The 70184-nt window shown below is 48.4% G+C and overlaps 4 protein-coding genes and 1 long non-coding RNA gene across 7 annotated transcripts in view; 1 reads left to right on the forward strand and 4 right to left on the reverse strand.

The window, feature by feature from the left end:
- Positions 1 to 16038, forward strand: part of LOC141977889 (uncharacterized) — a 16306-nt gene extending 268 nt beyond the window's left edge. The window contains exons 2-4 of the long non-coding RNA XR_012636300.1: positions 12405 to 12508; positions 15467 to 15556; positions 15932 to 16038. This is a non-coding gene — a long non-coding RNA (uncharacterized LOC141977889). The remainder of the gene's footprint in view (positions 1 to 12404; positions 12509 to 15466; positions 15557 to 15931) is intronic.
- Positions 1 to 19198, reverse strand: part of CELF5 (CUGBP Elav-like family member 5) — a 57635-nt gene extending 38437 nt beyond the window's left edge. For both annotated transcript variants that reach the window (XM_074939658.1, XM_074939657.1), the window contains exons 1-2: positions 18701 to 19198; positions 7598 to 7680 (exon numbers count right to left, since the gene is read on the reverse strand). In XM_074939658.1, the coding sequence (XP_074795759.1) occupies positions 7598 to 7680; positions 18701 to 18959 (342 nt within the window). In that variant the 5' untranslated portion in view covers positions 18960 to 19198. The remainder of the gene's footprint in view (positions 1 to 7597; positions 7681 to 18700) is intronic.
- A 7389-nt stretch (positions 19199 to 26587) lies between these two features.
- LOC141977976 (activated RNA polymerase II transcriptional coactivator p15-like) lies at positions 26588 to 30259 on the reverse strand. Its single transcript, XM_074939812.1, has 4 exons — positions 30191 to 30259; positions 29222 to 29338; positions 28803 to 28911; positions 26588 to 26667 (listed from the first exon to the last, which is right to left on the reverse strand). Exons 1-4 carry the CDS (start codon positions 30257 to 30259, stop codon positions 26588 to 26590), a joined length of 375 nt encoding a protein of 124 aa, XP_074795913.1.
- On the reverse strand, positions 30191 to 56427 carry NCLN (nicalin). Of its 2 annotated transcripts, XM_074939690.1 has the most exons (16): positions 56172 to 56426; positions 50566 to 50756; positions 50195 to 50339; positions 49302 to 49396; positions 48871 to 48951; positions 48555 to 48658; positions 47641 to 47729; positions 46660 to 46799; positions 45875 to 46053; positions 45485 to 45572; positions 45340 to 45378; positions 45067 to 45230; positions 44174 to 44227; positions 44007 to 44085; positions 41781 to 41881; positions 30191 to 30260 (listed from the first exon to the last, which is right to left on the reverse strand). In XM_074939690.1, the coding sequence occupies exons 1-15, from the start codon at positions 56350 to 56352 to the stop codon at positions 41822 to 41824; spliced, it is 1689 nt and encodes a 562-aa protein (XP_074795791.1). In that variant the 5' UTR covers positions 56353 to 56426; the 3' UTR covers positions 30191 to 30260; positions 41781 to 41821. The 2 variants fall into 2 exon arrangements, with proteins under 2 accessions (XP_074795791.1, XP_074795792.1); XM_074939691.1 differs by lacking the exon at positions 30191 to 30260 and having other exon boundaries at positions 35635 to 41881; positions 45067 to 45227; positions 56172 to 56427.
- A 10436-nt stretch (positions 56428 to 66863) lies between these two features.
- S1PR4 (sphingosine-1-phosphate receptor 4) lies at positions 66864 to 68090 on the reverse strand. The gene has a single exon (XM_074939557.1). The coding sequence runs from the start codon at positions 68088 to 68090 to the stop codon at positions 66864 to 66866; it is 1227 nt and encodes a 408-aa protein (XP_074795658.1).
- Positions 68091 to 70184: the final 2094 nt, after the last annotated feature.

Below are 70184 nucleotides of genomic sequence, written 5' to 3' on the forward strand. Positions count from 1 at the left end.
AGAATGCGTGCACTCATGTCCGTGTATTTGGGGAGAGCATACGTGCCATTGCATTTGGGAGCGTGGGCGTGTTTGGGAAGAAGTGTGTGTACATGTGGGGGTGGGTGTCTTCGTTCACACGCGTGGGTGTGAGCCTGCTCAGAGAATGATACCTCCAGCTGAGCAACGTGCCTACACTCGGCCATGGGCACGGCATACGTGCTTGTGCATTTCTGCTTGGGGAGGGCACACACTGGCGTGCAGGAAGAGAGCGCAGCCATGCCCTTTTAGGCAGCATGTGGAAGCTGGTGTCGACCTTCAGTCTTATTAGCTCTCCAATTCCCAATGTGTGTCCTGGCAGACCATTCTCCCAATGCCCGTTCTATGCAGGCTTCCGCTGCATCTTTCAGTTAAGCCCCTCTATTCCCCTGCACTCCCCTTCGGATAAGCCGATGGGATTCCCACTGAAGTGACTGAATTGCAGTCCCTTCGTAGCCAGGGCTGAATCTGGCCTATGTCTTCATGCTGTGGCACTGTTTCACTGGGCCAGCCCTGGTGTGTTCCCTGCATTGCTATATTCTAGTGCTTGCATATCTGTGATTAGCCCCCACTCTGGTGGACTCGGGGCTGGTGAAATGTACGGCAGGCTGAGGATTTCTACCTAAAAACCCCACAAAGAGGGGACAGCACAGGCGGTGGCCATGCAAGTTTCCCTCACCCTGCACTGGTGCCGGGCCCAAACTATGACCTGCTGTGACCGCCTCCGGAATGGAAGATTGGAGTCCAGCCTTCATCTCCATTCAATCTTCAGGCCCTAAACCTCGCTCCTGGAAGTCTCCCCAGCAGGCACTGTCAGTTGCAGCATCCTGGATGAACACAGCTGGCTTGGTAGGTCATGCATGGAGAGGCAGCTCTGGAGATCTTGGTCGAGGCCAGATTCACCCCAGCGTTAGAGGTGAAAGTCTGGCGACCCCATGATTAGCTCCCTTCAAGCCAGCCAGTTCCACCGTATCTCTGTTAACCCCGGTGCATTGTCTTCCTCCTGGGCGGGCCTGATTCAGCTCTGCTTCGCACCAGCGCAAGATCAGGAGCGAGAGGCAAACCAGATGCCGTGTCCTTACGGTCTAGTGCTGCTGCATCTCTGCGTTAATCCCTGTGCACCATCCACAGGAGCCAGTTCTGCTGCATCTCAACTCCTGGTGCATTCCCAGCATCTCTCTGCTCTAGTGTGGCTGCTTCCCTGTAATTTTCCGTTCTCGTGTCCCTGCGTTCCCAGGCTCTCACCATGTCCATGCGTTGCCCCCCAATCTAACAGCATCTCAATACCCCCACTTCTGATCTTCAACCTGCCCCTATTCCCAGCTTGGATCAATACCAATTTCTGCCACTTATTTGCCTACCTTTCAGCAAGCCCTTCTTTGTTCTGCATAGATATAAAACTGTAACTGTACCTTGCCAGAAGAATCACACTTTTTTTCCCCCTTCCCCCCTTCTTCTTCAGGAGCAATTTTATGCAATTTGCAACTGTCTGGCTGCAAATGAAAAGCGACACAAAGCGTTTCTCCGAAATATTGAAAAGCTGGCTGCTTTTCCCTCAAATTTCACTTAGCGAGAAGCTTTAACTTTGGCGCGTGTGATCACTGCATGTCATTAATAACCTCTTCGGTTCCTTTCAGAAGTCTGTAAGTGAAGGCACAATCACGAATCAAAGGCATGGGTTATTGAGATATAATATCTCTTCAACCAGCCAAGGATAAGTGCACTGGGGAGCAAAGAGAGGGCAATGGACACTGCACCTACATACTGATTGGCACCCTGTGAGTACAATAGATTAAGTAGAAGGCCAAGGACCTGGTGCTCTGCTGTTTAGAACCAAAGATCCTGCCTCCATCCAGACTTCCTAGAGATACATTTCTGAGCAACTTGTAACCCTCAACAGCATGATCTTGGGAAAGGAGTTTAGCTACTATCAATTTCTTTCTCAGGATGATCCGCTCCCACCGGGGTTGGGGCAGAGTCCCCAGGGCTCATGGGACTTGCCTTATGGAAAAGATTCCATCTTGGCTCAGAGGTTCCCCAGTCAGTATGCAGGAACGAGCTCTGGGGAATTCTAAGTGGGAGGTTTGCAGAGCAGCTGTGGAATCCAGAGGCCAACTCCACATCTTGAATAACGGGCAGAGTTTTGGAGTGCCCTACAGCTCTGTGCCTGGCATAGATGGATGCCTTATGGGACATCCGCCTTGGCCACTAAGCCAAGGAACATGGAACATTATAGGTCAGAAGCTGTAGTGCCTGTGGGGCGTTGGGGCCAGGATGAGCTGTTTAGATCTCTTCGGTATTTGTGATGCTCCACTCACTCTAGATCCCAAACACAATCAAAGAGGGCCCACTTAGCCCATCCTGGTATTATTTGAACTTACTCTTCCTATCTGAGCTAGCCTGCCCAATGCCGTTCCCTGAGTACCAAGTGTTGCTTTGAATTCCACATAGTCGAGCCCTATGATGCCTTAAAAATAAACCCAGATCCTCCAAAACCTTCCACTAGCTGGAAGATGGACCTCTCTCTATATTCAGTGCCATGCCACCAGGATCTTGACTGGTTGAATCGTGTTCCACTTGTTTAGGAAGAACTAAGCATGTATTTGTTTAATGACAGATTTCAGAGTAGGAGCCATGTTAGTCTGTATCCGCAAAAAGAACAGGAGTACTTGTGGCACTTTAGAGACTAAACAAATTTATTAGAGCATAAACTTTCGTGGGCTACAGCCCACTTCATCGGATGTATAGAATGGAACATATAGTAATATATATATATATATACACATACAGATAAGGTGGAAGTTACCATATATCTGTGTGTATATATATATATCTTACGGTAGGTTCCATTCTATGCATCCGATGAAGTGGGCTGTAGCCCATGAAAGCTTATGCTCTAATAAATTGGTTAGTCTCTAAGGTGCCACAAGTCCTCCTGTATTTGTTTAAGGTGATCTAGTCTCACCTGGCTAAAGGAGTTTGAAATCATCTCTGGTTGATTTGAGATTTCAAGAGCCTAAGAGGAAAATTGAGAACCTGGTACCAAGGGTGACTAGATGTGACTCTATGGCACAGAATTGCAAAAACTGTACAGCAGTGAGAGATGAGACTGGCTTCTAGATACTACAGAAGGCTCTGGAAAGCCATCTTGGTTGGGATTCTCAAAGCATAAGGGTCTTTGAGATATTGCCAGTTTGGATCATGGCCATGCCAGGGGACAGTTTTGAACTTTTTCCATGTAGAATGAGCTAAAATCATTACTGGTGCAATAAAGTTGAGCAGCAGGGTGTTATACCAGGGTGAAATTTAGGCTGTCACAGTGCATTGTATTTCCCGGGAGCATCTAATACAGCATCTCTCTGAAATGGTACATGTGAAAGGTTCAACTATGGGGATGAAGAAAACATTTTTATGTTGGAAATAACAGAATATTTTGCCCTTGTATAACACTTTTCTTCTAAGGATCTCAAAGCACTTTTCCTTGCAAGCCAGGCAAGTATTATCACCCCCCGCACTACAGTGGCTCCAATCCTTCCTCTCCAACGGTGCTCAGAGAGAGGCAACAGGTAGTCAAAAGCCCTTATTCTGTGGCGTCCCACTGGGATCCATACTATCCCCTCTTCTCTTCAATATCACCACTGGAAGAGCTAGTGAGATGCATGCACTCAGCTACCAACAATATGCCGATGAGATTCTACTCTTGATCTCATTCTGAGCTGATGCAAACACCACGACTAATGTGTCAGAATGTCGACTGGAAATTAGCTGTTGGATGGAGAACAGCTGGCTCAAGCAGAACCCAGCCAAAACCGAAGTGATGCCATTCAGAAAAGCAAAAGAACTGGCCGAGACGTTGAACTGGTCTACACCTAAAACTTAGGCTGACCTAGCTACGTTGCTCAGGAGTGTGAAAAATTCACCCCCCTGAGAGAGTTAAGCTGACCTAAGCCCTGGCATAGACACTGCTAGCTTGACAGGAGAACTCTCCCCGCCTCTTGGAGGGGTGGACTAACTGCAGCACTGGAAAAACCCCGTCCGTTGCTGTAGCAAGTGTCTACACTACAGTGCTACAGCAGGACAGCTGCAGCCCCGTAACTGTGCCGCTGTAGCATCTGTACTGGAGACAGCCCGTTGTCTCCATTTTCCAATGAACGCACATCGCCCCCATTCATCAAAGTGGGGTGAAAATCTCGAGGTCCCATTTGACTCCTCACTAAGCTTGGATGACCAGGCAGCACCAGTAGCTAAAAATGCCTTCTTTCCCCTCCAGCTCGCTAGGGATCTCCACCCCTTCTTCCCAGACCAGGATCTGGCCACAGGGATCCACGCACTGGTCACCTCCAGGCTGGATTACTGTGAATCACTGGATCTGAAACGGAATGTGCAGATGATGCCCAGGCTCCGGCTGGTACAGAATGTGGCTGCTGGCCTTCTCCATGGCTTAGTGCTGGCCTGAGGACGTCAGACCCATGCTCCAGGCCCTCCACTGCCTCCCAGTCAGCTCCTGAATCCAGTTTAAGGCTTTGGGTTTAATTTTCAAAGCAATTCATTGATCAAGCCTCGGCTACATTAAAGACTGCATTTTGATCATGAACCACTGCGACAGCTGCACCCCTCTGGGACAATGCAGACCACAGAGCTCAGATCAGTGCTCGCGAGAGCATTCAGTCGAGGGGGATCCAGCTATGGAATAAACCCCCAGAGGAGACCACGTGAACCCACAGGCTGACCATCTTTAAGGAATGCTGCAAAGCCTTCCTCTTCAACTTGCCACCATACGAATGACACTCAGAACACTGGCTTCCCCCACCTTCTGTCCCCAACTAGTCACACAGAAAAAATCAAAAATCTTACTGCAAGCAGAGTTGTGACCCCAAAAGGAAAGGACTGCCAGAGACTCCAGGAAGTCCTCTGTGGACTTTGTTATTGATTTTACATGGAAGCTGCTCAGATACTACAGTGATGGCCAGCAGAATGAACCCCCAATAGATAGATTTTACATATGGATAAGATGAGATACCATGGGCTGGATTCCCATTTACACCAGGAATGCCTTACACTGCCAGAGCTGTGCAAAGGGGCTTTAGTGTAAGTCAGAATAAAGCCCAGAGAGGGTTAAGTGGCTTGACCAAGGGCACAGAGCCAACCAGCAACAGAGCTTGGAATAGAACTCAGGAGTCCTGGTTCCCAGTTCACCACTCTAGCCACACCGCACTCCAGAGAGCTACAAGAAAACAAATCAAGGCCATTCCTCTTTGATTCCAACCTTATAACCCTAGCTCAGGCTGAGAAATCCACAGATTATTACTCGTGATTCTTAACGGTCAAGATCTATCATTGTTCTCTGTGTTGAGAGAGCCAATCAGGGGGCCAATCTGTGCCAGCTGTGGTGAGACATGGACAGCTGTCCTCAGGAAGGTGGATGGAAACCAACTAAATGCATTTTAGGCAGGCTACTAAACAGCCACCAGACAACAAAAAAATTCAACCACAACATGGACTATATTAGAACCATGGACCAGGAGGTGAAAGGTTCCATATTCTGTCCTCAGCTACCTCTCCCTTTTCATTCTGAAGCTGAAGCCCTTTGACTCTGGATTTTGGCTAAGGTTAGAGGAACCCTGCACTGATGCCAGTTCATCCCAGCGTTAACCCTGAAGCCCAATGATGACATTGTAATTGTTAACCATTTTGATATTGATCAGTTTAGGGACAGCCAGCAAGTGTGCATTTCCCACAATCCCTAGCAGCTACCTGTGCCTCCCAAGTACCAAAAGATTGAAATATCCTCACATCCAGATGCCAACAACCTTCAGCTTCTCTGACAAAGCAGTTTTGCCTTGTCAATTCCAAAATAAAATCCGCAGTTCTGTCAAAACATGGGGATAGTATCAAATAAGTTGCACTTACTTTCACACTAAACAACACAGGGGCTACTGCTCATCCTGTTCTTTTTAGCTTTAATTCACTAGGAATCTCCATTTTGAGTGTAAAGAAAGCTGAAACAGAATCCAGAGGTCTTGCTGCCAGAGCTAAGCCCAGACATTGAGCCTTGATTATACTGTATGGTGCTGCAGCTACTGTACTGATGAAGTTCTTGTCCATTGCATGTTGAGTTACCGCACTAAACCATGACCTGTATAATTTCTATACTGGTATAATGCTCCCTCACTCTCTAGATCCCATGCTGGTCTAATGCTTGTGGAAGGTTATTATGCCTTATCCTGAAATGCTAACTTATCCCCCGAAGAAAATTAAGTCAAATAATATTTAAGAATGTATTTCTCTTCGGCTCTCATCTGTGCCCTAAAATAACCTGGAACACCCACAGCCAATAACAGCAATGACAGCTTCCAAAAAAGACTCCATTAAGCTGTAATTAAGCCATGTGAGCTTTCCTGCCTATTGCAAACACAGATCCATGCAGAAAGCGAACAGTAAAAACTATGGGTGGCTCTAGGGGCTGGGAGAGGTGAGGGGAGCTTTTTGGTCCTGCAGGAGTTAAAGGGGAAATGTTATGGTTAAGAATTCCTAACCCCTCTCCAGAGATCCCTGGTTTACATTAATTATCCTGCTGCCTTAAGCACTCAGGGTCTCTGATGAGCTTCTGTCTATAAGTACCCGAGTCCTCCGCCTACTCACCTACAAAGGAATCTTTTCAGCGCACTTGTTCAAACCCCAGAGCAGGAAGAAAACAAGCCCTGCCTAGCCAGGGTTCTTCTACCATCAGAAAATGGGGATGGCAAAATTTTTTAAAAACCCCAATAGCATCACCTTGCAACAGAGAGTGGCAATCTGTGCATGAATATGGGTGAGCTGAGGGCTGATCCCCCCACACCTCAGAGTGTATCCATGTTGAACAATCTCTCCAGTCTCTCCATAGAGGTTTCATACTGACCATAGACAGCAGAAAAGGCACAGGGTATGGAGGGCTACCTACAGGAGTCCAGAATTCCCAGTCTCACCTGTTCAGTGGATTTCTCTTCTGAACTGTGGGATGGGTCTGTGTATAAGCAGGGACACGTTTCCTCCACTGTCTAGTCAGCCTCGGTAATTGAACTCAACGTCATGTCAGGCTCTACACCGCGACCCTGAACAACCGGGCCAGTCGCTCTGGCAGAGGAAACGTACGAGGAGCTGTAGCTGATGTGCAAATGAGCCTTGGGGATTTGGGAAAAGGGTCCAGCATCACATGCTGTATCTTATCTCCTTCCCCACCTGACTCCTCCTCACAGGCTGCCCATATAAAGAAAGTACCAACTTTCTGTGCCACATCTTCCACCCTGTAACATGACCATTTCCTGGTGATGTGGGTAAGCAGCATTAGACCTTGTTTTACAGATGGGGAAACCAAGGCACAGAGTAGCGAAGCGACTTGCTTGCGGTCATACAATAAGTCTCTAATAGGGTCAGGAATCCAACCCAGAGGGTTTGCCTCCCAGCTCCCTGTTGTAACCACCAGATCAAGCTCTTCTTTGAGAGAGAGAAAAAGGAATCAAAGCCAATGCTCCCTCCAGTTCGCAGCCCAGCTCAAGCCAAGAAACCCACAGACCATAATTCATCAACCACCGGGACTTACCCCTGGCAAAGTCTTCTGTTCGTGTAGCGCAGTCTGGGCTTTGATGGCAGAATCTCTGGCACAGTATGTGAGAAATGCACAACCTGCGGTGGAGACAGCAAATGTCAAATTAGACACACAATTGCCTACATGTAACAACATAAAATCCCCCACCCCAAATATCCACAATAACAGCATGTTCCATGGGTTCATGGACTATGTGCCTTACCATCCCCCCACGCAGCACCTTGCTCTAACTTTCCTGCACTGAGTTCAGAGAGGAGGTGTCAAGCATGGTGCAGGCAGCCCTGGTAGGCCCAAGTTTTTATTTAACTTCTTTATTAATTACCTGCAAGAAGAGTGAAGACTTGTTAATTAAAGTTGCAGATATTACTAAATTGAGAGGTGTCACAAAACACCAGGAACGAAACTAGATAAATAATATAAAGGGGCAGAGTGGCCTGGGCCAGATTTTTAAAGCTATTTAACTCAATGTTGCAATCCCTAACTGATTTAGGAACTCAAGTCTCATTTTTAAAAGGGATTTGGCTAAATCCCTTTTGAAAATGAGACAGGCTCCTAAATCTGTTTGGCATGCCTAAATACCTTTAAAAATCTGGGCCTTCATCCAAAGCCCATTGGAGTCAAGAGAAAGGCTCTATGGGCTTTGGATCAGATGGGTTAACATCGCAGGCAGGAGAAACACAAGCTGACACAGCCAGTGGAAGAAATAACCTGAAACACAGATATTCAATGGGAGGGTGAGGCTTGGATCAGCAATTCCAAAAAATACCTAAGGGGTCAGAGCAGGCAGCAGTTTAGAGACCAGCGTGCCATGGTGTATGGGAGTGGAGTGCGATTTTAGGCTGTCTGTGCAGAAGTACCTTGTCCTGGAGCAGGAAGGGAATATATGGCAGCAATGAGACGACGTAGCAAGAGCAGTCCTGGCTTTCGGTACCATATACACATCTGTGTACTCTACACACTGATGGAAATTCAGAGAAAAGCAAGCACTACAATTCTTGCAGGGATTGATTTATGAAGAAAGATTAAAAGGGCCAAATAAGGATCCGAGCCTGAAGTCCTTACTCCAGATTTGACCCAGCATCTTTGGCTAAAATCATGACAAAAGGGGGAGAGAGGCTAGCCACCTACACTTAGTAAAAAGGTGTCACGCCCCAGGAGAGAGAGGAATTGTTTTAGGGTGCTCTGAGGTGGCAATGCTCAGAAAAACGGGATGAAGCTGAGCACAGGAAAAATTTGGCTGGTTATCAAGAAACGTTTCCTATCAGAGAGATTTATTAGACTGTGGAATAATCTCCCCAGGGAAGAGCTGGAAGCCCTGTCACTTGAGTCATTTCAGACAAAGCTGGGCAAAGGACTGAAGAATAGACTCCAATACAGGAATGCATATCCCCCCACCCACCCACCCCAGTCCCATTGGCATTTAATTTTTGTCCTAAACGAAGGCAGAATTCATTCCTGTGTTAGTTAGGGCTCTCAGATTGCTACAAAATGTCTTCAGGGTTAACCTGCAGCGCCAGTCAGTATCACAGATCTCCACTCACATGGCTTTGGCCTAGATAAGAGGCTTGATCTTGCAATCCAATCTCAACAAGCTTCTATACACCCCAGCATTGATCTATTCTCCCATGCTTTGCCCAGCCTAGTCGGAAATGATTCAAACTCAGGTGAGTAAGAGCTGCAGGACTGTGTCTTCTGGCAGCCACCCCAGAGTCCCACATTGACTCAGATGATTTTTCTACCATGCGGAAGCAAACTTTGCAGGACAATCCCCACTCTTGAGTGTCTTTATCCCACATATGGCAACAAGAGTAAGCTGCCCTCCTTGCATTCTGCATCCAATAAATTGCCTCTGCTAAACAAATTATACCTGGCTCCGTAGCACTTGCTAGAAAAACAGCACATGAATATTAAACATATCTGACAGGTAATTAAGACTCCTTGCCCAGCCTTTGAATTGAGGCTGCATTGTGCCAGGCTTGGTCTCAAGATTACCAACTAATTTAACTACGGGACATAGGACTGGGAAAACCACACACACACACACACTCACTCTCTCTCTCTCGCTTCCTATGCCAAATGCAGTATCTGGCGGGATCCTTAGTGAAAACACAGGCTGACAAGTATCCCAAGGTTTTTGAATCCACCCATTCCCCTGACAGCTGTAATGTGGATCAAAGGTGAAATACTCAAAAGTGTCTGAGTGACTTAGGCATTAAGTCCCATTTTTAAAAGTAACTTAGACACTTGGGAGCCTAAATCCTACATATGTAGGCTCCTAAGCACCTAAATCACATGGACTTAGATTGCTAAAGTCATTTAGATGCTTTTGAAACCCTCCCCCCAAGTTTATGGGTGAAGGCCTGTTCAACCTGCGTGTTCAAAGAGACCCTGCATCCGCTTGTGTCTGACGGTATTATAATTATCTGTATTGCTGTAGCAACCTGTGGCCCCAACTGAGTTTGGGCTCCCATTGAGCAGGTGCTCTACACACATATAGCGAGGAGATTATCCCTTCCTCTAAGTGTTTACAATCGAGCAAGACAAGACAAAGGGTGGGAGGGAAACCAGAGGGGAAGTGAATTGCCCAAGGTCACCCAGCAGATTGGTGGGAGGATTGGGAACTGAACCTACCTCTCCTGACTCCCAGTTCAGTGCCCCTACTCCCATCGGACTAGTAGGAAGCTCTGGAGACAGAGGCAGAGCGAGAATTATGGAAAGTGCCAGCAGCTGTAAAACTAGATTTTCCAAGTGCATTTTAAAGGCCTAACTCCTGATCCCAGTGAAGTCAATAGGGAACTAACTGCTATAAGTCGAGGATTTGGGCCTCGGTGCCCAGTTTAGCAGTGATAACACACAGAATTCCATGCGCAAAGCCAGAAACTTATTTCTAGGGGCACAACTGCAGCACTGGATGCAGCTAAAATACGGGATTTGCAAAGCCCAGTTGCACATCCTAATCCTAATCCTGAGAAGTGGCGAGCACCCACAACTCCCATTGACTTCAGATTCGGGTTCTTACGTCTCCCGCATTGCACATGTGCCCTACAGCCGGCTATTTATTCTATCTTAAACGTTTCAGGGATCTGTGTATGGAATTAGCACTAGTGATAGGTGTCTGGAGACTGAAGCCCTCTTTCTCCACAGAATGGGTACAGTATGGGCAGGGACCACATGAGTCTTCCACAAACTAGCCAATCACCATGCCCCAACCCCAAGCTAGAGGTGCCTTGGAGAAAAGGAAGTATAATCACCATGGCCCAACTTCTGTGGTGGTTTTTGCAACATGAGTATTTGTTCAATGAGAACTGGACTGAGATCAAATTCATTTCACATAAACCCCCGAACAGCAATCATATGGTGCATAGCAATTTCCAGCATCTGCCGGCTGGGGCTGGATTTGAACTGCCAACCAAGCGGCAAAAGACTCAACAGTCTGTTGCCAACTCCCTGAGCAATCCTCATCCAATGATTTCACGGACACACTGGTGCATCTGCAGCTGCATGCTGGCCAACACCCAATCTGATTATGAACATATATGCCCCCTTATACTCATGTTGCGGGGCAAATAGCATTGACCTCCTCTTCCATCACACGATAGCCCTATTAGCTAGATCCATAGATCTCGAAGTGCTTTCATAAAGGAAAGCTGGTATCATTATTTACAGAGTGGGAAACTGAGGCACCAAGCGGGGAAGTGATTTGGCCAAGCTCATCAATGGATGTGGTATAGAACCCAGGTCTCCTGCATCCATGTCTAGTGCCCTCTCTCCTGGACAGTGCTGCCTTCAAAGCTAACTGCACTTTCTAAGCAAAACACTTTGTTCAAATTAGCACTGAAACTAGCCTCGTTATACTTAAAATGTCTATTGATCTGGAACATTTTCATAGAGTCTTAGATTCCAGGGCCAGAAGGGAACAATAAGATCATCTAGTGTGACCTCCTTGAGACCTTCCCCAAAATGGTTCCTACAGCAGATCCTTCAGAAAAACATCCCATCTTGATTGAAAAATTGCCCGCCACCATGACTCTGGGTAAATTGTTCCAATGGTTAATTAGCTACCCTGCTAAAATTTTAACCAACCTGTCACAGCAGTATGGAGGTGTTGGATAGACTATTGTCATGCAGTCTTCTTCCCCCGCCTCCTCTAATTCCAAATAGACATTAGATTTTGTTGCTTGCCTCTTAAAGTACCCAGTTCTCTGAACCAGTATTAAAAAGCCTTTCCCCCTCTACCTCTGTTTGTAAGGTAAAATACCAGCTGTTCATCTCTCCCTCCACCACCCACAAATCACAGGAGTTCACTGGAATTTATATAGGCAGATTTGGTCACCTTTTTGTATTTATTTGAACTGCAACATATAGATCAATCTCTCTCCAAAAATAAGCTCTCTGTTATCTGAATAAGTATGTGTGAGCGGATCAGACACAGATAAGGGGTTTCTGTTATAACTGTGTGTTGGATGTGCAAATCACATTGTTGGACAATGTTTCTCTGCAGCGATGACTTAATTTGCTTCCTTTCCTTCCCCTCCCCTCCCAACCACTCCCCCCACACCCATGCACTTTTTAAACTAAAGGTGCTGCACCAACCCTTTCTCCCTCTCATCTCTAGACAGAACCAGCCCCCAGACTCTGGCTAAGTTCAGAGCCTACTTCAGGATCTGCAGCCCAAACTTTGCCGGCTCAGACCTGGTGACTATTTTAAACTTAGGATAAAGGAGATTTTAAAAAGCAGCAATGAAAACATTTTCTAAACATGTTTGCAATCCAATCAGCCCCTTGGTAATTTGATTTGTAGGAAATGGCAAGTGAGGCACTGCAAGCAGAGGACTGAAGGTACTGAGGTCACTGGGAGTTTTGCCAAGGGCTTCAGTGGGAGCAGGATTAAGCCCAGATACCAAGGTGAGAGGTACTTTATACATATGTATTATAATACTAAATAGTGAATGTTCCTACACAGATGGTCACATCCTGCCAGGGCTGCCCACTTATTGTTGCTGCCTACTCACAGCTGGAACAGATTTGGGGCTGCCTGTTGTAACCATTTACGTGCTCTTGTGCTCCAAAGTGGGGGGGCACCCTTGCCTTTTGGGGGGCACTAGCTCAGCAGCATCCTTTTCAAAAGGCTATCCTTACCATACCTTCCACACCCAGGGCCCCTAGGAGTCCCTGATCATTTTGCCCCAACCTGTGGAGGCAGGATTGACTTCTGAGGTTCAGGAGCTAACTCTACTTCGGTTGCACCTAAGTCCTGGTCAGGAACACTGAGGGGGATCTTGCCAGGATGTTATATTCCTTGCTGCTCAATTATGTAAATATTAGGGGAACGAGAATCACCCCTTGTCCCTAGAGAGACATTGCCTATTGCAAGCTGATTCTTGAGCTACACCTTCAATGCCATCCCCAGTAAAACTCCAGCTGCGTTGTAACCCTCTGTTTGGTCTCAGAGTTCGGGAGAGCCTTGGGAACGCAACAAAGCCTTAGGAAAACAGACATCTGGAACAGGGAAGTTTCTCTGCCCAAGTCAGGGATCCCAGTTTCCTTGTGGAAGGCAGGAGTCTCTGGCTCCTAAAACTTCAGTCTGAGATGACCACCTTGGATTTGAGGAGGGAACCACCCCCCGTCCCTGGACCCACTAAAAAACCAGAGTTGGAGGTGGTGTGTAAAGCGGTATCAGTGGGGGTGAGTCTAAGTCTAAGCCAATTGATGTTAGGTTTTCTCAGATAACATTTCCTACCATTGCTAAGGCCAATACCACCACTCCCCTCCCCCCCCACCCCCCCAATCAAGGGTAGGGCTCACGCGGCTGAAGGCGGTTTTAACAGTGTGTCAGCTAACCGTGCTCAGCCGTGGGCCACAGGATGTGGTGCTAAAAATGCTGTTGGCCATGGAAGCCGTTGCTGTACATGGTTTCTACGCTTTTCTCCCATTCTGCTACCACTAGCTGAAACACTGGAGGATCTGCCAGTAAGTGGCCTCATGTAGACTAGGCCGCAGTGGGAAAAAGAGACATTACACTGCCTTAGACTCACCTCCGAATTTGACCTGGAGATTGTATAGGTAGGCCTCTGATTTTCCTAAATTAACCTTCAAACCAGACAGCTTGCCCAAACCCCTTCCACTCTTTGGTTCAGGGCTAGCTTGTGGGTGTAATAAATAGAACAGCACTTCATGTGTGGAACGTGGCACTCTCTGTATTTGCCCTTAGCACCACCCACCAGCTATAACAGCAACCACCAGCGGCTCAAATACCCAGAGCAAGTGAGGAGTGGAGAGACCAAGAAACCCTGCCCCTAGGATGCAGGAACTACTCTGGTCTTGCTGCTAGTTGTTATGAAGGCCCTAGGAAAAGAATACAGCAATGCTCCCCGTTCCCGCCCCCGGTAGCCAAATGCTCTCAGAGCATCCAACAGGAAATCCCAGTCCAGGCTATCAGCGCCCACTGAGATGAACAGAGATGGTACATCGCTGGGTGGTGCTAATGCTGAAATGTTAAGGAGTCCACTAGATGCTACTGTAGGAGTGCTTATTAATAAGGGTACTGGACCCGGCTGCCCTACAGCACCCACTGTCTAAGATCCTCAAAGCATGTTACAAACGTTCGTTAGTTAAACCTCACAGCAAGAGAAGGGGAGAAAACGTCACCAGCCAGTGAAACGCAGCAGCTGTTGGACAGCCCGCAGCAGTACACAGAAGTTTGGGGCAGCAGGTGAGGAATGGGGCATCGGACTGAAACAGCGGGATGGGGGCTGCGCAGGCAGGACATTGGAATGCGGCCAGCACAGAGAGGTTACCTGCCTGGCGTTTATAAAGCATGGCATGGGATCTTTAATGATGGCAAGTGGTCAGAATCTCAACTGTAGACAGAGGCTCAGAACTGATAGAGGGGAACAGTGGCCCAGACTGTGTGACACCATCAACACTTCCTGTAGCACTGAGGTCTTCCAGGGACGGCTGCATCCCAACTCGATCTAACCTTGTCTAGCTTGCGAGCTCTGTCTGGATCACAGCAAAGGATGGCTGGCTCCTCCCGCACTGGCTACTGAAATGACGATCCCCGGCTACATCCTAACTGCTACTGCTGTCACCGATAGCCTAATGCCTGTATTAATACAGGCTAATGGCATGTGTGAGAGTCAGATCTCCAGATCTTTGGTTTGCTCAAGGAAAGAGAGTATTCATGCCTCCATTGCTGCATAATCAATCCCACTGATTTCTTTAAAGCTCTTAAGCATGTAAACCTGGCATAAGGGGTCAGGTTTAGTAGAGTAGCCCGCTCCTACCAACACACGGAACATGAGCTGAGAACACAGCGGTGGGAGGGGCTGGTAGGCAGGGTGTTGCTGCCTCCTCTGCCCATGGCCAAACCATGGCACCGTCTGCCTGTTCACACTCCCAGGTTTAGACTGTTCCTCTGCCATTTCCTCCCTGGGGTCCGGTTCAGTATCTCATGCTTCACAGCCTCTCTCCTTCTCCTCCCATAGACTCTTTCATGAAATCCACCCAGGAAAGCACGCAGCAGATGCTCTCACAGAAACCTCCGTGAGCCCAGTTCTGGAATTTAAGGCCAACAATTTTCATCGGACTCCCCCTCCTCGTTCACCTCCCCCAGCGTATGTGAAAACACTTCCCTGCTCTTCCCATGGAAATAGCAGCTCGATGACAAATATTGCCATTAATATGCAAATATATCTGCCATCATTAACATAAATAGAAAAACTGCATCATGAATAATATAAGGAGGAACTGGAGCAATATCAACTACCGAATAGGTTGCTGAGGCATTAATATTTAGCCACTAACATGAATATATAACCATTTCATAATTGCATTGACTTTAAGGCACTAATTCTTATACAGGAATGAAAGACCCTCCTAGACCAGTGAATTTGTCAGTTCTCAACAGTAAAGGAAGGTGAGGAGAGTGCTGAATATGAGCCCACGAGAAAGGTAAGGTGCCCTGCTGCTATAAGGATGGGTGATGGCCCAGGCCTTCCACTGATTGCGAGCTATGAAATCTTGGGCACCTAGCCTCCTGCCCCTACCTTTCTTTGCAGCTGCAGTTCCTGCTGGGCCCAATCCTATGAGATTCTGACTGTCCTCAATTCCCACTGAAGTTGATGGGGGTGGAGGTTCAGCAATTTGAGGGATAGCCCTGTTATTATTTGGGGAGGTGGATGACCCAACTTAAGCCATGTGAAGTCCACTCACATCCCACGCTTATGGCGACCTTATAAGCAAATGTATCAATAACAACAGAAAAATGAGTGACAGTGAAACCTTATACAAGGAAATCAACCAAAACTTTCTATTTGTATAAAACAGGGAAGGAGGAAGAACTAGAAGCCCTGGAAACAACCACAATGATAACCTGAACTTTCAAATGTCTTTCCCTGGAAAGAAGAATCAAGAGCTAAACAACATCCCGGCAACACCTGCATCCTCTCAAAAATGTCAAAGCCAGGGAGATTTTTTTTTTTTTTGGCTACTCAAATCCTGTGTTTAGCAGCAAGTTAATGTCACAAGGCTTTGGCTAATACCAGCGCTGCCCCCCTCTAATTTCCATATCTGAGTGGCAGATCCCTGGAATTGCCTTCTGCCTTTAGCCTGACCTCAGCCTACAAACACAGACTATATTTAACATGTCGATTGTAATGAAATGTGCGTTTGAGTCGTGCCCCCACCCCATCCACCTCCTCGCTGTGTTTTAAAGGCAGGTTGCTGTCAGATGGTAACAGGTTTGTTCAGAGACACCCGCGCGCGCGCACACAGACATATGACAGTTTTATTCTGAAATCCTGATTGAAGACAGAAACACTCCCTGGGCTAAAGTCAGCCATCGCAGCTCCTATTGGCTTCAATGGGAGATGATTCCCCCTTTACACTGGAGCTGAATTTGGCCCTTTGTTTGGACAGATACTTGTCTTCTGTTAATAACACTTCCTTTTGTCACCCTTTCCTCTGTAGGGCTTGCAACAATCAGATGTCCCTGAAGGAATGTTGGCACTTGCAGCTATAGGGTGTTTTGCTCTTCAGAGCTACACCGTAAACTCTAAACCAGCTGCATCAGAACCGATCTGGGCTCCCCTTCCCTCCAATGAAAACCCCCATATGATTACACCACAAACCTGTGTCAGGTCTTTCAACAAACAGGCTCTTTGATTTCTCTACCATCCCTTTAGTTGTGGTGATCCAAGTATTCTAAACTTGGAAACATCTACCCAGGGCCAGGCTTAGGGTGGACATGAATTCAAGCCACAGACCTGATACTCTGAAAACAACAAGCTTTTAAAACATCCGATTTAAAAAATAATAATAATTACAGCCTAAACATGCTTTCCAAAACTTGTTGGCATCCTAAAGCTTCTAGGATAATCAGAAGCTCAGGATGGCCTTTCATCCACTCTAGATACTGCTATGAAGAATAGATTTGCAGTTTATAATCTTTGTGGTGCAGATTTTAAAACTGCAGCATTATAGCCTGGTAGGAGGCTCAGTCCCATAGTCTAGGGACTGCTGATCTTCCCCTTTGGAGACCTGTTTCCACATCTGCTCCAGGCCTTAACTGCAATGAGTTTTTGTGATCTCAGCCTAGTCTGTCCTGTACATCTGTCCACATAAAAAATCCCAGCCATGCCATTTGTCATGATTGCTTGTCACCAGGCCTGGTAGCAAAACACAGAGGGTGCTGCATATCAGGACTGAAGGGACTGGCACAGCTATAAAGAGGATGGGGGGCTAGGAGAGCAGAGGATGCTGCAGGTTAGAACCAAGGGGCGTTGGATTATTTATGTGACACAGCTTTTCCTTGCTACCCTCAGTCAGGGGAGCCTGGGACTAGAATAAGGGTTTGGCGGGCTGGGGCTGAGGTGGATGGGCAGAGCAGGGGGACAAGGGGAGCCCTGGGTACCTCCCACACAACCACCACTTGGCTGTCCCCAGCACTATCATTCCTTCATTTACAATTCCCTAAATCAAATTTCCACTAATCCGGAAAGGGGAAGTGGGGTGAGAATCCAACTTCTCCATTTACCCTATTGTAAGAAAATGACTGTGTATATCATTCATGTACACTGAAATATCATTGTCTAGGAAAGCCCCACACATGAGCAATCAGAAGGCTATAATTGCAGACATAAGTTTGACAATAAACAGTTTTACTGGTATCTATTGAATGTACTCAGACAGAATTCCCATTATACGCATGGCGCTGTACAGTAAATGTCTATAACCGTCTATGTATAAAGAGAGTCATTTTTAGCACTATATAAATATTGCCTAGCTAGATAACATGATTTCAAAGCTATAATGTGGCTGCTATTTTCTATAAGTTTTAAGATTACGAGGGGTCTTCCACACACCCTCCTCCTTCCTCTTGTTATACTACTATATTCTACAGTAGTGGACCAAAAAACTACAGCTCACAGAAATGTTACTGCAGCATCTTGGATCAATAATATTGAGGGGGGGATTGGAATGAGGTTCATCTACGAAATCATCCAATGGTGCACCCTAAATTAACTTGAGTATAAAGGGGGAGGGGGATATTCCTCCTCTTTTGGAGGAGATCTTTGGCCAGAATAGGACCTGGGGAAAGGAGCAAGATAAACAAGGAAAGGCATCGAGCCCAGAAGGCATTTGAAGAAGTATTAACGAGATGTCACAGATTTCTCCAGACCCCATTTCTTTGTGGCTCCAACCTTGCCTAGAGCAGAGAGGGAGAGTCTGATAGTCTTAGCCTGGCAGCAAGAGGAGGGTCGAAGCCACCAGGGCCCCTTTGTGAACATTACAAATGTAATTCTGTTAGGGAGGATTAAAAGTTCCCGGGCGGCTCCTGTCAAAAGCCTAAATGAATGAAAGGAACCGGCTGAAATCTGCCAGTGCCCCAGAAAGGAGAGGAGATGGGGAGTGGAAAGGGGCTGGGGACGCAGGGGGGAAGACGGGGCTCTAGGAGTTGGGGGGGGGCAGAGGGAGACAGGCGAGAGGCGGGTAGGCAGGAGAAGCTGGGGGAGGCTGGAAGGAGGGAGGGTAGAAAAGAGAAGGGAGACATGAGGCAGGAGGAAAGGAGGATGCTGCGGGGGGGGGGGGACTCACCCTTGTGCATGCCGGTGTAGCGGTCCTTGAGCACGGTGAGCTCGTAGATCTTGCCGAACTGCTCGAAGAGGGGCTTGAGGTCCTTCTCCTCCAGGTTGCGGGGGATCTGCCCCACGAACAGCTTGATGGCATCCAGGTCCTTCATGCTGTCCGGCTGCGCGGGGGGGTCCGAGCTGCTGCTGCTGCTGCTCATGGGGGAGGCTCTGGGCTGCAGGAGCTGCTGCTGCCTCCTCGCCTCGCCCTCGGTGAGTCTGGCCATTCCCCGCGCCCGGCGCAGGATGCCGACGGAAGGAGCGGACGGGGGAGGAAAGAGCTCTCAGCTGGAAAGGGCTCCGCCGCCAGCGGCGGCAGCATCAGGACCACAAAGAGCCGCTCCACAGGGACACCTGCCGGGCGCGGAGCGGAGCTGCAGCCTCTGGGAGGCATGCCCCCGTCCCTGGGGAGGCCAAGCCTGCCTGGGGCTGCAAACCAGGCAGGGACCATGCCCCAGGGGCGGCCAGTGCTGCTAGCCTGCAAACCCTGCAGTCAGCGCACGCTGTGGAGGGAGGGAGGCAGGGACCATGCCCCAGCCAAGGGGGGGTGGGGAGAGGGGCAAGGCTGCCTGGGAGAACCAGGCTGCCAACGATGCAATCCCTGCAACCTATGGGATGGGGATGACGGAAGATGACTGCGTCTTCGCTCCCCCAGACTGAGAAGCATTGCACCCCCAGGGAGAATAAAACCTGCTCCCGCTTCCTAGGAGAGAAGAACTGGCACAATGCCTCTTAGGACCCAAACACTCCATCCAGTCTCCCGGGTAGGGAACAATACTTAAGATTGGGGGAGTTGGGGGGCCAAGTCCTGCCCCTCACAAACTGGGGAGACGAACTCATGGTATAGCAGCAAGGAACAGAGATCTGTAAAGCGCAGTCCATTTCATGCCATTCTAGAGAAAGACGGATGGCTAGTGCTGGGAAAGAGGTCTAGGAAAACCCAGGTATATTGGGCAGAACAGAGATGCCCGAACCTTATACTGACTGGAGGAAGGGCGCAATCCAGAACAGGCTGGAGAGTTGCATAGCCAGTCTAGAATTTTTCAGACTGGAGGAGAAAGATGCAGTCCAGGAAGAGGATGGAGTCCAGACGCACCCTGGAAAATCAGATAGGCTGGGGACAGTGAAGGGGGAGAAAGATCTAGTACTATGCTGAGGAGGAGCACAGTCCAGAATCATGCTGACTGGATGGGAAAGAGAGTCCAGAACCTTTCAGCCTAGGAAGGGAATGCTGTCAGAATCATCTCAGCCTGGCCAGAGAGACAAAATCTAGAACAGTGCCATGCGGACTGCACTGAAACCATCCAGGCCTATTCAGACTGGAAAGAGGAACCATGTACTTCAGAGATGGGCCCAGCCCACAACTCTGCAAAATACTGGAGAACAATTTACAACACAACACAATTCAGACTGGATTGAAGCCCCACAAGCCAGACCCATGCAAATGGAAAAGAGGACCACCTTACGTAATCTAGACACCTGCAGCTTGGGTAAGAGGGACACAGAAAAGCAGGCAACCTGGCACAAAACATATTCAGCTGCCTCCTCCTGGACAAGTGGGAAACCTAAAGATTTTTTTTAGTCAGTGGAAAGCAAGTATATGTTGAAAATGGAGAGCTTAATTTTCAGAGGCACCAAGCCCCAGACAGAGCCAGTTGGGAGTTGAGAGTGCTCAGCCCCAATGAAAAATCAAGCCCACAGTTCTTAGATTGTGAGAGGGGCTGCTGTGTCTGGTGTTTCTAAGGTTCCTAGAACCACAGTGTCTATGCTCCAGCTGTTGGTGACACAGCAGACACCAGCGTCTTCTACAAAATAAAGGTCCAATCACAATTTGTATAGGAGCTGTGAGATAAAGACAGAGGAGAGAAATATCTTCCTACTGAATCCCTATCTGAAATTGATTGTTCATACCCTCCCCACTGCCACTGTAGCCCCAGTCTGTAGGTGGAGCGGTAAGTCAGGCTAGAAGGTTTATTTACCAAGTCCCTGCCCAAAGGAGGAAGCAGGCAGTAATACAGTGGAATCATGCCCTTGACACAGAGCAGCTTCGGTGTGTTATATTCAGGCTGAAAGGGGCTGGAAGCCAACTTGCTCTGTGCAATATGGGATATAGTTTCCCTGGGGACGGGATATAGTTTCCCTGGGGACATTTGATTCTCTTTATAGCATTGGTCTGCCCCTGCTAGGCCCTGACCAGACTGCACCTGAACGGTTGAAGCTGGTAGCGCTAACCATGTTTAAATGCAGTTTCACTAGCAAGATGGGTTCCCCTGACCAACGTGAACAGGGATTTTTTAAAAATATAACTGTATTATCAGACTCACATGGTAGACTACCTAAGGGATACAGATCTACCTTCAGCCTGGCAAATGTATCTGCTAGCCCTAGTGTGCAGCCCAGCACACATCCTCAGTCCCCTGGGGACCTGGCCTGGTGTGCTTCCCCATTACCTGTGGATACAGCCCCATTACCGCAGGACAGCACCCATATGCATTGTTTCTGCGGCACTGCATGGCTCATATCTCCATACCCATGCGTTCCAGCCTGGCATTCTTCCATAGCATTGCAGAAGATAAATGGCTTATCTACCCTAGGGTTGGGAAGGAGGGAGGGAGCCTGATTGTTTTACACACAAATGGAATGATTTGCAGAGGTGCTGAGCTCCCATTGACTTCAGCAGGGGCTGGAGGTGCTGAAAATATCAGTCGAAAAGGCTTGGCAGAAGGAGTGTGAGGCTGGCACCAAAAAACCCTGCTTTGTGGCTCTCTTAGCAGCTTTTTGTCACCTTCCAGGACTCTCACCTGAATCCTGCAGATAAACCGAAGCAACGATTTGAAGAGGGGAGGAGGGGAGCACATTATCCAACATGTAGCAAATGCAACACATGTTCACACTAGGAAACGCAGCAGCTTGCTCAGCAGCCCCCCGTCCCGTGTACATACACACACACAAACACACACACCTGCCCACTCATCCTGAGATACCCTCCCCAAGTGCAGGCACGATCAAACACTGCCAACACTTTCAAGTCTGATTTAAGCCAGAAAGCAAGAGGCACAGGCCCCCACCCCTGTTGTGGCCTAGCCTCAGGGCTGATTCAGTGCTGTCAAACCTGCCGCGGCAGGAGGTGCCACCCCACCAGGTAGAGGGTGAAATGCTAATGTGATGTGCAGTACCCAGGAAGACACAGCATGGGCTGAGAGCATGGTGAGGATGATTACTTGAGTCACCTGTTATTTCAACGTTGGCCGGAGCACACTAGAGATTGCCCTCTCCGCATGCTTAACAGGAAACCTCCATCTACTATTCTGCTAGCTCCCAGCACAGACACATGCTGCAGGTCTGAACGTTTTCCTTTCAGCCCTGGCTGCCCCTCGCCACATGAATCTCCTATCTCCTGGGTTGGCAGGTGTGAGAACCTCACATAGTAACTGGGGAGTTTGCAGCTTATATATTATCAAATGGAGCCAGGCAGTACTACCATACTTAACCTGACCAGAGTCCATGGGCCATCTCTCAATGATGTTTAGTAACAGAGCAGCAATCAGGACAGTCTCCATAAAGGCACTTTGACTTCAGAAGCCAACATCATCCTTAAAAATTGGAGTAAAAATGAAAAGCAACACCCTGCACACACATCATCCACTTCTCTTCAGTCCTTTGTTGCATAGGCCACCAGAGATCTGCCATCAGAAGCCTTGCCACTAATCCAAGCAGTGGTATCCATAGGAAGACTGTACCCAGTGTCTTTTGGGGTCACTCTGCCCAAAGATGGAAATATTTACAATCATCCCTGACCGCAGAGTAAGACAGGAATGAGAATAGTGCAGGTAAATAATAAAATATAGCAGCTGTCAATTAGTGCCCTGAAACAGTTCACAGAATAAGGTACAGAATTATATACCAAAGCAACAGGATTAAAGAAGAAATAATAAAAGATAACAGTTGTGAAGTTTCTAGGAGTATCAGAGGGAGACAGGAAATTAGTAGGCATCTACAAAAAGAGACAAGATATGGTTGGTTTTCAAATGAATTTGGAAAATCAACAAGACAAGGAGATTCAGAAGACTCGTATAGGTGCCAGGAGTTTCATACCAGACAGCGGCAAGGTTGCAGAGAGACACAGAAAAGGAGGCTAACAAACACATGTGGATGATTGTGCGCTGAGGAGGACAGAGCAGATCCCAAAAGGAAAGGCAGCCCTTTAAAAAGTTGTTAAAGGAAAGGAAACCCCGCACAGTGCAGGTGAAAAGTTTCACAGCTAATAAAGGGACATGTGCAGATGATCGAAACCCCGATTTGATCCCAAGTTCTTTTCAGCATGTGCCAGCAATGTGAGGGTAAGAAAGCATCCAGTTACTTTGATTTACAGGTGAGCTTAAGCCAATAGATCTGGAGGCCCTATCCTGTGCCATTAAAGTCATTGAGACTTTGGAGATCAGGTTCTAGATTTGTAAGATGCACTTTACATTAGAAAATCCTACAAACATCCCCCATATCTTTCAAGACAGACAAACAGGCCATCTTCCCTCATCCACCAGTTCCCAAGGAAAGAAGAGGTAGGAAGAAAGTATGTACTCCTGGCAGAAGACATCCAAGCAGGGTTGTTGTATCTCAGTAAAATACCAGCTCATTCACACAAAACAACTGTATCTATTCCGGAGCAAAGGTACTGCAGGGAAATTGATCAAGAACTGCCAAGCTGATAGCTTAGAAAACATCTTTGTGGAGGAGAGAATAGGAAATACAAATATGCTTATATCTTGGCTTATTTACCAAAGGTCTACTGGTTTCAGAGTGGTAGCATGTTAGTCTGTATCAGCAAAAAGAACGAGTACTTGTGGCACCTTAGAGACTAACAAATTTATCTGGCATAAGCTTTCGTGGCCCATGAAAGCTTATGCCCAAATAAATTTGTTAGTCTCTAAAGTGCCAGAAGTACTCCTCGTTCTTTTTTCAAAGGTCTACTGTTTATTTATTTCTGGTCTCTATTATTTATTCTGACCAATTTTAAATGGGCTTTTAAATATTTTTATCTATGCCACAAACCAAAAACAAGCCAGTTTTAAATCCTGTGAGGTTATAAGCATAAATTGTATTTTTACAGTGGGTGGACTGGAAACAAACATCCATCAATAACTCCCAGGCATCTTTCTGACCAGAAGCAGCTGTTCCTTGAGGATTTTTAAAAAATCCAAACGTTGTTACATTATAAACTAAAAGTACTGGGCTGTTCATGGACTTCAGTAATTCACCACTTTTTTAGCGCTCCTTTCAGTTTTGGATTGAGGAAAAAGCCAGCCAACAAAAACCAAAACAATCTCAAATCCATCACACACCCCTCCAAAAAAGATAAACCTTGCATGCTTTCAGAACTGTGAATTTCAGTGCTCTTCAGCATTTCTTTTGCTAACAAAGTTTAGTTTGGGGCCATTTTACTGAGTTAAATTTTAAGCCCTACTTATCTGGTTTTGCTTATTTCCTCTCTCTGACCACAATAAAATTCCTACAGGAAGTACAGGGAGGAAGGATGGTCTTTTGGTCAAGACACATTTTGAAGCAGCAAGAGAGCTGGGTTCTGTTCCTAACTGCTACTACTTTGCTGTATGACACTTGTGCCTTGGCTCTACTGCTCTAACCTATAGACAACACTGATGCCTGTATTCATATACACGAAGTGTCTCCCAAATTCTTGTCTCCCACAGGTCCTTGTTTGGAAGACAGTCAACCAACACCTCCAATTAGGGTCTTTCTGCACTGCCCCAAATACAGGATCACTCCGGGGCAGGATGCCCCAGGGCCACTAACTTTTGCTGAGAGCTACATCAGCCATCCGAGCAGGCCAGTGTTAGGGAGGTAGAAAAATGGCTTAAAGTCACCTTGACCCTACCCCAACCTGGACTCTGACTTTTGTGCAGCACCTTCTAAGGGACACAGCAAAGCATCAGCATACTGCCCATTTAGACGGTAAGATCCTTGAGGCAAAGAGCACACCATTTTGTCAAGTACCTAGCACACGGTGGGTGCCATATAATGAAACTTCTGCAAGTGCTGCACCCACCCGCCTCCACCCACACTTTCCTATTCATCTCCCTATCCAATTCAACTGCCGTGACTACTCTCAAAATCACCCAGACTCACTCCAGCTGCTAGTCATTTTTTTCTCCTAGACACTCACTTCCCTGCTCTACTCTGAGCATTCTCGGTTCCCTTCCCATCATTCTCTAGGCAATTTTCTTTTCCTGCTTCTCCTCCATCTTTTCTTTTACCTTTGGCTGCTGACTGAAGAGTGGTTTATGACATCATGTACAGTATTAGCAACGGCTGCAGAAGTCAGATTGCAGCATAAGACATGGTGGCTGTTGAATATGCTGTAAATTGAGTCTGGTACCAAGGTGCATTCTCTTGATTGCTAGAACACAAAAGTATTGAGCGGGGCTAATATCTGGCCAGAAGAAGGATGGTCCAGTAGGTAGGAGGCTAGTTTAGGCTTTGAGAGAGCCAGGTTCAATTCCCTGCTCTACCAGAGCCTTCCTGCGTGGCCTGGGGCAGTCACTTAGACCCAGGTCAGTGTCTAGAACCATGTCTCCCACTGAACTCATGGAAGTTAGCAGCTTCAGTACATTTGACCCTTGTTCCCCATCAGTAAAATACAGATAGTATTTCACAGGGGGGTTGTGAGGATAAATATATTCAAGAGTGGGAGGTGCTCAGATACTATGGCAACCAGGGCTAGATAAGTACCTGAAATAGAATGTGAGCACTAGATGCTGAGAGGCTTTGCTTGTCCCCCTGTTGATTAACAGTATTCAAGTTTGTTTAGCCTTAAATAATGGAAATAATCAGGATACCCGTTCAGTGTTGGGCCCAGGTAGTTTTACTGTGATTTTCCTCCACAAGAGGAAGGAAGGTTCTCCCTTCTTAGGCTTTTAGTTTCCCTCTTTCGTAATTTGTACGCTTATTAAGTAATTACTGCCCCTCTGACAGAATATATGATCTAGTTGAGGGCCTCCTGTGGCCTGCACGATTTATTATATTCTGCCAAGACAGGTATCTCATCAATTCTACAGAGCAAAAAAGTTGTTGGTTTTTTTGTGTTTAAAAGAAAGAGAGGTTACACTCTAAAGCAGGGCCACTGCTCAACCACTTATTTTCCCTGTGGATGGAAATCTGACACCAGTACACAAAACAGGGAGGACAAAACAGGGAGTTAAGTTACCACCAACAGGGAAGACTACACTTTTTTTCTGTTGTAATGCAAACAAATTTATTGGGCATATTCATCCTCTACATGCTATTTTCCCTGCTGAAGTGCTGCAACCCCCTTCTTCAAGGGGGGGCGGGGAGGGAGAGACAGGAAGAGCTCCAAACACAAAAGCTACTTGAAATAGCCAGAATGCTGTATGCAGTTTCCAGAGCCTAGATGAGGTGGAAGAGTGGCAAGTAGGTAGCTGGACTAAACTCCTTACTAAATATTCAGCCAAGTGGAAGATCGCAACAGATGTGGAGCAGCTAGACAGCTCTGCATGATAGTCAATAGCCATTTAGCTCAGGAAATGCCAGTTAGAAGTCAGACTCTTACATGCAGCAGATCACTGATGGGATCACTCGCTATACAAAGATTTAGGGACAGGCAGGGGCTGAAGATGCTAAAGGCTCTTTTAGCAAAACTGAATCTAGGTTCATGAATTTGTTCCACATTATATTTTAAAACCTTAAAGCAATCTCTAGCCCCTTGAGCATTATCACAATCTAAAAACAAATGAACCTTTCCCTTGGATGGAATCAAATGCAGAATAGCAATTAAGAAAAGAAAAAAAAAAGGAAAAATACAGGATTTTAAATAAACAACATCTTAGAATTTCTTGACTGCAGCATCAATGTCTGGAATGATCTCCTTCAAGTGGTTCCACTGTTCGGCAGATAGGGCAATCCCTGGAAACAGCAAAGGAGAAGGATTACAGAGACATGCCTGCAGAGCCAGGCATAGCATAATCAGCAAGTTCCACAGCCAAGGTGGCTCCATAAGGGCAGTTATAGAAGGGAAATTTATGATCTGAATCAGATCCCAGAACAGAAACTGAGGCAGCCTTTTAAGCAGAGCTTCTCCATGTTAACACTCTAGCAAATATGAAATGTGTGCTTCTGTGGTCCTCCTCTAGTACTATAGAAATATGGAAAGCTTTAATGCTCCTGTGAGACGGTATCCCACATTTTACAGATGGGGAAAAGGAAGTAAAGAGGAGGAAACTGCTAAATGACCCAAGGTCATAGCAAAGCTGTAAATAAACCCTAGGAGCCCTCACTCCCAGTCCAGCAATTAGAGTACCATCCTTTGTGTTGGCCAAATGGGTAATGCAAACTCCCATCCCAGCAACTGTAATTTCAATTACAAAATCTATCACTAACATTCGCTATGATGGCTTAAACTTGGAGGAATTGGCTTCTTTTTAGCTCCTTAGGCAGGAGTTTTAAGTTTTAGACAAACATCAGTGGCTAGAGACACTACATCAAAAAAGAAGAGACCACATTCATATGAACATTCCTCTACAGACCCAAGTTCTAAGTAGCAGATGAACAGATCTTCTGTCTTGTATACTGGGCAAGTTTCCTACATGTGCCAAAAGAGTTTAATTCCCCTTCTGTCTCCCACTCCCCCTAGACTGGCACAGAAAGGTTTCAGGGATCTGTTCCTGCCTTTCATTACAGGATAAGCTGTTTGCTTTAAGTGACTTATGTACAGTGGTAACTTCTTTGAAGGAAATTAATTTCTGGAGGGTAAACCATGCTTAGTGTTCGAGGGGCAAATCAAGCTGAAAGAAATTCATCTGCACAGACACAAAATCAATAATGAGAACTGAACGGTTCCTGGGAAATTTCATGTAACTGAATCTCTGCTGAATACCCCAACACATAGGGCAGAAGAGGGGAATAACTTACAGACATGGCCTGGGAACTTAGAGTCAAGTGAGTCAACTAAGCAAATCACTGTCAGCCGGAAAGTTGCAACGTAAAGGGCCATGAATGAACATTAACTCAGTAGTGGGAGAGAAGTTCTGGAGTGAATGATGCCCCTGTTCCACAGCAGCCTTTAAATTACTTGCTGTGCTGTTTTCCTCTTTCCTTTGTGTCATATAAAAATTACGTCAGATCATGTTATTCCAAGGACCGCATGGCTCTTTAATAAAGGGCCACCCAAACTCTGTTCCACTGAGGGTCACACTGGGCAACTTGCCAGGAGCCTCAGATATGCACCTTATGTGGCACATTGTAGTCATCCTGGCTTTAATATGGAGGTATAGCCTGGAGGGATTATAGAATTCCAGTTTCCGTTCAGATTGAGATGGAATATCATATTCTGGGATCCTGCAGTCCCTGCTGACTGCACTTCCACTGTTAAAAGATTAGGGTGAATGCACGTTACACTTTACAACCCCAGAGTTCTAACAGGCCCATGTGCCAATGTATGCTGCTTCAATATATATTTAGTTTTGTCTGTCAATAGCCAGACGCTGGATAGCAATGTGCGAGTTACAATTTTCTACTTTCCTTTGGCCTGTCTTATTTTATACCCACAGAGGTGCTGTTTATAAGAGAAATAGTTGGAGGGGAGAAAAAGGGAGCAGGAAGGGTGAAGTTTGGTCAAATTAAGGTACTACATCCCTGCATAGTGGAGCCTTATGCTGGCTATCAGAATAACCCCATCTTCGATCATGTTCCATCTCCTGCCTTTTATCTGATATTCAGTTTACCTACTGTTCATGTCCTTCCTCAGTTGAAGTCCCCCTTCAGAAATGGGCAGGGAGCCAAGCTTCATAGACTAAGGTCACTGTGCTGGTTGCTCTTTCATTAATAGCCCATCATGGGGCCGCGCAGCTCACTTCCCAGCATCAAATGGCAGTGGGAATATTGGAGACTTTCAGAAGTTGCTGAAGTCAGTTATTTAAGAATAATGTAAAGTTTCCAACTCCTGGATACAAGACTGCCCTAGACTCATTCATGATTTTAATTGTATTGGAAATGAGATGGATATGATGCATTACTGCCACCTAGTGGAGATGTCTGGTTACCTTTTCTCCCAGGTTTAGTGTCCCCCTCCTTATCTATGTAGAATTCTCGGATATCCACAAGGACTTTCCCCTTAAAGCAGGACACTCGGACATAGCGCATCTTCCCAATCTGCAAAGATATTAAACCACAGTTAAAGAAAGGTCTGGATTTGAGTTGAGGAACGCTGTAACCAGCTTCATATACATGAATATCGTCCATATTACTTCATCTCATTACTTAAAACTCCATTGGGTCGACACAAATTGTATTTAACTGGAGAGAGAAAGGACACACCTATGCAAGAAACCAGGAAGGAATTCTGATTTGGCTAGAAAATTAACAAATAGAAATTTGTGTGTGCATGTGGCGGGGGGATCTGAAGGAAGTGACAGAGGTAGATTTGTTTGTAATACCTGATCCTCTCCCCTCCCACCAATACCTGGAACATGCCCTCCTCTTCACTGTCTTGCCCTTGACTTTTTGTTGCCACCTTGGAAGTTTTGGCCTCAGTTTTTGGCCTTTTCTCCGGCTTGGACGGCATCTCCTTTTTTCTTTTCTGTAAAGAAGAGGTCACAATTGGACAGTTCCCCCTTCCCCTTGTAATTAGTCTAGTTCTCAAGTCTATGGGGCTTCTAGATAGTTCAAATGATAGGACTTACACACATTTCATCAGATGGGATCTGATAAGTCACTCGCAGCCTCTTCAGCAAGACATGCTAACTGCAATAATACTAACATGGCACTCTACTGTTAACTACACTAGCAGCCAGCAGTGCTTGGGCTAAATGTGTCTGCAACCGCTTAAAACTAGACTGCAGCCAGTAAAGTGGGACAAAACTATGAATAATTACATTAAAAACTACACTAAAGGAACATTCAAGCTGTAAAGTCAAGCCCTCAAAAGTCAGGAAGTGCTAGAATTAAAGTTGTTTGCGCAACCGTCACTCGCTGCATTATGATACAGCCTTTACATGGCTCTACAAGGCTGAAAGCCATCCAGATCCGGAAAGCAAGGATGGAAACTGCTCTCCCTTCACCTGCTGTGACTTTTCAAGTAACATTAGAAAACCCCCAAAGCCTCTTCTGCTTGGCATGGATGCAAAAAAATGATCCACTTGTTGTAAGCATAGGGTTTGCCTCAGTGCCAACGAGCACCCTAACTTGCACAGTGGTATGACATGGGAAGGACACTTAGTTGCTGACTTTCACCCTAGAGCTCACTCATGACAATGATGTCCACTAAGTGAGTACCCTGGAATTCAGGTTATTATTTGCATGCCCTCAGGATTAACTAAAGCACCTAGAACATTGCTCCTTTTTTCCACTGGAGGGGTGTATGTATAGGATGGGAATACCCGATATGTGAAAGCAAAGTCAGACTCATTCCCCAACTACTGTATACTGATACCTTTTCATTCTCAGCATCAGATCCACTGTCTGAAGTGGTTGTTTCCACAAGCTCCTTGGACTTGGGCATTCTGGAAGACAAACACCAAAGAAGAAACACTGAACCCTTCACTTGCAATCCCACACAACACTTATAGCAAAATAACCCCCTCCTCACACTACAGATCTTTAGCTGCTAGCACAGGTAGCTCGCTCCTCCCTCTGATGGCAGAGTCACTAGGCTTCACTTCATGTGGAGTAAATGACACAGAGTCATAACAATGCTCCAGTTCCAGTAATCTAAATGGGCAATTCAGTCTTCAGCAGTTGTCTCGGAACGATGATTAAATCAGATGTCGTGTTGTAAAGCCACATAACATGGAAGATGGGCAAGAAAAAGAGGGATAAGAAAATACAACACTTCTTAGATCTCCCCAACATTTCAGCATCTCTCATATATTTCTAAAAAAACCACAAGGAGTCCTTGTGGCACCTTAGAGACTAACAAATTTATTTGGGCATAAGCTTTCATGGGCTAGAACCCACTTCATCGGATGCATGGAGTGAAAATACAGGAGCAGGTATAAATACATGAAAGGATGGGCAGTTGCTTTACCAAGTGTGAGGTCAGTCTAACGAGTTAGATCAATTAACAGCAGGATACCAAGGGAGGAAAAATAATTTTTGAAGGAAGGTGCCCATCAGTGCACCAGTCACCTACTCTGAGACGCAGAGTAAGAACTCTGCAGTCATCACAGAGTGCAAGGAATAATTCCAGGGATTTTTGCCCAGGCTCCTTACCACAAGGAGGACTGAACTGAGGCTAGCTGGGGTGAAAGAAACTTTGGTGGCCCTGTGCTAACGGACACCCATTACAGAACTAGACAGAAGGAAATGGAGAGAGGAGAGAAAACGAGGGAGAAGGGTTGGAAAACTCCAAGTGCTGTGTACAAGCCCAGGGGAACTGGCAGTCTGAAATCCCCATGCCCAAATCAGATCCAATAAGTATGAGGATGAGCAGGGTGGTTTCATTGGGAGGGGGATATTAAAGCAGGTCCCCAAAGCTGCTCTTTGAGGGGGTGAACACTGTCTCCGAAGCTGTGAGCAGCAGTGACCAGATGGTCGCTTCAGCGTACAAGGTGGATGGGACAAGCATGGGAGTACCCCCAGAAAGGAGAGAGGCAGCAAGAGGAGAAGGTGAGGACTGAAAACTCTGCTGCCCTTCAGCAAGCCTTGCCCATCCTCCCAAAGGGAGCGAGCAGCATAGAAGGACGGAGGCTGGGATCCCAAAAGGCCAGGGGTCCCCAGAAGGGACCATGTTAGCATTGGGAGGAGGTCCCTGTATGAGGGGTAGGGCACACAGCCCCTTCCTACACAACGCCTAGCGATCCCCAGGAGCCTGGGGCATGACAGGCAGCAACTCAGCCTCAAGGTATTGGGGGCCAGGGGAGGAATATTGGGGGGGGCTGAGGCAGAAGAGACAGGGGACACAGTGGGAGCACTGAGGGAGGTGGGCAGACATGGAGGGGTCCAGGGCAGGGGAGCTGGGGGAACTTTTGAGGGAGATCAGGGGAGTTGGAGTGCTGTTGAGGGGGGTCAGAGGCAGAAAGGTTGGGGGCTGGGGAGATGGGGGCTGGGGCTGTTGGAGGGGGGTCAGAGGCAGGAGACCCAAGGGGAGGGGGCTGTTGGAGAGAGTCAGGAGGGCCAAGGCCATGGTGGGGGGTCAGAGGCACGAGGGGCTGTTGGGGGGAGGGGGATTCAGAGGCAGGAGGGCCCAGGCATCTGGGGGAGATAGGGCTGTTGGGGGTGGTCAGAGGCATGAGGGCCGAGGCCGTGGGGGGGGTCAGAGGCACGAGGGGCCGTGGGGATGGTCTGGGGGAGATGGGGCTGTGGGGAGGCATGAGGGGCTGTTGGGGGGCTCAGAGGCACGAGGGCCGTGGGGAGGGGTCCAGAGGCACGAGGGGCTGTTGGGGGGGGGTCTGGGGGAAATGGGGCTGTGGGGGGGGTCAGAGGCACGAGGGCCGTGGGGAGGGGTCCAGAGGCAGGAGGGGCTGTTGGGGGGGGGGGGCTCAGAGGCACGAGGGGCTGTTGGGGGGGGGGGTCTGGGGGAAATGGGGCTGTGGGGGGGTCAGAGGCACGAGGGCCGTGGGGAGGGGTCCAGAGGCACGAGGGGCTGTTGGGGGGGGGGGTCAGAGGCACGAGGGGCTGTGGGGGGGTCTGGGGGAGATAGGGGCTGTGGGGGGGGGTAAGAGTCACGAAGGGGTGGGGGGGGTCAGAGGCACGAGAGCCGAGGCCGGTGGGGGGGGGGGGGGTCAGAGGCGCGAGCCCCCCCCGTACCTGGCGGGGAACGGCGCGAGCGAGACTCTCCGACTCCGAGCGCTGGGCCCCGCCCACGGCGCCCGCGACTCCCTCCTAGCGCCGGCTCCTGCCAATCACCGCGCCCCGCGAGCCAATCGCTGGGCCCGATTCCACCAAACCAGTCCCGCCCACAACCGAGCCAATCGCTGGGACGTCGGTCAGGTCCCCCCCTCGTCCCCCCCCCCCCCACACACACACATACAGCTGGGCAGGGGGTGGGCATGAGCTGGTAGAAGCAGGAAAAGCTCGGACTCCTGGGTTCCTCCCCTTCCCTGGGAGGGGCACCTGCCCAGAGGATCAGAGCAGCGGACCCAGGACTCCTGGGTTCCATTTCCAGCGAGGGGGGAGCCCCCGGGTGGGCTACAGCATCCCTGGGACCCATTTCTCCTTCCAGTCGAGACCAGGGCTCCTGGCCAGCCTGACTGGAGGGGACGGCTGACTCGGGGGTGAAACTCCTGGGTGGCCTGCAGCCCCTGGGTCAGCGCTGCCCTGCAGCCATGCTAGGTAGGGCCCTACCAAATTCACGGTCCATTCTGGTCAATTCCACGGTCATGGGATTTAAAGAATGGTAAATTTCATGATTTCAGCTATTTAAATCTGAAATTTCATGGTGGTGTAATTGTAGGGGTCCTGACCCAAAAAGGAGTTGTGGGGCAGGGGTCATAAGGTTATTGTGTGTGTGTGGGGGAGGGTTGCGGCATTCAGAGCTGGGCAGCCGGAGGCCGGCGGCTGCTGGCCGGGAGCCGAGCTCTGAAGGCAGAGCTGCCACCAGCAGCAGCACAGAAGTCAGGGTGGCCTGATGGGGTTTTGCCACCCTGACTTCTGCACCGCTGCTGGCAGGGCACTGCCTTCAGAGCTGGGCGCCCCGCTCACATCCACTGCTCTACAGCCGGCCAGATCTGAAGGCAGCACAGAGGCAAGGGTGGCAGTACTGCAACCCCCATAAAATAACTTTGTGACCCTCCTGCAACTCCCTTTTGGGTCAGGACCCCCAGTTAGAGAAATGCTGGTGTCCGCTGTGAAATCTGTATAGTACAGGGTAAAAGCACACAAAAGACCAGATTTCACATGGGGACACCAGATTTCACGACCTGTGATGCGTTTTTCATGGCCATGAATTTGATAGGGCCCTAATGATAGATAAATCCGGTAGGGTAAAGCTGTAGGGTGAGGCTTTCAAAACCAAGGACCTCCACTCCACATGGACATCAAAGCTCCCATGGTATTTTTCATGAGGAAGAGCTTGTCTACACAGAGAGTTATTCCAGAATAGCTGTTCCTGATTAACTCCCTGTGTGGATGCCTTTATTCTGGGATAAGAATGTTTTATGACAAATTAGCTTTGTGGATTTGGGATAAGGTGCTCCTTTTCACACCCTATTTTAACCCAAATTAATTTCCTTGTATAGACAAGCATCTGTAATCCCCACTCTGATTTGTGCAGTGTTTCTCCATGTGACAGCTGGCTGTCACCCCAGAAGGGGTTGCATTTCAGGAACGCTGTATGTAAACAACATACAGCTATTTGGTATTGCAGGGTTGCTGTGGTGGTCCCAGGATATTAGAGAGACAAGGTGGGTGAGGTAGTATCTTTTATTGGACCAACCTCTGTTGGTGAAAGAGATGAGCTTTCAAGTTTGTAAACTCAAAAGCTTGTGTCTTTCACCAACAGAAGTTGGTCCAATAAAATATTACTTCACCCACCTTCTCTCTCAAATATTTGGTGTGTAAGACACTATAGCAATGGAAGATGTTACAACACCCCAGGTGACCAAAGTCTATAACCACCAGGGAGGTTATATATTTAAGACTTATAAAAAATATTTGGCTTGACAAAGATTGCTCTGAAAGTTCCACACTGAAGATTTTTGGCTTATGTAGCTGCAGTGTTCAGTGCCAATGTTAAAATCAGGTAGGTAGAAATCTGCAAATATCCACTGGCACCAGTGGTAAAAGTTTGTGGGCTGAAAAATTGTCTCAAACACAGGTGATAAGCATTCCTGTTTGTGGCACATTCTCTACAGCTGGAAGTGTAGACCGTGGCCCCAATCCAAAAGAAACTAGGATTGGCAGACTATACAGACACCCTTTGGGTCCCACCATTGTAATATCTGCTAGTTATATAGCAGTTTGGAGACATCCAATTATAAGCTTCTCAGGGCAAGGACAGTCTGATTCTCTCTGGACTGTGTCTGTGACATTATGGGTGCTAGGGGAATATAAATAATAATCTCATGTAGAGAATTTCCCAACGTTTTAACATCCCTGTTTTACAAAGGGGGAAACGGAGGCATTCACACACTTACATGACTTGCCCAAAACTAGAGAATAAGAAAGTGGCAGAACTGGAAACACAACTCAGGGAGTTCCTAACCTAACAGACCAGGCATCATCAGGACAATTAAGACACTTTTGCTCAGTCTTTCTATGCAAAACCAGTACCCACTAACCCCCAGTTTATACTGGGCCCAGTAAACCAGTTTATACTGATCTTCAGCAAATGGTGCACAGCCCATCTTACTAGAGCAGCATATTGCTGGCGGCGGGTGTTTATGTGTGTGTCTCCTTACAGTGGAAGCCCAGGGAGGGCCATGCTGTAAAATATTTTTTGTACTGGGTACCCAGATGCATGACCAATGGGCCTCAGGAGGAAGGAGAATTAACCGCAGGGACTGCACTGCTTCTACTCCAGCTGCATGGTCTCCGTTTCTCCATTATATTAAAAAGTAAACTGGTGGTTAAAGACATCTAGCACTCCTACAGTGGCCAAAACACACAAGCTCACTAAAGTCAATAGAAAGACTCACATTGACTTCAACGAACCCCAGAAGCCTTATTGCCATGTAAACTCAGAGGCTTGCTGCTGTAGCAGAGTTAAAGTCCTCAGCTCATATACACACTACAGCAGCAGAAATGGAAAGTTGCAGCTGCTCCTCTTTGTAGCCTTTTGGCAAAAAGTTTCATATGCTGAGTGCACTGGTCTGCTATGCATTTTGGTTACAGCCACCTCCAGCTCTTTGGTTGTTTCACCATACCAGACATTGCCACAGGCAACAGGCTCACCCCTTAGGCACACAAAGAGTAAACAGACATGTCTACTGATAATGATTTTATTTTTCTTTTCCAGAACATTTTCTCTCCATAATGCACGTCCCCTAATTAAATGCATTGAGTGATTCCGGAAAGAGACACAAAAAACCCAACAAGTCTCTGCAGTAAATTAAAAAACATCTCTGGCAGTGAAAATAAAAATTCACCATTGTGCCTATGTGTATTGATTGTACTCCTTCCTCCAATGGAGAATGGCCAGAACTGAGTGGTACCTGCCAACCAACAACAGATGCACAAGTCTAGAAGAACCGTTATCATGAAAACGGGCGCACACAAAAAATGCAGGATTAGTGTTACTGTGGAACAGCTCTGTAGCCTAGTAGTGGTAGCACAGGAATAGTCTGATGAACTAGAGCTAGTGGTCTGCACTTGCAGAGAAGCAGGCCGGTGGCCTAGCACCTTTTCCATTTATGTGCAAAGAAATCCAGATTTGGTTTTGCAGGTTATCGGGGGCTAAGAATGTTAGTGCGCCTCTAATCATGCCTCGACAGGAAGAGAGCAATGCCTCCCGTGGCTCACTGACAGCTGCTCCAGGACAGCCAAGATGAGGTGGTGGAAGGTTATGTTGGTTATTCCTGAACTGGCAAATTGGTAGATACAGATTAAGCGTTAATAGATGTAGGATGTTAGAAAAATCAGGGTGTTGCTCAGGGTTTTCACAAGCAGGGACAGGGACAGGATCTTCAATTACTGAATTATACGGGGCAGACAACATGCAGCTTTGGGTTGGAGGCTGGAAGACCCACGTCCAGCGGGTGAGAGGCTTACTTATGAGAGTAAGCTGAGAGGCTTACTTTTAAAAGCAACCGGCAAAGCCACAACAGAAAGTTAAGCACTCAAAATACATTGTGACTAGCCCCAGGACTCAGATAGAACGGCATTAAGATTTAACTAACCCCTTTAGGCATTCTTTTTGGCCTTTCAGATAATGTGCTGGATCTGCTAGATGGAAGAAGTCTTTATGCAATTGCTGACACGGCCAGTAGTTGGGTTATCCTAGATGAATGAGTTCTGGGGACTTCATTTAGGAAGCCAGAAAAGCCAGTGAATTGCACAAAGCCTAAAAAAGAATTATAGCAATGAGCCAAGTAAGTTGAGGCAACCATCAAGACTTTAATTTAAACCTCATTTTTACATGCTCAAAAGATAAATTCAGCTGAAATTATCCATTCTTCATCACAGCACAGATGAGACAGTTTTGGAATTTATAAGCAAAAATGTATCCAGATGCTTTTGTGTTATGGGTAGCTGAAAAAAAGCATGCACTGCTCATTTTAAGCCAATTTGGTTTGGTGCGTGTTTTGGGTTTTCTGTTTGTTTTTTGTTGGTGGTTTGTTTGGGTTGTTTTGCTCACCCCCTCCCCCTAAAAAGTAGCAGAAATCTACCATTTAAAATGTTCATATTGGCTCATCCTCAATGAGTAGAACCCCCTTTCAATTTGCACCTAAATATAACCAAGCTCAGTGTTTGAAAAGTCCTTTTTGCACGTGCAGAGTATTAAGTTTGGTAACACTAGAAGGTACAAGCATAGGATTAAGTATTGGAGGTAGTTTGTATGTGGCAGGTTTTCAAGATAGCCAGCTTTTCAGCACAGTAAACTCTCTTGCCTGGCCAAATTCTGCCATCCTTAAATCAAGCAAAACTCTTACTGAATTCACGGAGAGTTTGCTTAAAGGGATTAGTTCAATCTTAATGCACTGCTGTCTGAGTTTCAATTCAAGATTGCAAAATTTGGCCCATTATATGTAAACTTTTTCTACCGCAATTATTATATGCCAGACTCCACAGGACAGAGCTGCGGTGATAACTTCTAGAGTTTCTTCCCTTCTTGCAGAGATTATAAACTCAAAAACAGTGTGGGGATTACTAATTCTACTGGCAAAAACCAATCACTATTGTTCAAGGAATCTATCCTCCTCAAACCTAATCACTCTGGACTGATTTTCTTGTGTGCAAAATAGGGAAGTTAAAATAAAAACATTCTTAAATGTAGTAACACAGGCTGCACGGGAGCAAGTTACGTGTGTATAGCCTCCCCAGCAGTCTGTGTGAGCAGAGACTGAAAAATGGTGGCAATAGACAAAGCCTGTTTGGAAAGCATAAGTAAGTGCTGAATTTCATAGCCTAAAGATAGCAGGGAAAGTTGAGAAGGATGCTAGCAGCATTGTCCCATAGTTGCATTTTAGCTAAGGCATAATCTTGTCCCACCTGCATGAACTTGGTTACCTATTTTAATTATTACTTCTGCCAGGCAAACCAAAAGCAGAGACAGGGCACATGGGTAGGCTAAGGGTGAGCCATGGCCCATGCCCTGCAGAAATACCTGAGAGATCACAGTGGTCCCTTCCGGCCTTGGAATCTATTACGTTCAGACAAACGGTGGCTGGATTTCTTCCTGTATGGTATTTTATGGTTGGGAAGATTAAGCAGATACTGTGAAATCTGAAACTGCCTGGTGCAGCATCATCACTTTTCGTTGTTACAAAACAACGCAAGGGACGGCACATGGATTGGTTGCAAGTTTCCAGTTTGACTTTGCAAGGGGAACCCAGCAAAACTGACACGCCAAGCAATAAGACATTCTAATTTCAGGGACCTGCAATAGTGGGATGAGAGTACAAGACTGCATTCATACACTGATAAATTCCAAGGCCAGATGGGACCACCGCGATCACCTAACCTGACCTTCTGTATACAGCAGGAGAACGTCCCCAAAATAATTCCTAGAGCAGATCTTTAGACAAACATCCCATCTTGATTTTAAAGTGGTCATGGGAAATCCACCACAACCCTTGGTAAATTGTTCCAGGGGTTCATTACCCTCTCTGTTAAACGTTTACACCTGATTTAAATAGATCAAAAAGTGGCAGCCACTTTCTGCTTCAGCTGTGAGGAGGCTGTAATTCTGCTATCGCACATTGAGGAATATATGAATGCTTTGGTATCAGCAGGAACACTGTGATCAGCAATGCAATGCCCCTAGCTGCAATAATTACCATGAGCTGAACTTACTTTCTATAGTGACAGGATAGGGCTAGACATGCCTAAATGAGATAACAGGGTAAATTGCTTTGACTCTGGAGAGAACAGGTCATTGTTCCACCAATGCCTTTGAATATGCATTGTAACCATGTGGCCCTACCCTCCTTGGTTTAAGATAACTGCCACTATGTTATTTCACATTATCAGGAACTTCTGGTATTGATTTCCCACCATGTAAGGAGCTGTAAACAGTTGGTTTAATACTACAACCTTGAAGGGATCAGAGCTGCAATCAATTGTTCACGCTGGTGGAGATGTTTGTTACTCTCAGGCTTCAGCAGACGCTGGAACAACTTGTATAGGCGGGCTGCTGAGCGCCATTGAACCAAACTGTAAACCCTGAATATGATGGAAACCACTTCAAGCTGCGGCACCCCCGTACCCCTAATTCCAGCACCTATGAGCTTCAGTCTCTTCTTGTCTTGAAGATGCCAGAATGGGCTTTTCATTGCATATGCGAGTACACTGGCTCTGTTCGCTTCTGCCCACTATTAGTAAATATTACTTATATTAAAGTGAATTAAAGCAGGATTGCTCATAACTTACTTCCTATTAGCTGTTCTAAATGGAGTAACGGTGTCCCAGCAAGCCTGGTTCAGTAATGAGCTGGGATGGAGGAAAGGAGACATTCCTTGGGGTGTAGAGCACTAGCAAGTTGCAACATAGTTATAAGCCTCTGAAACATCTTCGTTTGCACATGCTCCGTAAGGGTTTACAATCTTAGGAGCATCTACCTGTCAGACTATCTGTAATGGGCATGCTCCATCCTAAGGCTGAGCAGGACGCTCCGTGCAATTGCTCCTCCCAGCTGCTGCATGCAGGGCCTAAAATGTTACAAGGCATAAAAGCTAATGGCAGTCAAATTTTTCCTCCAACTATTCCAAAGCAAGAAGGAAACAGGCTTCAAATCCACTAGGAAGGGCTTGTCCAGAGGTGATGCTAAAACCACCAAATGCACAGTGGAACCTATTTTAAGGAAGCACCCAAGAGCTAGCAAAAGGCACGTCTCTCGAGGGCCTGATTTTCAGAAGCACTGGACACCTATGATACCAATCGAATGTCACTGGGAGCTGCAGTAACTCAGCAAGCGCTTCTGCTAATCAGGCCCGTTAGAGTGAGCCACTGTGGATTGGAAAGCTTGGCAATAGCGTGAAGAGCCTTGGGCAAGGTGCATTTTCTCTTGCTTTTTAAAAAAAAGATGGTTGAAAAATAAGGGTTTCAATCCCTATCCAAAGGACAATACTACTAAGGGCATCTGGCCACAATCCACCACCTTTTCCTAGCTAATCCATGTTCAGTGAATAATGCAAATGAGGACACTCAGCTAATGTTTTTCTTGCTTACAGGAAGGTGGATAGTTCAACTCCAAGCCACAAAAGATCGAAATTCAGCCTCAAATGGAAAGTGGTGTTTTAAATAAAGAGAGTCATCTTAGCTTGTAGAAGTACTAGATCTATGCATGGAAGTACAGTAACTACAGAAAGTATTTTAAATGTTAGATTGCTGTTGCCTGCAGGAGATTTGGGTCTTTAAAGTGCCATCTACAGATGCCATTAACTTACAACTTTTGGAAAGGTCTTGAGAGGTTTCCATGTAGGAACATGGTGGTTACCACACTGCTGCACCTACTCTGCTAAGCAGCCTGGGGAATCATCAGAAAATGGTTGCAAGACACAGTGTTCCACTTACCTGAGGCTGTGAAATTCAGAGGGGTTTAAAATGGAGAGAGAGCACACTTTGGCATTTGTCTGTCTAGACTGGAAAATTCCCAGGCCTCTGCACATGCATTAACAACAGTTTTGGGCAACAGTGTAATTTCCCCATCGTAATGTATTAGCAAACAGAAGAAGTAAGATCTTGCTTGAGAAAAAAAGTACTGGAGAACAGGTGAGCTCCAGCTGTAACACGTGCTCTTAGCTACAATCTGAAAACAGTAACGTTTAATGACATTTTCATAAAACCTTCTTAAAAATCACCACTAACATCCCACCTCCCTCCAAACATACCACAGGGTGCATGTAAAGGAAGCAACAACAGAGCCTTGGCAAGTTACCAATACTATTAGGCTAGGACCAGTGTTTTATAAAGAATAGTGATGAGAAATGCTAAACAAGACCCTGAGATGAAAGTGAACAGGACTAAAATCTGCCCAACTGCAAGTGGAAAGAGAAAGGAATGGAAGCGAATGGATTACTGACCGGAGATCATGGCAGGAACTAGGTCGTTCCTGCTTATATTATTAATCTAACCATCAAACTGTTTAAATATACAGAATGGCTTGAGACCTGATCCGGCAGCAACTATAAACTTAGGAACCCCTTAAAAAAAAAAAAAAGACCACCACACACCTGCACACACCAGTGAGAGTTAAGCACAGAGTGGCAACAGCATCGAACTGAGGGATATCAACCTCAAAGGAACCTGGGCACAGCGGAATGCAGCCTCCAGCTGAGGGAGCAAAACATGCTATGGAAGGAATCCTACTGTGGCAACCAGTTAATGATCCTCTCATTTCCCAATCAGATTAACAGTCAAGATCGTTTACAGTGCACTTCCAAAAGAAGAACCGGTTATTGCACTGTCCAAAGAAAATGCAATAAGCGGTTTGCTGAAGACACTGCTTGCTGAGTGCTCCCTTCCTGGTTCCAGGGAGGGAGCAGAAGGAAGAGGTGCAGTATGAAACGCGCTAATAATTATCTTTTAATTTACATGTGCACATTTTTTAAAAAACGAGTGCTCTGAGTCCAGTTGGCTGGGCCGAGCTGTCCATCCCCTTGCCCCGTGGATTCAGCCTCCAAGCTGGCTGTATGGCACATGCCTGTGAAACCAGGTTCAGCACCTTCACACTTACAGAAACTTCTTGTTCGGAGGGAACTTTGCATCAGCCATTCAGTGTTTAAACAATCTGCAGGGATTGACTGAGTCTCTGCGCATCTCCCTCGCCACAAAATGAAGGAAAATGGACAAAGTTGGGGGGAGACCCAAAAACAGTGCACAAGAGTTGAAAGTTCTGTTAATCTCTGCTTTCCTCCAGGATGGTTAGAGGAGAGAGGGAGAAATGGCAGGAGCCAGTGGAAGGCAGAAGCTCCTGCTGGGCTCACCGGTGGCTCAGTGCTGCTCGATGGGTTGGTGATTTGCCACTTCACTGCTGCTTGGATTTAAGGGATAATCTCTGTACCGTCTTGTAAAGGAGACCAAAGTGCTAGAAAAGGGAGGGGGGAAAGAGTAGTGAGTCCATGACAGTGCTAGCAATCTGGCAATGTGTGTTCTTCTCTGCTCACAGGGAAGAAGGAGCTCATTAGGAGGCTGGAGGCAGTGCTAGCATATAAATGCAATATCTGACTCAGGGCTGAGTTCACACTCATATCCCTACCCTAAGGAGAACTCTGCCTCCTTCTGGATAGATCTGCTCAGGGCTTGGCAAACTAGGCTCAGTTGTTACAGTACAGCAAGTGAAGCCAGGGTTATGAGGAAAGAACAATGAATTACTTACAGAAACACTCACTGGGCCTGTCCGCAGTACCATTATCAACTCCTGTTTTCATGGAGAATTGCCATGAGTATTTGCTGTTGATCTGCAATCAGTACTTTTGGAACCTGCTCCAATTGAAATGGATGGCAAAACTCCCACTGACTTCAGTGCACATGATCTGGCCCACTGATAGTAACATTTGGCTTGTAGTGATTTGGGGATTGCAAAACAACAGGTAAAACCACAGATTAAGGCCAACCGCTAATCCTTTAACACTGGTCTTATTTTTCGCTGTTTTAGAAATCATTGAAAAACCCATGTGATTCCTATTTTCTTTTAAATGACCTCTGCAGATATTCAACAAACCCTGGTTACAAACCCTAACCTTAGCAGCAGCCTCCAAATGACCCCTCATCAATCTAGCTAACTAATAAGAAATAAATGGGTGGACAGGACCATTTGAATTATACAACAGTATTTTGTGCTTTTCTTTCTATTTAATATTATTGTTTATAAAAAGACATTCATCAAATGGTGGGCATTTCCTGAAGCATCTAACTTAAAAAAAGAAATAAAAGAAAAAGCTTGTTATGAAACAAGAGGACTGGGTACAGACTGTGACCCAACGTGGTTACCTTTTATTGAGCATTTAACCCAAGATCAGGAGCCAGACTCACAATGGTCTCTGTGACACAGCACCACATATTCTTCATGGTGATATTATACGATTATGGCATAATTATGATGTATTTTATGCAAGATAGGTCATGTGAGATATTGGAAAGGTTATGATTTACTGAATATGATTATCCTATTTGCATGCACGTATCATTTTTGTATCTAAAGCTAGGAATACTGACTATATATCAGTATTACAAATGTGTTTACACCTGGGGAATGCCCACTAGACAAGATGCCTTCATTCTGAAAACCTGAGTGGGGAAGGGCCATTAGCGAAAACAACAGGCCTTAGAAGAAGCTTATCTCCCACCTGGGAGCCTTCCTGAGGACGCTGCAGACAGACTCCGACTCATGGCTGTTGTGACCCTACAGGGACATTTGACCAGGTCACCTGGTGCTGAACTCCATCTTGGGGTATCAGTGTTTTTCCACTGACTGGTGTAGGAACCAAGCTTTGAAACAAAGGGTTCCTGCCATATGCAAAAACTATTTAAGGCAGGGAAGTGATATCATCTTGGTTCTTCACTGACTCCTCACCCAAAGAGACCCCTGGAAACACCTGAGGAACAAAGACTGGACTGGGGGGGGTGGGGGGTGCTGGACCCACTAAAGGGATTTTTAGCCTGTGAATTGAACACCTGGGGATTCCAAGCTATAAACAAGTGCAGCTTGCCCCTTAAGAATCTGCAGCCTGCTCGTATCATCACTTAGGGTGAGGATTTGCTATTCATATTGGATCTACGTAGTATGTTAAGCTCAGTTTGCATGTTTCGTTTATATGCTAGGTAATCTGCTTCGATGTGTTTGCTATGCCTTATAATCACTTAAAATCTGACTTCTGTAGTTAAAAAACTTGTTTTTGCTTTGTCTAAAACCTGTGTGTGGGAGTCATAACTCGGGGCAGAAAGCTGTTGTATATTCCTCTCCACATTGCGGGAGGGGGCTGAATTATGAGCCTGATAACACTGTGAAGACACCCATGGAGGTGAAAACACCAGCACCAGAAGAGTTAATGGGTCTCAAAAATCATGGGTCCTCTCTCATCCAGAGAAGAGTCTCTCTCTCTCACACTCTGAATTTGACATGAATGCCAGTAGAGCATACCTGGCTCATACATTCTTATAGTTTAAAGAGGAAGTGAAGGAATAGAAGGATCGCTCCTTTTTTTCCTCACCTGGACTGCAACATAGGCAACTCCGAGGTAGACTGCTATACAGAGAGCCAGGAGCAGGTCAAAGATTGCTGGCTTCACCCTGAAATGGACCAACAAAGGGTGAGGTCACCAAAGGAGTTACAACCCTAGAGAAAGATGAAATACCCAACCCCTGCCTTAATATATACCTGTATGCGTTCATCACCTGCTTCAACTGGTCATAGAAAACAAACTCAGGGTCCCTGTGGAAAGAATGAGCTCTTCAGATGGTGCAACATTTCTGGGCACTGGTTCCAGAGGAAATAAAAACAGCCCCAGAACTCACTCGTCTCCTGTCCCCCTTGTCACATAAGCAATCAACCAGCGACAGGCAAGCTTGACAGCCTCACATACCCCTTTAAGCCAGTTTACAGCTCTCAGCAAGTACCCGGATAAACTAGTACTCATTCCTATCCCAACCAGAGAGGAAACCTTGGAAAGCTGAACCCCATTCCCAGGGTTGGGCAAAATGCTGTTTATTTACACACAAGAACAAGACCATTTGTCCTCCATTTCCACACAAATTTTCAGCTGTCTCAAAGAGCCAGTGCCCTGGAGACACCTCACTGGGCTCACAAGCATCTTCATCCCAAGCAGCAAAATCAGGACGAGAGACTGCCTTTGTTTTAAAAGCAGGCAATGCTCTCCTGGTGCCAGAAGACTGCTGCTCCTCTCTCACTGCCTTCAGACAGGGTACCGCAGTATTTAACAAGGTGGACTTCTGGAGAAGGAGGGGGCTGAACAGTGAAAAAACAAGCCCTCCCTCTTCTCACTGATGAAGATACGACTTGTAATTATGCCCACTGGAATTCTTGGGAGTTCCTTAAAGAAGGCAGAACGTCCTGTTAAGAGTGTAAAAAACATGTGACCAGACTGTACAGGTGCAGCAGGAAATGGGGGATACAGGCACCTCACACGCTGAGGAGAACACCTGAGAAGCTGTTACTCTTGGAGACAGGAACGCAATAAGGGGGAAGTCAGTTTAAGCATGTCAGGAGCACACCACATTTTCTCCCTCTCCCCATTCACCTGCCTCGCTTACCGTTTATCTGCCTTCACATGATGCTGCTTGACATCCTTCAGATAGCGGCTCATGTAATATTCTAAGGTGTTGAGGAAGGTGCTGTCTTTATCTACAAGCTGGGCCGCTCTGGGCTGACTGGTCAGCCAGTCCATCACAGACTCCAGCTGCTCCTGCTGAATCTGCTGCAGAAAGAGGACGCCAGAGAGAGAAGACGACCAACTTATGCTGCTGATCAAAGGTCTCCAGAGCCCACTCCCCCCAGGCTACATCTACGCCCCCCTGCTCCCTTACCATCTGCTCTGTGAAGATCTGCAGGTCAGCAGGCGCTCCCTGTGAAGAGAGAAAAGGGACGCAGTTGCAAAAGCAGGCATGGTGGTGTAGGAGAACCGAAAAGCCTGGACAACGGGCAGCGGGTGCATGTGGGGGACAGTCTTACCTTCTCAGTTAGGTTGTAGATGACCCGAGTCAATGCCTCAGCAATGATCCTGGTGTTACGGGTTAGAGTCTTAGAGTCAACTCGTGACCTACAAGAGAAGGGAGGTGTAAATCTGGCTACGGTAACAGCTTTCTCTCAGGAAACCTCTTTTCACTGCATAGAACTATGGTGAAATTTCATCCATAAAGGAGGAGGAAGAGGTTGCCCAATCAAGACACAGTTATAGACCCAACACTCCCTGCTCTTGGTCTTGATTTCTCAGTGTTCCTGATGTGGTGTTAACCACTTGAAAAAGTTAAGACACAGGAACAATCATGTTTGTAAGTGTCTCTAGCCCACATGTCCATTCAACAACTGATCTGCTGGCGCCCTCCCCTCAGAGCCACTGACCTCATGTCCATGATGCTGTTGCGCGGGCCGTCCCGGTGGCTCTCCAGGTGGGAAATGGTGAATGCAGGCAGGCGGCGGATTGCAAAGCGTTCATGCTCCCATGCCAGCATGTCCTCAGCCAGGTTTATCTTCTTGTGCACCATGGAGAATTTCACTTCTGGAAACTGGCTCGCGACCACCTGTGGGAGAAGCCAAGCAGCCCAGGAAAAGGGTGACCCGGAGGTCATGGAACAGATCCCATCACTTTAGAACACATTCCCCATCCTTCCTTCTCAAAACCCAGGCTGGAGTTCTAGTGTTATAGATGGTTACACCTTCCCTCCCCCGGGCCTATTCCAACAAGGGTATGTTTCTGCCAACATCCTTCAGGAAGGGGTGGTTAAGGCAGATGCACCCGGAAAATATGTAGCAACCCTGAAACCTGGCTTACAATATTAAAGCAACATTCTACAGTCCCCAAGCTGCCAAGGCAGCCGTCTGCGGCAGGAGCTGGCTAGTCAGTTGGTACAAGCAAGAAGCTCTAAAAGGAGCCATTGTTTTAAGGAAAGGGGGATTCCCAAATGATAGATAACTCCTTGCACCAAATCAAGGCCACCAGAAATGAGGCTTGGATGATATCAGGGCCTCCTCCCCTCATCACTTTTAGCCACGTTAATTTCACACCCTCTATCCTTTATAGAAGCAGAAGAGCTCCCCATAGCAACTCACCCCCAAATGCCCATCCATGAGTACGTGCACGACCCACCCTCCCCAACATGCCCAATGAAGTTGACGTTTTTCGTTACCATTTCCAGCTCCCTCAGAAAAGCATGCTGCAGGGTCCCCTCCTTAGGAGGTTTTGAGACGTGGAGGTGAAGACTGTTCCCTCTGCCCAGGGTGTCAAGGCACAGAACAAATGCCACATTATCCTGCAGCAAACTGGAATCTGAAACAGACGCATCCAAACCCATGAAACTCCACCCCATGCTTTCGGGGCTAGACACATGTGCAGGACATATGGAGAGGAGATCTCCCAGCATGGTCAGATATGACAGATGCACAGTAAGGAGGCCAGTATGCACCCTATAACTCCTCTTACAACAGCTGCAATACAAATAGCATGGAAGACACTTTACTATACCTTATTATAGTGGGTCAGTATGGATTCAGCTGATATTAAAAGACCATCCAACCAAACAGAACATGTACACAGGCAATAACGGATATCTTCCACCTGAGGATCTCAAAGTGCCTTACCCAAATATTAATCCCCATAATCCTGTAGGGATAGATCAGTAACATTATCTTGATTTTAGAAGGGAAAACGGAAGCAGAGAAGTTAAGTGACCCAGCCAACATCACACAGCAAGTCAGTGACAGTCAGGAAGAGAATGATCTCCCAATCCCAAGTCATGCTCTAAACACTAGTCTGGGATTCCTTTGTGCATACTCACAGAAGATAACAGTTTCTCTCTGGAATGTACATTTGCTGGAGGAGTTCACTGCAGGTCCATTTTCCTAGTCCTGACGCACATACTTGTCATGTCCCCGACATGTTCCTCAACCAAACAGCCCCAAGAGAATCACATTCTCTCCAGAGAGCACAGAACACATACAGTGATCTAATCTTTGGCCTGCAAATGGCATCACAGCCACTGAAGTTAGTTTACCACCCCACTCCCTATCCTAACTTATCACAGCACAGATAGTGGATGTTTTCATGGCTGAAGTTGCTCCACCCAGCTAAGCTTGCAGTACACTGTTCCCATCCTAGGTGTCTGTCTCACCTGTGTGATCCAAGTTGTCTTCTAACCACCTCTTGGTTCCTTGATAGTTAAATTTACCGCCTCCAGATGCAAAGAACAACAGATTATACCTGCCCACCAAGAAACAGGGAAAATATAATTAGCAGAATTGACTCCTTGGCTGTGACGGCAGCATGCCCAGCCTTGGGAGAAGTAAAGAAGGACAGAGCATAGAATCCAAGTCGAACTCTGCCCAAAGACTAACTTTTGCTCGTTACTATGAGCTGTGTCCCTCAGTAAAATCATGAGCGCTTTTCCTTTATATACCATATGCACCTGACTGCAACATCTACACAGGAATATGACAGAATCCACATACTAACAGAAGGCAAGGAAATGCCTGCTGGAACACACCGTTCTTACTGAATATTTGGCACTTCTGTACTTTACATTTCCAAGGCACTCTACACACATTAACCAAATCCCTTCTCCCAATCGCCTTGTATCTCTAGCCTCACTTTGCTGATGGGGAAACCCAGACACACAAGTTAAGGAACTTGCCACGGGCCATGCAGTAAGACAGTGGCAGAGCAGGGATCAGAGCACAAGAATTCCTGGCTCTTATCCTACCCTCAGGTCCACTAGATCATGCAGCCTCTGCCTTACACAAAGCATAAACTGATAAGCCACTCCAAGGAGAAGAAAGGAAAAAGCATGATAATTCATGAACAGTAGATGTGTAGGAAAAAAGATGAAATTTTAGTTTTATTTCATAACAGAGCTTGTGACAACAGCACACAGGCAGTCACCCTGCCAGCCCTGTCACTGTGCTAAGGGACTTTGCACGTATAACACTTCACAGGTGCAGGATTGTTCAGGAGTCCCTCTTACAGCCAAAACCCCTTCCACGTGCCCACTCCCGCCCATGCTCTCCAGTGGAGAGAGCAGCTTCTTACCCAGCATGGGTACGTTTGTAGGTGTAGAGTCGAGAAAAGAGCCTGGCTAGCTCCAGTAGCCCAGAGATGCCACTGCCATTGGAGTCTGCACCATGAGACAGCCACTGCAGGAAGAGAACGGGAGATGTAAAGACAAGCCTACGTGACAGCGCTCGCCCACCCCACAGAGAACAACTTCCGTTGCAACACACTGACTTTACATGCTCCTGTGGAAAGCACCCCGCTAGCAAGAGGGTGGAGAAGAGACAGGGATACAGGTCCCAGGAAGTAACCCATTAACAGAAACAGAGAGCTGCGGGAAAAAAATAATACTTACTGGGGCCACGCCGAAAGAATCATAATGGGCAACTATTACAATGGTGGGCAGATCCTCTCCTCCCAGACCAGTCAGCCTCCCCTAGGGATGGAACACACAGGAGCATTACCTAGCATCCCCTCCTGCATCACTCTGTTGCCTGGAGTACAGGGGCACAACAGACCACTCCCAACCATCACCCAGTCAATTTCTAACAGCCCCAGTGCTGAATCATACTCCCACTGACTTCCAGTATTGAGCCCTTAACCTGCTTTCTGGCTTCTGAATCCAGAAAGGTAGAAAAGCTGCCTCTACAACATGGCTGAAAAATCTCTGATTTCCTCTGAAGAGGCTAACTTCCAGTCTTTAGCAACGCACCACTCAGTGAATTCCTGGGCTTTCCTATAAACATTACCAGCCCAGATCCCAGTTCTGATCCATCTAGAACTCACCTCCAGGCTGGTTATGAGCCAGTCACTGACAGCTTTGCTCTGAGCCCCACTCGTAACCATCTGGAAGCCGTTGGCAGTCGCCGTGTGCAGCAGAACTAGAAAAAAAGAAATATACTGGGGGAAAAAAATCTTATCCCTTTAATTCCCTTGATAGCTGATTCACAAAGAGTCTAGCTTTGTCAAATAAGCCCATAACTTCTCTGGCTCACTGTTTAAATTTCCACATCTAGTGACAAAGCATTTTAATTCTGTACAAAAATCTGAATACTTTGAACTTCTACAGAAACTTTCACCCCAGGATCCAAAAGATGTTACAAACTACTAAGCCCAACACTCTTGACAGATAGGTAAATATTAAAGCCATTTACAGTGGAGTAAACTGAGGCACTAAGTGTTTAAGTTACTTGCCCAAAGACAGTGATTAGTGGCCGAGCCAGGAATAGGGCCAAAGAGTTGTGAGACTCAGTAACCCGCTATAACCACTTAGAAAAAACAACTTTCCACCAAATTTTACTGAATTTGGCCCCTAGGCTGTTGCAAATGAGATGAAACAGAAATAAGGATTTCTATGGAACTATATTCCTAAATCATGTCACTCCAAGTAAAATAATAACTTAGCCGTTATATAGCCTGTTCGTCCACAGATCATTATCTCCAATTTGCAGATGGGAAAAGTGAGGCAAGGAAAGATTAAGTGATCTGCCCAAGTGACACATTAGGTGAGCTGGGAACAAAACTCAGGATTCCTGGGGTCTACCGCCCTAGCCACTAGATCACACTGCCCTCCAGAATTTTGTGGAAACCTTTGCCTACCATTCTTAGAGACACCTGACTGAGGAACATTATTATGGCTAGTATTCTTCCTTTTAAACCCCCCTTTTGCTGCAACTCACCTTCAGCAGCTGAAGCCGAACCCTGTGATGTAGAAGCAACCCGTGTTTGTTCATAGATGGAGAGCAGCTCTTCATCCTCTACTGCAAAATAGACCGGCACAATGGTTTCCATGGCCAGCATTTCTGGCTCTATCTCCATGAATTGCTGAGAATTTAGAAGGAGAGGGGCACACTTAGGCTCCATTGAACTTGCAAGAAGGCAGGCATACTAATGGCCAAAGCAGAGGGGCATAAATCAAAGTTTTAAACTTAACCTTGACAGAGTAAAAACCCCATCAAACCACAACTGGGAGTTTCAGTCACTATATTGTACCTGAATCTTTGCTCCCTTTCTCCAATAACATCATCTCTCTGTCTGGAGCGATATTTACCCTGACAACATCCTGCGGCACTGCTGACATGGCCTTGGGCAAGATGATCACCACAGCCCCAGCTGACTGGCGGAGAGCCTTCTGGTACTGCTCATACGAGAAATCCACTAGCCGCATCATCACGCAGCGGCGGCTCAACACGTCCGCCTCTACAGTGCGGGCCTCTGTGTTTAACACTGCATTCCTGGTGCCTGCAGGGAAGGAGAGGACAAGACCATCGGCTAGATCTCGTCAATACCAGCATCCCGTTCCCAGAACACTCTCCATGCTAAACAGCCTTGACTATTTCCACAGTCATCAGCAGAGACAGGTATTTGTAATCACTTAAGTTATTCCTTTCTCCCTTCCCATTCCTTTTGAACACCCTCAGTTTTCCCCCCTTTCTCCTGTGGGATACACTAATCATCTGCCCCATGGTTCCTAAGCCCACGATGGGCACGTTAGAGACAGTCACTGTGCACTCATCTATATCGGTTACAACCACATTTGTGGAACCATATTCTGACATGCTCACCTGACCCCATTACTGATATAGTACAGTCAAACCCACACAGCACAACGATATATGAGATCTGTTTGCTACTCTGCATCTACCACCTATGTCTGTATCAGTGCTTTCTGGGAAAATCTGGGCAGCAGGTTGTTCAGGCAGCTGCATCCTCTGGCTTTGCGAATAGCTTCCCTGAGAGCACAGGGATCAAGCTGAACTGAAATGCTAATAGACAGCAGTCTGAGATAATATATGAAAAGGTGTTAGTTATACATGCATAACTTATTCAGAACATAAAATCAGAAATTTGAAATTGTGGAAAATTGATAAGTGAAACAAAGGGACACAAGGAGAAATATACGGCCAGCAGAGTTAAGGACAAAACGGAGTTCTTTAACTGTAGTAGGAACAAAAAGAATCCTGACAGTGGTGTTGGTCCATTACTAGATGGAATTAATAGAATTATCAATAAAAATACAGGAAGGCAGAAGTGTTCAATAAATATTTCTGTTCTGTATTTAGGGAAAAACATAATCCAGTCTCATCATATGGAAATGATAACACTTTCCATTCCACTAGTATCTCTGGAGGATGTTAAACAGAAGCTACTAAAGTGAGACATTTTTAAAGCAGCAGGTCCAGATAAACTGCATCCAAAAGTTTTTTAAAAAGCTGTCTGAGGAGCTCGTGGGGCCATTAATGTTGATTTTCAATAAGTCTCGATGCACTGGGAAAGTTCAAGAAAACTGGAAGAAAGCTAATGTGCCAATTTTTAAAAAGGGTAAACAAGATGACCCAGGAAATTATAGGCCTGTCAGCCTGACTTTGATCCCAGACAAAGATAATGGAGTGGCTAATATGGGACTTGATTAATGAAGAATTAAAGGAGGATAATATAATTAATGCAAATCAACATAGGTTTAGGAAAACAGATCCTGTCAAACTGACCTGATATCTTTTCTTGATGTGATTACAAGTTTGATTGACAGTGTTTTGATTGACAAAGATAACAGTGTTGATATAATATATCTAGACTTCTCTAAGGCATTTGACTTGGTACCACATTACATTTTGATTAAAAAACTAGAACAATATAAAATTAACGTGACACACATTAAATGGATTAAAAACTGGCTAACAAATAGGTTTCAAAATTAATTGTAAACAGGGAATCGCCATCAAGTGGGTGTGTTTCCAGTGGGGTCCAACAGGGACCATTTCTTGTCCCTATGCTATTTAACATTTTTATCAGTGGCCTGGAAGAAAAAAAAAATCATCACTGATAAAATTTACAAATGACACAAAAATTGGAGAAGTGGTAAACAACAAAGAGGACAGGTAACTGATTCAAAGCTATCTGGATCACCTGGTACACTGGGTGCAAGCAAACAATGGGTTTTAGTATGGGTAAATGTATACATCTAAGAATAAAGAATGTAGGCCATACTTATAGGATGGGAGAATGTATTTTTAAGTCAGTCAACATGCTTGAACATGGCAATACCCCAATTCACATTAGTCTTGCCCGCATGGATCGTGAAGGTCAGGGCTAGCCCGGCTTACATGGTTACTTGTTTACAGAGGAAAGGCCAAACCTCTTTACAATGTAAGCACAGGGTTTTTTGTTTTTTACTGTTTAGGCCTCAATGATAGCAGCACATCCAGGAACCGCATTACACCTTTACACAACAGTGTTTAAACATGGTCTTTGTTAGCAGAGTTCTGCCACAGTTTCCCTGAGCAGCGGGAACACGAATTTTCATTCTTCCCGAGAGCTGCACTTCGTGCCCCACTGCATGAAGGTACGCAGTGTAGTGTGTAATGCAGCCTCAGTCCCGCAATCAGATCCATAGAGTTCACGGTCAGAAGGATCATCTAGTTTGGGCTTCCATATAACACAAGTTATAGAATTTCTCTAGTTACCCCTGCTTGAGCCCAACTAGTACAGACCTCTGTCCCTACACAGACACAGGGATCTACACCAGTGGATCAGATTGCATGATCAGAGGGGCCTATATCTATAATATACCTCCCAGACAAACATCTGCCCACACTCATCGGGAAAACCATGCAACAATCCCAAGAGCAATGACTGTTTACAGGGTTGTAACTAGCATATTCTGTTCCCAGCATGGACCTCAATTTAGATGCTGCTGCAGAGTGAGCTCAACATTGTTTTCTGTTGATACTACAAGAAAGAGCTACTTTTTATAATTTCTCAGACAAATTAAATATGTATATCGTTATTCATAATCTGAAGGACGCTATTTTAATAGAATTAGAAACAAATCAAACTCGGTTCTTAACCTGCTTCAGGCTCCATCTTTTAAAAAACATAATTGATCCCATTGGAAAGGAATTTGAGAGTTTGGAACAACGAAAAGCTTTTGCCCCAAAGGACATCTGGCCTCAGAACACACACAGAATGGGAACATTAGCTACCCAAAGCGTTTAGCAAGGGATAAAGAGAATACACAATTCACTTAGCTAACCAGAAAAAGAAACAGCATTAAAAGTTAATCGCAAGCATCTAAAAAATCAATATGCTGCTTTTCTAAGAGTCTAAGAACTTGGAATCAGAGAGAGCTGTTGTGAACACTTGCTTGGATTTAATATTCTTATAGCTGAAGTCAAGGCCAACTGAAATTTGTGCACAGTGCCTCCTATTAAACCTGCCAGTGAAGACTACTGCAGTCTGAAGAGATCTAGCTCAGTATCTCCATGAGAGAATACAGCTACGAGCTAATGAAGTTCTCAAGAATGGAGGTTTGAACATTGGCAATGATTAAACTCTGGTTCAGAAATAACCACAAGGATCCAGTCCATTCATATATCCCATAGGCCAATATCAGACCAGGGGTAGAATTTACAAGGCACACAGATCTAGCCAACACTAGCTCACTTTTAGTGCTGTTTAATCTTATGGAATTTCAGAAAGATCTAGAGATTCAATCCCCAAAGTTCTAGGACATGAATCTAGGGCTGGATCAGGGATACCTAAGTATTTCTGGAGGTCAACAAATGGCTGAAGTTTTAGACCACAATGACAAAAAATTGTAAGATCCACACAGGAGCAGAATATAAACCCTAATTTGGCTAGGAACAGAGCCCTTAGAAACCATACTTGGTTCCGTGTTAATCAGCATATGAGAAGGGAAAAGGTTATAACATTTAAGAAATTCATGCCGGATATTATATTTCTGACTCAAGACAAGATGTTGAGCAACCAATAAGAACGTAAAGTTCAAGAACATCAGGACTAAGAGAAAGATGAGGGAAATGTAATGTGAAGAAAGGGCTGGGGAATAGATTGGAGAAGGGACTAGAACTTTCAGACCAGGGAGCAGTGAGGCATATGTCAGGAGGAAGGAAAAAAGTGAAAACGGAATAGCTCAGGAAGGAGGAAAGTTGACCTCTGAACAGAAAGGAGAGGAAAAGTCAAAGGCATATATGAACAGAACAATTTAGATGCCAAATTCTCCAACATAAGAGACTGCAACTCTACTGAAGCCAGACCAGGGCTGGATTTAGCTCTAGGAGTGGGACAAGAACTTTGTAATCACAGAACTGAGCTAACTGCAACACTGAAGTGTTGTGCAAGAGGCACCCTGGTGCAGCATTACAGGAAACTTCAGTTGTGGCCATGCAGCCTGCGCTCACTTTCTCGGTGACCTCCGGAGATGCCCTTAACCCTTCTCCCGGCTTCTGTGAAAGCAGTTATAAATCTGAGTGAAAAGTAAAAACCTCACTGGAAACCAGATGCTAAATCTAAGCTGGGTTCCTCAGCTAAATAAAGTTAGCAGCACAGACAGGACATCAGCTGATGTCCGACAGCGATTAAAGCCCGTGGGTGGTGGATGCAGGGAAGAGAGAAGCCCCCACGTGCTCACTGGAGAGAATATTGCCAAACAAGGGGTTTCCTGTCTGGGCCACAGCCACTAGAACGCAAAGCCATGTCCAGAAGCTGGCTTGAAGTACTGCCCCATTCTCTGACAGAGCCCTCTATGCCCAGGGACACTTGTTCGTTTCATTAGGCCAATGCAGTCAACTGAAAAAGTGACTGAGCTCCAGGTGCAGCAAGGCTGCCATGGGATGAGACCTGGCTCTGGATCCCCAGCCTGGGGAGCGGCAGGATGGGCCAAGGCAGATACCATGGTGACAGGTCAGGTGGGCCTCGGGGCACAGCTAGGACAGACAGATCAGGGGGCAGTGAGGAGGTGGGTCAGGGCTCCAGGGAGCCGCAGGCTAGGCTGCCCTGACAAGAAGCACGCAGGCCGTGGGGATGCAGGCCACAGCACTGTCTCCGAGATGTAGGTCCGGGCCAGCGTCGCCCAGCACCCGGTGGGGTGTCGCCCGACCCAGGCCCTGCACCCACCGGCCCGGTGCAGGGAGCAGAGCTGGGTCCAGCCCCTGGCGGGGAGCGCAGGCCACCCCACTTGCACAACCTGGACAGGCCCGGGGATGGGAGACGCCAGCCCCCAGTCAGTCTGGCGGGGGGCCAGGGCGCCTCGGAGATCAGTGGGAAGCGCAGCCTGGGGAGGACGCAGGCCGGGCCAGATTCACCCTAGGGCGGGCTGGGGGTGCAGAGAACCCCGCAAGCCGGGCCCCGTGGGGGGGGGCGGGGGGAACGGAACTGACGCTCACTCACCATAGGGCCTCCCCTAGGCCGGGGGAGGGGGCGCGAAGCCGGGCCAGGCCCGGGGGAAAGGGGGCGAAGCCGGGCCAGGCCAGGCCAGGCCCGGCGCTCGCTCGCTCACTCACCGTCGGGCCGCCCCGGGGCTGCGGGAGGGGAAGGGGGTTAAGCCAGGCCGGGCCCCGGGGTTATGGGGGGGGAGCCAGGCCAGTCCCGGCCCGGGGCTCACCCACCCACCCACCGTCGGGCCGCCCCGGGGCTGCGGAAGGGGAAGGGGGTTAAGCCAGGCCGGGCCCCGGGGTTATGGGGGGGGGGAGCCAGGCCGGGCCCCGGGGTTATGGGGGGGGGGGGGGGGAAGCCAGGCCAGTCCCGGCCCGGGGCTCACCCACCCACCCACCGTCGGGCTGCCCCGGGGCTGTGGGGGGGGAGGCCAGGCCAGGCCAGGCCCAGCCCGGCCCGGGGCTCACCCAGCCACCCACTCACCGTAGGGCTGCCCGCCCAGCTCGTACTGCTGCATGCGATAGACCGTGAACTCGTGGGCGGCCTCGGCGGCGGGCGGCGGCCCCAGCAGCAGCAGCACGGCCGGCACGAAGAGCAGGAAGCTGAGCGGCAGGCACGAGGCCTTCAGCACCGACTCCAGCACCTCGCCCGCCTCCTCCAGCATCGCCCCGGTTGCCTCGCACCCGGCCACCCGCCGCAGCCTGCAGGCACCGCTCGGACAGCCCGACACGGGGCGGGGGGGGCCTCGCCCGCAAGCGCTCACGGGAGATGGAGTCCTGCCAGGGGGCGGGGCCCGGATGGGGGGCTAGAGGCCTCGCCCCGGGGGCTGCTGGGAGGTGTAGTCCTCTGGGGGCGCGTTCGTTGCCAGGGCTGCTGGGAGTTGTAGTTGAGGAGTACTTGGGGCACCTTTAGGGGCGAACAAATTCGGAGCCCCAAGTCCTCCTCTCCTTTGTGCGGCTGCTACTCTGAAACCTGTAGCTGAAATACTTCCCTCATGGATTGTATTTTCTGAAGGGACAAGCTACCATAATGCCAAAAGAACAGGAGGACTTGTGGCACCTGAGAGACTAACACATTTATTCGAAAGCTTATGCTCAAATACATTTGTTAGTCTCTCAGGTGCCACAAGTCCTCCTGTTCTTTTTGCGAATACAGACTAACACGGCGGCTGCTCTGAAACCTGCCATAACGTCGCAATCCCTGAGGGACAATCTCCACTCGTTGCTATATTTGCTTTCCAACAACCAACTCTCTGCATCACTGTTCATGAGTGATGTACCCGAAAACTTGGATGTTCATATCCAAACTGTATTCTTAAATGTATTCACCTAAATTTGAGTTATTGCTGATTATGCATCTTATGATTTTAAAAATGAACTTTGTATTTGTGGATAATCTAAGCACTCTACCCAGATGTACAGACACTCGTTTCTTAACCTGTCTGCTTCTTAATTTTTTAACATTAGCTTTAATAAAATATTTATAGAGAGCTGCAAAGGCTGCTGGGAGTTGTAGTATTTCCAGGATCTGTTGCAAGGGCCGCTGCATCCTGTCACACCCTTCTCTGTTTAATGTTCTTCTCTAGTTTCTATGCACTCGAAGTTTCCCCCCACCCACTGGCTCAGCTGGTTAAGCCACCATCAGTTCATAGCCAACAGCACAGGAGAGCGTGATGTGGTCAGCATCCCATCCGTCCCCCTTTGGCTGCCCTAACCCAATGGATCGGGTACCCATTTCACGGCGGGGTGGACTGAGGTGGCCTTTCAGTATGAGATTGTTAAACTCACAACCTTCAGGAGCATAGTCAAGTGCCTCAACCATTCAGTCACCCTGCCTCAGTTGCATGACACGCACAATGCACCAGCTTGCCAATAGGGAGGGTGGCCACTCACACATTCCAGTATCTCCAGGAACAGCCTCGGCCTGACCCCACCTCATTGTTCTGATCTCACACACAGGGTGTGTATGAGGTCACGCCACACCGATGGGGTGCCCTTTTGAAGACAGCCCTGCTGGAATGACCTGGCATGGATGGCATGTGCAAGGTCACACCGGCGGAGGGATGCTCTTCACTATGGCGTCCCCCATTTGACACCGGACAAAACCACAGCCAGTTTTGGCTGAGTATCAGACAGGGGACAAACAGCAGAACTGTCCAGTTTCAAACCGGACAAATGGCCTGTCTATCTCTAGGCCTCACCTCTGTTTCACAGAGACCAGCTCCAGGGCCAAGGCTGAATCATTAGTCCGCATGGACCAGTTAGTGGCAGCTTACAATGAGGACCAGTTAGTGGAGGTGTGTTTTTAGCAACGGGAGCACCAGTGCATCACACTAGTACCCACCAAATACTCATTTCACACAAGTGGCAAACACCCATCAGATGGCAGGGATTGTCCATTTACAAGCTGGGCCGGTTTTGACCAGTGACCCAACAGGGAAGGGCTCTGTCTCCCAGTCCCCTGAGTCATCCCATCCCCTGTTTGGGCAGCTGTGCCTATGATAATTCGTGGAGGTTATACACGGTGAAACCCATGAAAGAAAACGCTCAGTAAACTGCCACCTGTCTAAAGAGTAGTTCCAAAACACACTAAGGATCATTCTGCCACCCCCCTTTAAATTAATGATCAGATAGCGATGGGTACTAAATACAAAACCCTGGGACAGAGAGAGATTTAACTGGCCAATTTTATTTAAACAGCTGATTTTTGTCAGTCCGTTGAGTAGTCACTCAAATCAGATTTTGCTGTAGTTTTTTTCTGGGGATCCCAGCTGCTAATGTAATCTGATTAAAAAAACAAAACAGATCACCAGTTACTAATTCTTAGCCTAGGTGAAAGTCAACTGTAGTTTGTCTGAGTCAAAAACTCAAGACTTGACCCCTTTAATGAATTTAGTCTTCCAACATCCCTGTGAGAGGTCCCCATTTTAAAGAGGGGGAATCTAAAACAGCAATAGGTGACAAGATAATCTGGGTTTGTAAGGGGTCCAAGGTATATAAAGCAGCAGGAGACCACTTTTCATGCACCAGCCATACAGTGGGTATGATAAAGCCCTCGGGGTCAACTCAGCCAGCCACAGTACTGACTAGCCCAACAATCCGGCTGCTGTAATTGTGCCTGCTGTGGGTATCTCATGTTGTGGAGCTTGATCCATCCAAGCGGCAGAGGTGACCTCTGTGCACTGAGACAGGAAGAAAGGAAACAGCTTTATTTATTTATTGGTCACTTTCTCGTGTGCATTTGCAGCTGGAGGAATAAGTCACACTTTATAAATAGTTAATGGAGGATTAATAGCAGCTTTCATAAATGGTTAATCAACTGTTATAGATTGTTATAGAGTCCAATAGGTTACTTACAAGCACAGTTTAGAACCATCTTTAACACCTTCTGCTGATGGGCTTATTATCTAGAATACATATGACTGGCACATTGTAACAGCTATTGATCATTTCATAGTCCTTTATATATGGAACCCTAATAGAAAGTATGACTGAGAAAGGGTGCCAAATCCAGGGAAGACTTCCCACACACACTGCCTGCCTGCTCCAGTCCTGATCTGGAGGGACCCTCCCAACTCTCGTGTAAGTGGGGAGCTCAGTTTCAATGACCCATTGGTAGTGTGACCTAGTGGATAGGGCAGCAGATTGGGATTGAGGAGATCTGGATTCTATTCCTGAGTCTGCTTCCACCCTAAGCTTGGACAAGTTGTTTTCCCTCTCAATGCCTTACTTTCCCCATCTGTGAAATGGGGATAATGGGATTGGCCTTTGTAAAGTGCTTTGGGGTCTATGGCAAAAAGAGGTAACTGTTATTATCACACATTGGCTACTCTGCCTATAATACCACCAAAGAGGCCAGCAGTGATGAGGGTCTTTGTGCCTGTCCACTAGGAAATGGGTGAGAGCCACCCAGGGCATCGAAACAGACCCACACTCGGTCTTCACAGAGTGGTTGCTGTTTTGTTATTTTTCCGGTTAATAAAATGGATGAGCAATGAATGGTTTCATCGCTGTGTAATGTGGTACAAGTTCATTGCCATGCCTTGAGTCCATGGCTGTGACTACACTGTGTGCCCCAATCACTGAGAACATACCAATGACACCACGGATGGAACTCCAAAGCCCCCTTCTGCAAAAGACGGCCGTCCACCTGAGCAAATAGAAAATCTCCCTCAGCCGTAGCAGTGTAGAGCCTATGAAACACAGGTAGGCAGTTCTGATTCTACCCTGTAGAGGGCAGTGGTGCATCAGACAGACAGAGAGAGTCTGTATTATTATTGAGGCCCCCTCTGTTTGCATTGCAGGGCTCCCACTTACAGATCCTTTTGAAGTGAAGCTGAGAGTTCCGCTCTCCCGGCCCTGATCCAGATCCAGAGCTGTTCCTGAGGCACCCTGTCATACAAACATGGCCAGCCTTGGCGCTCACACAGCTTTCACCTGCTGGCTTTGCCAGTGATTCAAAATGACACCACTTACCATGGCACAGAAAAGAACTCAGAGCATCAGACAACCAACAGTAACCAGACCTTCCCCTCTCGCTTCTGGGGCACAGACCCCCCCCAGCACCAGCCCACTACTGGGTGGGATCAGAACTGCCCAACTGCATGCCATGTGCCCTAGACTGCTAAGGGCTAAATGGAGATTCTCTCCTTTACTGAAAGCTGGGGAGGGGGAATGTCAGTTGGAAAAAGAGAATCTGAGCTCTATTCCTGCCCAGGTGTGTGTGCGAAGAAGATTTCCACCCATCAGAGGAGGGAGGCTTTGGCATAGCCTTCCAGTAGGGTAGTGGGGGCAAACAACCTGCGTAGTTTAAAAGTGGAGCTTGTTACGTTTTTGAACTGGATTATAGGAAGGGGTTGCCTGCAATAGCTGGGACTGGGCTCAGTGACCCTCCCAATCCTTTGTCCTCTGAAAGAGCAGACTGAGTGTGGCTATGCAGCTGGGGGGCCACCAGCCTTGCAGGTGCCTGGGCCCCAGAACCGCCACTCCACAGAGCTTTAGAACCAGAAGAGAGTTTAGGGAGCTTCCAGAGGGACTATATGAGGCCTGGTCTCCATTAGAAAATTACGTTGGCTTAACTACGTCGCTCAGAGGTGTGAAAAATGCACAGCCCTGAGAGAAACAGCTCTGCCAACCTAACCCGCAATGGAGACAGCTCTAGGTTGATGGAATAAGTCTTCCACCGACCGAGCTACGGCCTCCTGGAGAGGTGGATTACCTACACTGATGGGAGAGCCTCTCACATCAACCTAAGTAGTGTCTACACTGAAGTCCTCCAGCTGCACAGATACAGCATTTCAAGTGTAGACAAGCTCTTAGAGAACTGGTCCGACATCAACCAGCTGAAACTCAAGAAAGCCAAGTAAAAAGTGCTTCACTTGAGAAGGGGAAAAAAAATCAAATGCACACCTATGAAATGGGAAATAACTGTCCAGGTGGACCTGCTGCTGAAAAGGATCTGGGGGTTACGGTGGATCGCAAAAAGCAGATGAGTCAACAATGTGATGTGGTTATGAAAAGGGCTGCATATAAGACACGAGGGGGAGTTGTCCCATTCTGGATACCGCACTTTAAGAAAGATGTGGACAAATTGGAGAGTGTCCAGAGGAGAGCAACGAAAGTGATCAAAGGTTTAGAAAACCCGACCTATAAGTAGGGTGACCATCAGTCCCGTTTTTAAAGGGACAGTCCCATTGTTTGGGACTTTTTCTTATATACACCCCACCCCCGTCCCGTTTTTTCACAGTTGCTATCTGGTCACCCTACCTATAAGGAAAGGTTAAAAGTGGGCACGTTTAGTCTTGAGAAAAGAAGAATGAGAGGGCAGCTGCTAACAGTCTTCAGACGTTAAAGGTTGTTAGAAGGCCGGTGATCAATTATTCTCCATGTCTGAAGGTAGGACAAGAAGTAATGGGCTTAATCTGATTCTGCAGCAAGGGAGATTTAGGTTAGATCTTAGGAAAAGCTTTCTAGCTCTATTTTAGGGTAGTTAAGCTCTGGAGCAGGGCGGTTGTGGAATCCCAGTCATGGGAGGTTTTTAAGAGCAGGTTGGACAAACACCTGTCAGGGACGGTCTAGGTTTACTTGGTCCTGCCTCAGCACAGGGGACTGGGGGTGATGACTTCTCACGGTCCCTTCCAGCCCGACCGTTCGATGATTCTATATCAAACCCACAAGGGGGCACCAAAGGCCACTGAGCCTCAAAGTTGAAAATTTAGGCTCTTCAAAATGCTGAGGAATATGATGTACGGCGGTTCCTCTCCTGCCCTTACAATCCACATGGTGTGTTTGACTCCTCAGCCAAAGGCCAGATCTGAACAACACCTCAAGGGAGGTGGGGTGGGAACAGCAGTGCTGCCAGGTTGGCGTCCCACCCTTCGACATTTCAGGTGCTGGTTTTTCAAAGCGAAACTCACGAAGCCATCATGTGGTTTGCACAGGAAGCCGTAAAACCACCCCAGATTTCCCCGAATGATCCCTGGGCTTTGGTGACTCTTTCCAGAGCTCCAAGTTTGCAACAGAAGCCAGAACCAGGTGAGTTTTAGGTGGTTTGGCTGGGAACATTATGTTAACTCAGGACCAGACCCAAGGCCTTTCCCAGCTCAATTAGCAATAGGATAATCCCTCGTCCTTCTATAACCCAGGGCACTGGAGGATTTGTCCCATGAGAGGCCATCTCGTCTAATGCTTAGTGAGAGGCTGTCAGGAGTCCTGGGTTCCAGCCCTGCTCTGCCACTGATTCTCTGTGTGACCTTAAACTTAGCGCCTCTCTCTCTGCCTCGGTTTCTCTGTAGAATGGGGTTTAATACTTCCCTGCAGCGGAGGGGGCTTGTGAGGCTTAACTAATGCCTCAGATGAAAGACATTAGGGAAAGGTAGGGTAGGGTAGCTCCTTCATGTTCTGCATCGGGGATGCTTCATAGATGATGTGACGATGAGACGCAGCAGGGAGGGGGGAGTGTTGACCTGGGAATGTGCCCTGGGGATGGGAGACGTGAAAGCCTGTAACCTGAGCCAGGAGGGGGTGGGGGAGGTAACACCTCTGCCCAGGAATGTGAACAGAGGCTGCAGGAGAGGGTTGCTGTGGGGGGGTTTAGTGTCAGTTTGGGGCTGGGTGGAGGAACACAGGGAACCCAGGGCTGGGGTCTAAGCTCCCTGCTCCCCCAGAAGGACTTGACCGAGGGGTCCTGGGTGTACCCACAAGCTCTGTTTTGGACTGTGTTCCTGTTGTCCAATAAACCTTCTGTTTTACTGGCTGGCTGAGAGTCTCAGTAAATCCCAGGAAGAGGGGTGCAGGGCCGGGACTCCCCCACACTCTGTGACAGATACATGAATGTGTTATTGCAGGAGGGATTATTCTTTGCACCACAGTAGCACCTCTGGAGTCCAGTGGAGATCAGGGTCCCCTTAGAATCATAGAATCATGGAATATTAGAGATGGAAGGGACCTCAGGAGGTCATCTAGTCCAACCCCCTGCTCAAAGCAGGACCAATCCCCAACTAAATCATCCCAGCCAGGGCTTTGTCAAGCCTGACCTTAAAAACTTCTAAGGAAGGAGATTCCACCACCTCCCTAGGTAACGCATTCCAGTGTTTCACCACCCTCCTAGTGAAAAAGTTTTTCCTAATATCCAACCTAAACCCCCCCACTGCAACTTGAGACCATTACCCCTCCTTGAGCCTGTGCAGACACATAAGAAGGAATGGTGTCAGCCAAAAACAGCTTGCAGCCGAAATAGAGAAGGCAAACAAAGGGTGGGAGAAAGGAAGGAGTCTGATCCCCATTTTACAGATGGGAAACTGAGACCCAGAGAGAGTCAGGAGTGTGTTTTCCAAAGGGCTCAGCACTGGCCTGAATTAGATTGATGCGAAGTATTTCTGAAGATAGCCCGTAGGGGCCTCAATTTTCAGATGGGCTCAGCTCTCATTTAGGCACCAAAATAAGTGACCAAATTTTCAAAAGCAAGCTGAGCACCAAACTCTTTGAAAAACTGCCCATGGACATCACAGGGGGAGCCTGGAGGTGGTAGTGGAGGGGGGTTGAAAATCCAGTCCCTCCTGAGGGCACTTGAAAATCTGCCCAGGAACTCTTTGGAAATGCCCCCCCTCCTTGGTGACTTGCCCAAGGTGACACGGGAAGTCAGTGGCACCTTTCACCAGCACCAAGTTCACTTCCCCCTACTACGTCAGAACCTCTCCTGTGGGATGTGCTGTTCAATTGACGGGAGGAGAACAGAAGAAGGTGTTGCCAAATGAGTGACTTTCTTGTAAAAAAGTTTATTGCAGAAGAAGTGGACTTACAAAACCCCTGCCCCTCTTTCATTAGAGGCTGCTCAGGCCAGCTGGAGTCTCTTGAGAGCAGCCCTCAGAGCAGTGTATCAAGTCACACGCAAGGAGGAGACCCTGCTTTTCATGCTGCAGGAACTTGTCCTTCTTTGGCAGTGGGGATGCTCTCAGCCTCTACGGTCGAGCAAGGTTAGCTGGTTCCTCTTTCATTTGCAACAGGGAATGGAAAGTAAGAAAGACAGGTCTCCCCCGAAGAAATGCATCCCCCCCACCCCCCGCATATTGCTTCTCATGGTAGCTACAAGAGGGCACGGTCCCACCTTGCTTTGCTGGAGCAATGCAGAACAGAGCTCTCTGCCCACTAGTACCACACCAGAGACTTGCTTTCCTACCCCAGAACCCTCTCCCCCATCAGCACCACCGACACGACCATGCTCAGCTGCCAACAGGGGGGCAACACCCCCTGTGGTGTCCTTCAGCATGTCCGCTTGGCATGATGGACCCCTGCTGCAAGCAGCCAGAGTGTGGGAGGGGGCTCCGGGCTGGGGCGGGGGAGTGGCGTGCAGAGGCGGAGTGAGGGCTCCAGCTTGGGGTGCGGACTCTGGGGTGGGGCTGGGGATGAGGGGGTTGGGGGTGCAGAAGGGTGCTCTAGGCTGGGACCGAGGGGTTCAGAGGGCAGGAGGGGGATCAGGGCTGGGGCAGGGGTTTGGGGCATGGGGAGGGGCTCAGGGGTGCTGGCTCCAGGCAGGGCTTATCTCAAGCGGCTCCCGGAAGCAGCGGCATGTCCCCCCTCTGGCTCCTACATGGAGGCGCGGCCAGGCAACTCTGCACGCTGCCCCATCCATAGGCGCTGCCCTGCAGCTCTCATTGAAGCGCCGGAGGGGGGCCATGCTGAGGCTTCCAGGAGCTGCGTGGAGCAGCCCCCGACCCTGCTCCCCAGCTGGAGCACCAGAGCGGGACAAGCCCCAGATCCTGCTCCCCAGCGGGAGCTCAAGAGCTGGCTTAAAATGGCTGGTGGGCCGGATCCGGCCTGTGGGCCATAGTTTGCCCACCCCTGCCCTGGAGCCTCAGTTTCCCCTCTGTAGGTTGGGGACTGGCCTTCATTACCTGAGCAAATCTTGTACTGCTTCTTTCAGGCAAATTCCCATTGACTTCAGGGGAGGGAGAGGGTTGAGTAAAGTCCTCAGGATTGGGCCCATAAATGCCTCTCTCTTTCGCCCTACACAATGTATCGCAACGTTTGGGGCACAGATTCTCTCACACACACACACACACACACACACACACACACACGGTGCCTTGGTGCAATGGTGCAGCGAACTCTGCTCCAGGCCATTGCACCGAGTCTTGTAAGTTGCCTGTTGCAAAACCCTGTTTGCAAAAGGTTCCTGGAAAGACGCAGCGTGGCACTCGCTATCATTTCCATTCCAGGTTGGAGAGGAAGGGGAAATGGAGCCACGTCCCTAAGGGCCCAACCCAAAGCCCATGGAACTCCCGGGGAGTAAGTGCCCTGCTCATCCGTTTCAGCTCACACATCCGCAGTTCAGCACCCGGAGCCAGCTCCTCCGCTGTGACCAGGGCTAGTCCTTTGCCTAGCTGAGTATAGCTGGGTATAGCTGAGCGGGTGCCAGGCTGGCAGGTGTGCTGGAAGAGCGCCCGACCTCGCTAAAGGGGCACGCCCCGAGCTGGACCTTTCAAGTGACAGCTGCACCCACCCCCTGGATTGGTGCCAGGGCTGTCACTGGTCTCCCATCCAGCGTGGTGGGCAGCCCATCCAGCCTGGAACGCTGTCCGGCCCCTAATTGCAGATGCACCATATGCCGTGGGACAGAGGCGCTGCAGGCCTGTAAGTCACTGCTGCCAAGACTGTGACACATGCACCGTATGCCCTGGCACAGCCCCAGGCCCACAGGCATGGAATCAGGCCAGCAGTTGCAGCTATGCCCCCGCCAGGGGTGGTTAACCCCATCACACTTGCAGATTCACTGGCTGCTCGCCATGAATCTGAGGGCTGCACCTACACGGCTGATCCATTTCATTCAACCGCCCTGCCAGGCGGCCGGGCTCTCACGGCGGGGCTGCATCGGCCTGGCGAGACAGATGGGAAATCACTGGATGGCTTCGCTCCCCAGCGATCGAACGCCCCCGGTTCATCAGCTGCATCACAGGGAGGGAGAGTCACTGCTCGCCACAATCTGTGAGCAAGCAAGCTGAGCCTCAGCCCTGGGTGCACCAGAGCCTGGAGCAGTGCCCACCCCATAACTGTCCAGCCCATAACTACATGCACAGTCCAGACACACTGAAACTATAGCCCAGCCGGTTCTTGCTGACAGCCTTAGGCTGTGCGGAGCCCAAGTCCTAGGGGTGTCATACTCCTTCCGGCACCGGATCCACCGAGATCTAGTTCTCTGCAGTCGTCTCCTTTATGCCCCTCCCCCCACCCCTTCTGAAAGCAAGTGCCCAGTGTCAGGGACCAGGATATGGGCGGCCATGCCTAGTGGTTAGATCAGCTGGAGTCAGAGGCCAGAGGCCAGAGGCTAGAACCAAGGATCACAGCTGGAGTCAGAGCCCAGGATCGGAACCAGAGTCAGAAGTCGGGAATCAGAGCCGAGGGTCAGAACCAGGTTATCTGGAGTGAGGGCGGCAGGTCAGAAGCCGTGGCAAATGCTTTGAGCAGCCAGCATCATTTCTGCTCCTGCTTCTGGGCTTAAGAGCAAGCCTGCCAGCTGCTTCAGCCAGTCAGTCAGCCACTGGGGTGGTCACGCAGCCCAGCTGTTCCCATGAGGAACCTGAGCAGGAGCAGCTGCCGGGCCTTATTCCTGACACCCAGTCCCGGCCAAGAGGGCACATCCCCATGGGCAGGCCCCCTCCTGGAGCCTGCCGCTGTCCCCTCAGTTACTGGTAAGGTTGCTCATCATGCTGGAGTTGCTGGAGAGAGGTTCCCTAGACCGGCCCCGGGGTTTGAGCGCCACGGAGCAGCGGAAGCTCTCGCGAGTCCGCAGGGAGCTCTCGGTCGAGGATCCCGAGTTGATATCGGCCATGAGCAAGCAGTCCCCGGGCCCACGGAGCCCGAGGCGGATGCAGCAGCAGCAGACGAAGCACAGCACGGCCCGGCGCACCTCCAGGCTGCGGAAGGAGTAGATGAGGGGGTTGATGGCTGAGTTGAGCAAGGCCAGGGCCAGGGCCCAGTCCATGCCCTTCAGGAGCTTGCAGGTCTGGGACTCGCAGAAGACGTCGAGGAGCAGCAAGGCGAAGAGCGGGCTCCAGCAGAGAATGAAGGCCCCCAGGATCATCAGGACGGTCTTGAGCAGCCGCAGGGACCTCTTGCGGCTGTGGCGGGTGATGACCTGCTGGGAGCTGGCCCGGACCAGGTGGTAGATGGAGGCGTAGAGGCCGATGATGCCCAGAAGGATCATACTGAACATGACCACGCAGAAGAGGATGTAGTTCTTGGAGTAGAGGGGCAGCAGGGTGGAGCAGCTGCGGAAGTCACACAGGCAATTCCAGCCCAGCAAAGGCAGCATCCCAATGAGGATGGCCAAGGCCCAGCAGGACACGATGAGACTACGCAGGCGTATGGTCTTACTGGCCTCGTTCTCGGCAATGGGTCTCACCATGGTGCTGTAGCGCTCGATGGCCGTCACCAGCAGGCTGAAGGTGGAGGCGGCCAGGGCGATGAAGAGGACGCCCTCCCGGAGGAACCACAGCTCAGGCGTCAGCTGGAAGGTTCTGCTGCCCGACAGGCAGATGTTGCAGATATAGGCCACCCCGGCCAGCAGGTCGCTCACCGTGATGCTGGCAATGCAGGAGTAGACCCACCGGCGGACGTGCAGGCCCCTCACGATGGCCATCAGCACCAGCAGGTTCTCCACCACGATGAGGCAGCTAATGGTGATGAAGGCCACCTTGAGGAGGCCCATCCTGTCCTCCTGGGGCCGCCGGCTGCCCAGCTTCCCTGTGTAATTGTAGTGCTGCAGGATGAGGTTGATGTTCTGCCTGGCTGCCAGCTGCAGACAGGAGTCCACGCTGTACAGCAGGCTAACCCTGGCCTCGGGACTGACAGTTAGGAGAGGAGGGAAAGAGGGATCTACTGAACGGCTTAGCCCTGGAGCAGGCATCTTCTGAGGAACCGGCAAGCCCTGAGGAAGGCCAAAGCCCAGAGCTAGAGAAGGCATGAAAACAGGACAGGAGCTGGCCCCGCGTCCAGCCGATGGAGCAGGGGTCAGAGCCGGCGCCCCCGTCTGGCAGCCCGGGATTCTGCAAGAGAGTAAACGTGAGATGTTTTGAAATGCTCACAGTTGTATGGGCATGATAGTGAAGGCTTCCTGTTGTTCAAGAGGGTTTCCTGTTGTGAGTGAAAGCATCACCACTGCCCAGTTCAGCTGAAATCATTTCTCAGCAGTGAGGGCTGAGCTACTGTCCACCGGTTCATTGGTAAATGGGAACACGTGCGGATGGAACATGAATGTAGCAATAGCCCGGCTTTTCTGCTTCCACAGCTGGCTTGATGGTGACTCTAGCTAACCTGGTTGGATGGTGTCGCTCCGGGCTGAGTGAAAGCTCCTTAGCCAAGGGGGCAAGGGGGCACTGCCATTCCTACACCTACACAAAGGCCTCTACTTTGGGATCTCAGCATTTCTGTTAAAGTGTTCCCAACGCCTGGCCTTGCACGGAGAGCTTGTTCCCTAATCTCCAGCCTCCCTCGGCCACCAGTGCCCAGACACCCTCCTTGCATCCATCAAGGAGAAGCCCTCCAGTCTCCGTATGGTCTCAGATACATTAGCTCGTTTCTGGGGGTGCTTGGCGCAACCTGCTTCTTTGTGCACAGACACGTAGAGGTGCAGTGGGGTGACCAGATGTCCCGATTTTGTAGGGACAGTCCCAATATTTGGGTCTTTTTCTTATATAGGCTCCTATTACCCCCCACCCCCTCTCCCGATTTTTCACATTTGCTGTCTGGGCATCCTAAGGTGCAGATTCCTTTCAAGGTGCACTAGCCGTGGGTACCTGCAGGTCTAAGGCGAGGATGGAGCCCAGAGTCTGCTGGAAAACCTTGCATTAATACTGAGCACTGACATTGCTTCTGCCATCTGAGGCTCTGAAAGCACCTTACAAAGATAAGTCACATCACCCCCATTTCACAGGCAGGGAAACTGAGGAACAGAAAGGGGCTGTGGCTTGCCCGAGGACCCACAGGGAGCCAGGAATAGAACCCAGGAGTCCTGGCCACATTGCAATGCTGGTATTAATGCGTGACCTGCTTTTGAAACCAAGGAAGGTCTGGATCGGGAACAACCCCTCACCACCCACTGCCCCCATGAAGCTCTGGCTGGACTCACCTGGCAGGCAGGGGCTGGAGGCTCTGCTGGCTCTCAGCAGGAGGTCCTGGCAGAGGTGGCAGTGAGGGCTGCTCGTGCAGGGTGCGTGGCACTTGTACCTAGCAGAAGAGAAAGAAAAGGGGAAGTTGCAACACGCCGAGAACTAACCGCATTTTTAGCAGGATGGACCCACCCAGCGCAGCTGAGAGGTGGGTGGAGGAAGCGCAAAACAATTGAGGGCATCTTCGAGTTCAGCGGCAGGCCTCCCTGCTCTCCCCTGATGCTCATGGTCCCGGAGCTCTTCGCGACGGGCCGGGGGCGGGGTTAGCTGCTCTGCAGGCTCCAGGCATTTCCCCACGGACAGCAAGGGCCGCTCTTGCCAGCAAGCCACGGACCAAGGTGCAAAGGCTGTTGGCGGAGACGCACCCACGGCGGGAGACATTCTGGGCACAAGAGGAGAATACAAAGCTCCCCATGCTGCAGGGATGGCAGTGGCTTTTGCAGGGTTCAGTGCAAAGTTACAGGCCCTGTCTGGTTCTCTGCACTCCCTTCTCCCTGCCCTTGGGCACCTGCATCACCCTCCTGCCTCCCTGCAGACCTCCCATTCCCACCCCACCCTCATGATGCATCTCCCCCACCCACACCACACCCTCTCGCCAGTCCCTATATGGACAAGACAGCCAGGAGGTGGAGCTGAGCCCAAGCATGGGGCAGGGCAGTTAGGGAGTTCACCCCATGCCGTACTAGAGCTGGATTCGGATAGGGCCGTGGGGCGGGGCAGCTCCGGTGTCTGCATGGCCCAGGGAAGATCGAGGTTCTCGGCATGGGCTGAAAGGCAGAAGTGTCCCAGTACCTGCAGGGGGGTCTCTCCCCGTGTCAGGGGAGTTCTGCCAG

Source organism: Natator depressus, chromosome 25 (assembly GCF_965152275.1).
Source record: "Natator depressus isolate rNatDep1 chromosome 25, rNatDep2.hap1, whole genome shotgun sequence".
Taxonomy (NCBI): Eukaryota; Metazoa; Chordata; order Testudines; family Cheloniidae; genus Natator; species Natator depressus.

Bases quoted from the DNA above. Each gene is read 5' to 3' on its own strand.
- LOC141977976 (XM_074939812.1), bottom strand. From the start codon at position 30,259: ATGCCCAAGTCCAAGGAGCTTGTGGAAACAACCACTTCAGACAGTGGA. The intron at 28,912-29,221 runs GTATTGGTGGGA...ATATCTTTGCAG, and splicing joins AAGAGGAGGGCATGTTCCAG to ATTGGGAAGATGCGCTATGT. The intron at 26,668-28,802 runs GTAACCAGACAT...TGCTGTTTCCAG, and splicing joins CACTAAACCTGGGAGAAAAG to GGATTGCCCTATCTGCCGAA.
- NCLN (XM_074939690.1), bottom strand. From the start codon at position 56,352: ATGCTGGAGGAGGCGGGCGAGGTGCTGGAGTCGGTGCTGAAGGCCTCG. The intron at 49,397-50,194 runs GTGAGTTGCAGC...CTTTTTTTCTAG, and splicing joins TTCGGCTTCAGCTGCTGAAG to TTCTGCTGCACACGGCGACT. The intron at 45,573-45,874 runs GTCAGTGGCTCT...CTTCTCTTGTAG, and splicing joins AACAGCATCATGGACATGAG to GTCACGAGTTGACTCTAAGA.
- S1PR4 (XM_074939557.1), bottom strand. From the start codon at position 68,090: ATGCCTGCTCCAGGGCTAAGCCGTTCAGTAGATCCCTCTTTCCCTCCT.